Source organism: Papaver somniferum, chromosome 9, assembly GCF_003573695.1.
Source record: "Papaver somniferum cultivar HN1 chromosome 9, ASM357369v1, whole genome shotgun sequence".
NCBI lineage: Eukaryota > Viridiplantae > Streptophyta > Magnoliopsida > Ranunculales > Papaveraceae > Papaver > Papaver somniferum.
In genome coordinates this window covers 13,773,727-13,845,662 of record NC_039366.1, presented here as the reverse complement: position 1 = coordinate 13,845,662, position 71,936 = coordinate 13,773,727, and the positions used below count along the sequence as shown (strand labels likewise).

At 38.8% G+C, this 71,936-nt stretch overlaps 4 protein-coding genes and 2 long non-coding RNA genes across 7 annotated transcripts; 3 read left to right on the top strand and 3 right to left on the bottom strand.

Moving 5' to 3' along the window:
• Nucleotides 1-316: 316 nt before the first annotated feature.
• Nucleotides 317-1,148, bottom strand: LOC113311416. The gene is made up of 3 exons (XM_026560257.1): nucleotides 1,087-1,148; nucleotides 900-996; nucleotides 317-814 (listed from the first exon to the last, which is right to left on the bottom strand). The coding sequence occupies exons 1-3, from the start codon at nucleotides 1,146-1,148 to the stop codon at nucleotides 317-319; spliced, it is 657 nt and encodes a 218-aa protein (XP_026416042.1).
• A 2,679-nt stretch (nucleotides 1,149-3,827) lies between these two features.
• Nucleotides 3,828-5,271, top strand: LOC113311415 (cation/H(+) antiporter 15-like). Its single transcript, XM_026560256.1, has 3 exons — nucleotides 3,828-4,220; nucleotides 4,284-5,168; nucleotides 5,257-5,271. The coding sequence occupies exons 1-3, from the start codon at nucleotides 3,828-3,830 to the stop codon at nucleotides 5,269-5,271; spliced, it is 1,293 nt and encodes a 430-aa protein (XP_026416041.1).
• Nucleotides 5,272-5,282: 11 nt separating this feature from the next.
• Nucleotides 5,283-8,735, bottom strand: LOC113309188. Its single transcript, XR_003340435.1, has 2 exons — nucleotides 6,204-8,735; nucleotides 5,283-5,615 (listed from the first exon to the last, which is right to left on the bottom strand). It is a non-coding gene; the product is annotated as an uncharacterized LOC113309188 (long non-coding RNA).
• Nucleotides 8,736-10,231: 1,496 nt separating this feature from the next.
• On the bottom strand, nucleotides 10,232-13,022 carry LOC113309484. 2 transcript variants are annotated; one of them, XR_003340624.1, is made up of 5 exons: nucleotides 12,806-13,022; nucleotides 12,228-12,331; nucleotides 11,592-11,861; nucleotides 10,929-11,158; nucleotides 10,232-10,593 (listed from the first exon to the last, which is right to left on the bottom strand). It is a non-coding gene; the product is annotated as an uncharacterized LOC113309484 (long non-coding RNA). The 2 variants fall into 2 exon arrangements; XR_003340623.1 differs by having other exon boundaries at nucleotides 12,824-13,022.
• An 8,657-nt stretch (nucleotides 13,023-21,679) lies between these two features.
• On the top strand, nucleotides 21,680-23,229 carry LOC113311414. Its single transcript, XM_026560255.1, has 3 exons — nucleotides 21,680-22,088; nucleotides 22,239-22,465; nucleotides 22,618-23,229. Exons 1-3 carry the CDS (start codon nucleotides 21,680-21,682, stop codon nucleotides 23,227-23,229), a joined length of 1,248 nt encoding a protein of 415 aa, XP_026416040.1.
• A 24,687-nt stretch (nucleotides 23,230-47,916) lies between these two features.
• On the top strand, nucleotides 47,917-49,396 carry LOC113311413 (cation/H(+) antiporter 15-like). The gene is made up of 2 exons (XM_026560254.1): nucleotides 47,917-48,121; nucleotides 48,207-49,396. The coding sequence occupies exons 1-2, from the start codon at nucleotides 47,917-47,919 to the stop codon at nucleotides 49,394-49,396; spliced, it is 1,395 nt and encodes a 464-aa protein (XP_026416039.1).
• Nucleotides 49,397-71,936: the final 22,540 nt, after the last annotated feature.

Below are 71,936 nucleotides of genomic sequence, written 5' to 3'. Positions count from 1 at the left end.
AACGGATCTCAAATCATTTCTTCTTAGCATTTCCATTTCCCCTTCCCTTTCCTTGTTTTATATTCTGAGATACAGATCCAATGCCAAAGAAGTTCTGATAAAGGTTATTTATTGTAGAGGGTGGAGTAGAAGATGGTGTTATAGATGGCAGACTCATAGGTGTTGTGGAAGCTGGAGTAGAAGATGGTGTTGCCAAAGGCTGACTGCAGTACCTGCTCAAGCAGAGTATGTAAAGGTTAGTGCTAGATACATTTAAGGCCTAGAAATTGCATAAATAAGTTCTGAGACAAGGTACAGATTTAAAAAAAGAGAAATCTTACTTTCTCCATTGTGGCCTTATGCTATGCAATGCACTCACTGCATGCATACAGGGGAACCCCCTCAACTGCCACTGCAAACAAGAGCAAGTCTTGGCAAGTATGTTCACTGTGAACACAGAATTCTTTGGACTAGTCACCATATATAACTCTCCAGCCACACAAGGGTCAACACCATAGTCAGTCACAAATTCCAACATTTTCTTAATCAATGTAACAGCAGTAGGAACCAAATTACCATCTACCCATGATGCAGATTCAGTCCTCCTATTGTACCATGTACCCATCACTAAGTTAGCATACATTATTCCTATCATTATAATTGGTTTATTTCTCATCTTGTTGATCATATTGTTAAAAGACTCTGAAAAATTGTTGTTCATATGTTCACAACAGTGAATAGGGTTAAAAAAGGCCCTGGACCATGTAGCAGGATCTTCTCTACTGAGATAAGCACCAGCTGCAGCACTCTGTTTCACAATATTGTCAAAATGTTCCTGCACAGCCAATCAAAAACTAGCTAACTTGACTGTCAAATAGTGCATAAAACCAATAACAAAGAACTGTTATGAACTGTCAAACCTGAAAATGCTTTTCTTTGTATGCTTTTGCTGCATTCCATAAAGAACTGTATAATTCAAGACCCTTGTAATCCTTCTTGAAATTTTTGTATAAATGTCTGCATTTTAACACATTGCAATTAACATAAGGTCTTTATCTGATCTGACAAACAAAAGAAACAAGAAACAAAGTTAGACAAGAAAGTTACCTCCAACAGTATCTGTGGTGATGGCCAGGAAACACTATACCAACAGCTTCCAAGATCAACATCAGTACTGACCAAAATCATCATCAAAGTCATCCATGTAAGCAGGTCTTTCATCCACATCCTTACCTTCACATTCAAGATCAACATCAGTACCATATAATAAGTTACAAATTATAATAAATGAAATCAGTTATAAATGAAATATACCTTTTTCTTTGCCTTCTTTTTCTCCTTTTTCTTCTTCTTCTTCTTCTTCTTCTTCTTTCTCTTCTTGTTCTTCTTCATCTGACCCATATTCAATGTCTTCATCACTGTCATATACTGGAGGAGCTTCTGGATTCTCAATTGGGTGACATTCATCTTCTTTGGTGTTTTCCAGCTGAATATTGTCCACATCTTCAACAAACTTAACTTCATTTGTAGCTTTTGACTGACTGCAACCACTGCTACTAGCCTGAGAATGTTTGGACATGGGCACATCCATGAAACTCAGCTTTCTTGATGCACCTTCAACTGATTTATCCACACTATTTAGCCTTGGGGATCTTCTAGGGGTGGTTCCCTTACTAACTGTCTTCTTCTTTGGTGTAGTCTTTGGAGTCCCAAACACTGTGTCTTTCATCCCCATCCACAAACATATACATCCATCCTCATTTACAAAAGAATCCTCCCAAAAATTATCAAAATCATCATTGTTTAACAATGGCAGTGGCGGACATTCTTCCTTAAACCAATATAAATTAAACTTCTCTTTAACATCCATAGACAAACCCTTATACACCATATACTTAAGTGTCATCAACTCTATTTCATCTCTATGGCAATCAGGAAATACCAAAGTCTCATTCTTTGGCTCCGCATATACACTGATATTCCTAAATTTGAACTGACTGCAACACAAATGAAACAAAATCAGATATAAACCTATGAAAACCAAATGAAAACCTAATTAAGCAATATTACACCCAATCACGAAAATTAAACCCCAATTAAACAATAAAAATTTGGTTTCAAATAAACCCTAATTACAAAGGAAAAAAAACAGAAACCCTAAAAATCAATCGATCAATTAAATCAATTAACTATGAATACAATGATTTTCATCATATATTAAGTCACGGGTTTCGTTAATCTTACCTTGATTCAGACTGTTTCAATCCCGGTTTGTACCTCATCTTCACTGTATCACCACTATCTTTGAATCCCTAAATATGTAGAACTTTTCTTCCAAATACACTCTGGTCTTTCACTAACATCTATGTCTTCAGCAAAAACAACTTCAATAACATCAGGACTCTTTTTCTTTTCAAACAGCTTCAATACCTAACCCTAGGAGAAGAGAACGAGGGAGGAAGAGAACGAGGGGGAAAGAGAAAGTGTGGTGCGAGATTACACCACACGCGTCTTTAAATGGGCAAGGGCACAGTCGTAAATTCTCCTACCGAGTTTGACTTATTCAACGCAGCTGACCGATCTGGTGGGCCCGGGTGTCAACTCTAACAGAAAGGCCAGTTTCTAAAAGAATTTAAAAGCTTGGCCGGTTTATTAATTATATGGTTTGAAGCAGGACACTTTATTAATTTGCCCTTAAAATAAAATTGGATCGAACCTAGTCTAAGCTCTATACCATGTAAGATAATGGTTCTCTATGCTCTTTTGAAGAGTCACAGAAATCGTACTTATAATGGAATGATATTACATATGTGTACAGCTGTGTTACAATTGGATTCAATCACATTCAATGTTGATTGATACTTAATACCTAAAATATCCAGAATACATTAGCTTATATGGTAAGCATATATACAAAGGTATCTGTAGCATAATTCGATATCTTCCAGAAGTATCGTCAGAATATCCCACCATAACTTATCAACTGTCATGTGCTTTCACATGATCCTCTACCAAGTCTAGCCTTGCAAATACTTGCGCTTTCGCTTGTGCCGCGTTTTATTCATAAACTCTTGTCACCGCTGAATCAACCCATCTTTGTTTCTCAATTATTAGTAAGTTCATATACTTCAATTCTTCTCATGATCATGCATATATATATATATATATATATATATTTATACGTATATTAACAGTTTTGGCATGCCATTGTGTTCATAGGGAGGTATACTTTTCAGTCCATGGGTTTTAGGCTATCCATTTGTAACAGATTTAAATCGCAAAGACAAAGATGGAAACTTTGTCAGGTATGGGATTACACAATTCGCATTTAACTCAGAACGGATAGATGTGTTAGACATACTTGCTCATTTCAGTTCCATGTTTTTTCTCTTCAAAGTTGGGTTACAAATGGATCCAGGAGTATTAAAGAAAGCGAGTAGGCGACACTACGTCATCGGATTCTGTTGTTACTTCCTTTCTTTTGGATTTAGAGGCACGATTAGAAATTTTCTAATCACTTTTTTTCCAGATGAGAAAAATAAAAATGGTGACATTTTATTCAACCGCTCTGATTCTGATAAATTAACAACTGTGTTCAGCATGACATCTTTTCCCGCCGTCCATTGTATACTTAACGATCTTAACATGCTGAACTCAGATATAGGTCAGTTAGCATCTTAATCGCTAGTATATTAAAGCATCACCATAAAACGGAATTAATTATAATAGTGTTATCTTTCTCTGGGTTAATTATATATGTACTTTTGATTGCGAGGCCGGCAGCATTATGGGTGGTAAAGACTACACCTGAAGGGAGTGCAGTAAAAGAGCTTTACATTTCTTTAATAATGATATCAGTTCTACTGTGTGGATTAGCTAGTGAATTTGCTGGATTTAGTCCTGCAGTTGGGACTTTCTTTCTAGGTTTAGCTCTACCTGATGGTCCTCCACTTGGGGCAGCCCTAGTTCATAAGCTTGATTACCTTATTACTGTATTCTTCATGCCTCTTAATATCGGTATGGTCGGAATGAGGACAGACATCCGTCAAGTTCGCCGAAAGTTTTTATGGCGTGCTGTAATTACCATGATTTTTTGTTTCATTGGGAAGATTGTTGGGATTATGTTCGCAGGTGTACGTTATTTTGGAGTGTCTAGGAAAGATGGTTTCTTGCTTGGACTCATCGTGAATTTAAAAGGCATTGTCGAGATTATCATGCTTAATTGCTGGGTAGAGGATAAAGTAGGTAACTGTGCAATGTTTTTAGAGTTCTTAATGGCTTAATCACATCTGATCATTGTTCAGGTAACTGATCTCGGGATGAATACAGTCATAGTGTTGGCATTTGTGGTGATAGCAGCAGTCGTTACACCACTGGTGAATTACCTGTACGATCCCTCACTGAAATTTCTAGCCGACAAAAGAAGGAATATGGTTTCGCGTTCCAACTCATTAGGCTTGCATGTACTTGTGTGTGTCCATACCCAAGATGATGTTCCAGCTATTATCACACTTCTTGAAGCCTTGAATCCTACCAAAATCTACCCCCTCAAGGTCTCTATCCTCCATCTCATTGAGCTTGTGGGTCGTTCTTCTTCTCTCCTTACAGCCCACCCACTGAGAGAACGTTCTTCCACAGCAAAACCAAACGAAACTGATAGGATCATCAGTGCCTTCGAAAAATTACAACAATGGAACCATAAGGTTGTCACGATTGAACCCTACTCTACCACCTCTCCTTATGCTTCAATGCACAATGATATATGCACCATGTCAGTAGATAAGAAGACTTCTCTTGTAATATTTCCTTTTCACCCACAAGATACAACCAGTTTGAGAAATGATTTGGGCAGGCCAGCTATTTCAAACCGCAATATTAAAATCCTATTTCAAAACTTGCTAGGAATCTCGCCTTGCAAAGTTGGGATCCTAATTGAAGGTAACAATCATCAAGCTAAGATTACTAGTATCTCGCCAGATATGCCATTCAATGTGACTGTACTCTTTTTCGGCGGTCCTGATGATCGAGCAGCATTGAGTTTCGCAACGAATATGATCCATCATCCGTGCGTCTTTGTTACTGTTATAAGGTTTCTTTTGCCCACTAGCTCATCGTCCAGTGAATCTATTGACTATAATATTGGACAAAAGTTGCTGGACGATAAATTGATAGACTATTTTAAACGTAAGGTAATGCAAGTCCAAACATCAAAGGTTAAAGAAATATATGTGAAAGATGGTTCTGAAGCAATGTGGGCAATTCGTTCGCTTCACGAAGATTTTGATCTTATGATAGAGGGAAGAAAACAAATAACTGATTCAAACATAATTTCAGGACTTGATGATGGTTTTCTTGAGTGTGAAGAGCTAGGAGTTATAGGAGACACTGTCTCGTCTTCTGATTATAAGACAGATGGATCGATCTTAATTTTTCATCATCCAACAGATATTAATTAATATTGCCTATGAAGATGACATGCTTAATGATATCTAACTTGCAGACGTTCATGACACCGCGCTCACCACTACTTCTCTTGTTGTGCTTATGATGCGGCAGGGGACCAAAATTTATTCTTGCTTTGTAGAAGCAAACAAGAGATAAAGAGAAATTTCAAGGGGTTTGAGAACCATTAGAGCCTGTAGGAGTTAAATATCGCACATATTAGTAACTACGCGAAGTGAAAAACACAACATATGCGAAGAGTATCGCACACAACAAATTGAGATGTCACATCAGATGATGTCAGGAAAGTCACGGGTAAAGTGTGAGGAGTTATGCGAAGATGTAAGATATGCGAAGATGAGCGATTGTATATGAGCGAACATGTCGCACAAAGATCCCGAAAATAAAGGAATTCTTAGCTGTCATCCACTATGTAAAACCCTATATAAAGGAGAGAGTAGTTGTCTTGTAGGGGGATTCTAAGACAAGTCTTGTAAGAGAGATTGTAAGAGAGAGAAAATGAGTTTAGTCTACAAAAGTGTTATTGTAAGTTTCCATCAATTTGTAAATAATCTGAATATATTCAATCAATAAGATAATTTCCCATGATGATTACATAGAAAAACAATTAGGTTAAGTGGAGTGTAGTTGTAAGATTTCTTGCGACTACATTTTTGGCGCTAGAAACAGCTCTGGATGATAAATCCTGATAATAGATCTGAAATTCAAAGAGAAATTAAGGAAGAATCATAAAAGACTAATGAAGACAACAAGAATCATACCAGTTCAAGAAAGAGGCAGAGATATACAGTGTCATAACATAACTAATGTATCAATTTCTGAGGCAGATTTCCAAGCGACGGTAACCGGGAAAATTCATAAAAGAAATCATGAAGGAAATAAAATTGAAACGATGAAGGTAGAATTATAGATACAGTCGAGCGAGAAAACGTTACTGCACAACAGAGGACATTTGAAGGATTGGCGATTGATAAGACATTGATAGATACAGGAAGTGCAGTTGTTATATTATCTTATCGCACATTTAAAACAGTGGGATACAAAGATGAAGAAATTACACCCGCATCATATAATATTCATGGATTCAATAGAGCAATTACAAAGCCAAAGGGAGAGATCGTGATGCGAATATTACTGGGAGAGATCGAAACTAAGATAACACCGTGTGTGCTTGACATTGAGTCACCATACAACATGCTGTTGGGGAGACCACGGGTACATGGATTAAAGGCAGTTGCGTCAACATTACATCAATGTATCAGATTTACAATTCCAAGCGGTATAGGTGAAATCAGAGGAGACGTTAAGGCTGTGAATACTTGCAATCAAATAGATGTGCGAAATTACGAAGGACGAGCAAAGAAACGAAAGGATAGATGGAGAAAAGCGAAAGAACAAAGAAAAGAAGAGGAGTTTCAAATATACATGATAAGAGCAAAAGAAGGAAAATGAATACCAGGTGAAGAACCAACTGAGGAAGGTGAACGAATTAAAGAAATGAAGGAACCAACACCTATGGGTGAACCAAAGGCGAATTTTACCGCAGCAGAACCAACAAAAGAAATAAATATAGGAACTGAAGAAGAACAAAAAATATTAAGAATCAGAACCAAAATGGGTAAAGAAGAAGAAGAAAAAACAATAAACATTCTGCGAGCATATAGTGATATTTTCGCATGGAGTATGGATGAAATGCCAGGAATAGATCCATCTGTCGCACGTCATAGATTAGACATTAAGAATAATGTAAAACCATTCAAGCAAAGAATAAGGAATATTGCAACTGATTATCATCCTAAAATCAAAGAAGAGTTACAAAAGATGCTGGATGCAGGAATTATTAGAGAAGCAAAATATCCAGAATGGATAGCAAATATGGTGGTGGTACCTAAAAAGAACAACGGAATTATGATCTGTATGGATTTTACAGATCTAAATAAAGCATGCCCGAAAGATAACTTCCCTCTACGCGACATACCCCAAATGGTGGAGTCTGCGTCAGGGAATCATAGAGTCACGATGTTAGATGGGTACAAAGGCTATAATCAGATTTCATTAGCAGAAGAAGATCAAGAACACACTGCTTTCTTCGCACCGAGAGGTTTATATTGTTACACGAAAATGCCGTTTGGATTGAAGAATGTTGGTGCGGCGTATCAAAGAATGGTACAAAAATTATTTGAAAAATGGATCCATAAAACACTGGAAGTTTTGTAGACGATATGCTGATTAAAAGCAAAGAGGTGAAAGACCATGTTGATGATTTGCGAGAAATATTTGAGCAAATGCGAACATTCAATATTAAGGTAAATCCAGAAAAATGTATAATTGGTGTAGCATCAGGAAAATTCCTAGGCTATATTATATCTAAGGAGGTAATACAAGTGGATCCAGAAAAATTCCAAGCAATCAGAGATATGCCACCACCTGCAACAGTCAAGGATGTTCAAAAATTGAATGGATTGATAGCATCGTTGGGAAGGTTCATTGCGAGATCTTCGGAACAAGGAGAAGAATATTATTACGATCCACCACATAAGATTCAAATTTTCATAATGGATAGGTTCACCAAATAATCTTTTATACTAAAAAAGGGAACCAAATTTGAATGGACAATGGAATGTGATAAAGCATTGCAAAGCATAAAAGATTATTTGGTGAACCTATCCATTATGCAAAAGGCGAAACAAGGAGAAGAACTATTATTGTACTTAGCATCAACATCCCATGCAGTAAGTGCAGTATTATTACGATCGGAGGAAGGTGTGGAGAAACCAATATATTATATAAGCAAAACCTATAATTGCGCATAGAAAAATTATTCAAATATCAAAAAAATGATTCTCGCACTGGTATATGCATCATTCACCATTAAAAAAATTATTCAAATATCAAAATTATTCAAATATCAGAAAAATTCCGCATTTATTTTCAAGCCCACAAGATTAAAGTATTAACAAGAGTACCAATTGAAAATGCAATGAAGAATTCGAAGAGGTCGGGAAGAATAGAAAGGTGGAACGCACAGTTAGGAAATTATGACATCGGCTATGAAATTTTATCTTCGCCAAAGTCTCAAGTTATAGCAGAATTGCTCGCAGAATTTCCAGTAGAATAAGATGAATATGTAGAAGAAATAATGGAGGTGGATGACGAACATGGAAATCCTAATGATTTATTAACTGAGCGAAACTCAAACAGATGGGAGATTTTGGTGGATGGATCCTCCAATAGAGAAGGCAATGGAATTGGTATTGTATTCATTTCGCCAACGGGGACGAAAATGGCTTATTCTTTCAGATTAGACTTCGCATCCACAAATAATGAAATTGAATATGAAGCGGTTGTTCATGCACTAAGATTAGCAATTGAAATGAAAATTGAGGATGCGCGAATAACTAGTGATTCTCAGCTGGTAATTCGTCAGATAGAAGGCACATATAGTACTAATGAACCACTTTTGCAAAAATATAGGAGACTGATTACAGATTTAGTAGTGCAAATTCCTAAAATAAGTTGGAGACACATAGGAAGAAAAGATAACAGGATTTCGGATGCATTTGCGTTCATACCATCAATGTTAGTAGATCCAGTTGCAAGGGACATAAAAATACAAACATTTTTGTTACCATCTATATAAAAGAGTGAAGAAGTGCAAACATATGTGATGATCATAGACGATATACAAGAAGAAAACGTGAGCGAGGAAAAGGATTGGAGAACTGAGATACACTCTTATCTAGAGAAGGGAGAATTGCCGAAGAAAATATTAGAAGCGCACAACTTAAAGAGCCGTGCGACAAATTATGAATTATTCTTTATAGGAGATCATTTCTTGGACCTTCACTTAGATGTCTTACGCGAACGGAGGGAATCGAAATTCTAAAGGCATTGCACTATGGCGATGCTGGAAACCATAGTGGAGGAAGATCACTTGGATATAGAGCAAAAATACAGGGCTATTTCTGGCCATATATGCATGAAGATGCAAAACAAGTTTCGAGGAGATGCGAAGAATGTCAACGTCATGGCAAGAAGATACATGCACCTGGGGCTATGCTTAATACATCGACAAATGTGTGGCCCTTTGGGAAATGGGGAATAGATATTGTTGGGCCATTTATACCAGGAACGTGACAAAAAAGATTCTTAATAGTCGCAACTTACTATTTCGCTAAATGGGCAGAAGTGAAAGCAGTTCAACATATTCGCGATAAAGACATATTTAAATTCATTTTTGAAAATATCATATGCATATTTGGTATTCCTGCACAATTGATGTCTGATAATGGGAAGCAGTTTGAAGGCGAGAATATAAAAATGCTGCTCAATGCATTCAAAATTCAGAGTGGCAAATCTACTCCTTTGTATCCTCAAAGTAACAGACAAGTAGAAGCTACGAACAAAATAATCGCAGACAATCTGAAGAAAAAATTAGAAGGCCACAATAACGGATGCACTAGTCCAAAACACAGAAATTAGGACATGCTGAAACTGTCGAAAATGGAGTTATATGACAAATATGATCTGTCCTAAAATCTGTCATATTTTTGGTGTACTATTTATTATAGGACGGTTCGTTCTTGTCCAAAAATTACAACGAATAACTTCTGTCTAAAAATAACGACTGATTATTATTGTAGAAATTCTATAATAAGTGATTCAACCAAACCTAGTTCAGGTGAGTCAGTTCCAGCTGAATCTGATTCAGCATCTAAGAAATTTTTTTCCCTTGTTTTTTTCCGTTACTGTTTTAGATTAAGACTACACCGACAAGCCAACATCTGAATTTTGTAAGCAACTGCAACCCATTCTATTAAAATTAATTTTGGTTTCTGTTAACAAATTAACAACCCAAACATCTCTGAATCAACAACAAAAGTTACTTCATTTACAACATAACATAAAAAATAAAACAATACGATTTAACATCCAAGTGCACCATTTACGTATTGCTTTAGCCATTCAATCATCTCACCAAGATCAATATGTCCAATTGTCCCATCTCCAACACAGTTTCATATGGCCATCAGCAATTTCATCGATAAGGACTTCATAATTTTCAGTATTTGGTGGTGGTCTGAATTTAACACGTCCAACTGCAACTGCCTTCTTCTTTAAATTCGACAAGACGCATCCAATTACTAGATACTGTCCACCAGCAATATGGGACCAAAATTATTATACATAACGAAAATTATACAAACAAATATAGAATCCAGTACTCTAGCCTAGATAGGAATGTAGAATTCAGAAAACAGAAAACAATATGAAACTTCTTAGCTGTATCAACAAACAGACATGATGCTTCGAAAAGAATGTACATAAAAGGTCAAGTTTGCATGTCATATATATCATGCATTTGTCATATCAACGTAAAAGTGTCACATCAATTATGCTACAGGCCAATGAAAGAAATTGAAAACCTGTTATTCTACTTAGTAAAATGTCATAAGGCTAGAACAATTAAAACAAACATGCCATACCTGTTGTGGAGCAGCAGAGGATGATTAAGCAGTATTGTTGTCCTGCCTTCCTGCCTCAAAAACATTAACTCTTTCCTCTAAAATATTTAGCTGAGTTTGAAGATCTTGATTTTTCAATTTCTCCATACGTAATTGTTCGCCTACAAGCTGCAGAAGCAAGTATGTATTTCTGTCTTCGATGCCTCGCCACACATCGCACGAACGCAGCCCTTTTCATCACGTCCAAACACCTATTAAAACAATAATATTAATTTTAGCAAAAAAGAGATGGTAGATTTGGGAACCAACAAAGTCATGATCGCGTAGTGATCCAAAGCTATGAGATCCGTTACTTGGAGACCAGGAGTTATCATCCATAATTCACTATAAATTAGAGCAAAGACTATTAAAAACACAAATTGATGAATCAACATACAAGTGCTTGGATTCGTTGGCAGAAAGTCAACGGTATTTCCGTAGTAGATTAATATGCATACAAGTCAGATCACTTATCTTAGTAGCTATCTATAAAATACAATTGAGGCTTTCTAATTCTGTAAAATTGGTGCATTCGGCTGGTGAAATAACAAACTATGTCACTGTAGATGCTTATATAATTGGTTAATTTCATTATTGATTTCATCAAAAACGGACCACATACTCGAAGAAGCACATGAGGCATACCTCTGTTTCACTGGTCAATGAGCATTAATATGCTAATCCCTTCTGTTGCAGGCATTCTCATCCGTTCATTTTTCTTTGCATGTTCACCGTCCTCTACCTCCATCATTAGCCTTCCCCTCTTATTTCAAGCCTATCATATAATCTGTACAACAGATGTATAAGCTGCATCTTAAACTTGTATGTCACAAACCTGTTTGAGTAGATAAGAAATGGACTTTATGCGCAGGGTCCATGTTTATCGTCCTGGCATCTGGATTTGGCCCAATAATTCTATCAAATAGGGAGATATATTTTCCATAGTTAGGCTCTTATACAAATATCAAAATGACATCATTTTGGAATTAAATTAAAAATGACAACATTTTTAAATTAAACTTAAGAACATCCTCCAATAAAAAATATGCAAGAAAGGGAGTTTAACTTCAAATTCCAAAAACATCACTGTTGTAAACCCAAATCTTTGACAAACCCAAGTTCCGCAAAGTATCTCTTTCTATGATGCAAAGATGGCAAATCTGATTTCTACGGCTTCAAATTCTAATTCCCCACAAGCCAAAACCCCATGTTTCCTAATCCCAAGCTCTAAAATAGTTGTCAATAGCCCGCAGAGTACATGGAAAATCTGCTCATACTAACCTGGTGTTTCAGGCATTTTGTCAAGCAGTAAATTTGTGCGTCTTGCAACTGATGCGGATTAGGTGCAGGCTGCACTCTTGAGACTACCCAAATAAAGTCCTTCCCTGCAGACACAAATTAGATACAAACCCAATGTTTAAATCATATTCATAGTATTGGGACATGGTAAATCTCATTAGACAAATGGTTCTTTTGCTTCCTGACGTATAGTACGAACTGATTTAGGGTAGGAGGAGCTAGCGCTGGAATATGAGAGTTCATCTGTTATATGAAGATTCTGGATTTAGGGGTCTGATAACTATTTCAAATCAGAACTCAAATCATCATTTCAAATCAACAAATATTCATAACATTTCAATCAAAAGAAGGGTTATAATAGCAAACTCTTGATTTTCGGGGTTTCATCTTCTTACAATTTCTAAACCCAAAATATTGAAAACCCTAAATCTCATAAAACCAACAGATCGTTGTACCTAATTCAAATCAAATATAAACAAGAAGGAACGATCTCATATAAGAAAACCCTCAATTTAATTAGAATTTCATAAAAAAAAGTAAGATGAATCAGATGATTATACCAATCATAATATCCTTACTGATTTCGAGTCTCGATCTATCCACCGGTTGGTAGACTTCGACATGTTTGATGATATGAGAAAATGAATATCAGAAAATTCAGTAGAGAAAGATTATGGGAAGGTTCCATCTTTGATAAAACCACGATGGAGTAGATTGCGGAGGCAGTTATGTTTTCAGTCTTGACTCGAGTAGTTTCTGTTTCTAGGAGTTGGCCGTAAGATCATTTTTATCAAAGGTATAAAATGAATGAAAGAGAACGGGGGTAGATTGGTTTTAATTACTTATTTTTATCTTTTGGGTGGAACTTTTAAAAGGGAACGGGGTAAATAGAAACCAGATTAAGAACTACTTTGTTTGCAGCTGACTTGGCGTCTGAATCTGAGTCAACCCCTGACTCGGACCGAGTCAGCAGTCAGACCGTTTGTTTTCCATTTTGAGTCAGATCTGACTCGATCTCTGACTCAGACATAACCCCTGACTCGGACTCATTTGAGTCAGGTAACAAAATACCCCTGATTCATGGGACCAAACCACTGACTTACTTATTTCCGAGTCAGATGAGTCAGATCTGACTCAAAACAAACATATCGACTCAGATTCAGATGAGTCAGGTGATTTCACTCAGATGCAGATGATTCAGATCCAGACGACTCAGATGAGTCAGGAGTAAACAAACATGGTGTAAATGACAGACTGATGGTGTCGGTTACCAGATGCAAATTATTCGACAGAACCCAACTGTAATATATTTAACGACAAACACAAACTGTCTTTTTCAGCGAATTCCAAGTGTACTAAAATCCTGATTTTGGACTAGTGATGGTGCGAACAAGTACATAATGTAGTATGGGCTTACAGAACTACAAGGAGAGAAGCAACAGGAATGTCGCCCTTTTGTCTGACATATGGAGTCGAGGCAGTACTACCAACAGAAGTGATCATCCCTACCACAAAGAGAGAAGCTTGGGAAAAGAATTTAAGTGCAGATTTGATTTTAACAAAGTTGGATGATTTGGAGGAAGTACGGGAAGTCGCTTTGCAGAATATGAAAAATTATCAAAAGAGACTAGCTCGAGAATACAACAAGCGGGTTAAAATAAGAGAATTCCAACCAGGCGAATTGGTGCCACGCGAAATTCCAATTTATCAAAGAGGAAAAGATGGAAAGTTGGAGAAAAGCTGGGATGGACCTTATATAATAAAACGAATAGTTGGAGAGGGAGCCTATGAATTAATGGATCCCGAAGGACGAGATACAGGTCGTAAGTTGGATCGCCCTTGGAATAGACAGTTCTTGAAGAAATATTATCCATAGTTACTTGCGAATCAATTCGCATATATAAACAGTTAAAGTTTTAAAAGTTCATATTTTTGAATAGAAATGTAGCGCGAATGATTCGCTAAAGAGTTAATTAAAACAGAAATAAGACCTTTATAAAAGGCTACAGAAAATGATATTTATTATCAGATTGGTTAGGAATCCAAATATGGTGTGCATCCTAGTTCTCTCACATGCAAGAGGCAAAATACTAAGACCTAACGCACATCATAATTGGAAAGACCTAGAAGGCATGACTCAAGGGAAGGCTACACCGACCCCAGAACTTGAATTGTGGAGATTTGGGGTGAGAATTAAACGATAATGCCCATCCGGGAGAGATACCTTAAATTTTCAGTCTAAGATACTAATCTTAGATTTAGAGCGGAAGTTGAGAAAGACTCTCCTAAGGAGTGCAGAAACTCGATCAGGGCGCCGAGGTACACGGTTGAGTAAAGAGTGCCCGGGACGTCTGGGGCGTACCTTGCCACTCTTGACAAGTCCTGACTATGATGCACTCGTTCCGAAGATACCCCACTTAGGGTGCAATCTTTCTTCCATAAACCCTATAGGTAGTGTATGCGAGATTGCGAAATCAGTTGGTTGTTGAAAAGCCGGATGGGAAGAGCCATAATCTTAACCAGATAGATGTAAGCTTCCTTGAAGGGGCACCATAGGGGAAGATAAGGACGGCACCTCCATTAGGGAGCTGAATTGTGTCGAAAGACGTAAATATCGCAAGGCTTTTACTCATGGGGTATTAAGACTTGTGACATTTATGCAAAATACCTGAAAAGGAAATAATACAAGCAAAAAAGAGAAGATGAGATCAATGGGTCAATGTACTAAAATACAAAGACTTCCTGCGATCTTGTCACACCAAAAATGGGGTAAAATAAGACCTTTACATAGGAAGGAAGTATAAGACCTCCCAAATAAATTAAATAAACTACTGATAAATTCGCACAATTGTTTCTTACAAGAAATATAATAAGAGGCAAGTATGGGAATTAAAATAACAATGTATTATCTTCCTTGCAACAAACAAGTCTAAAGGGGGTGCGAAGGACCAAAAAACATCAAAATAAAGAACATAAATCAAGAATGATCAAACAGTAACATCATACTTTAGCGCTGGGCTCAGGATTTTCAATCTCAATACCGGCATCATTAGTAGATTTCTCTTCTTCTTGTTGAATTTCTTCATCACCTTGATCCTTCTCATCATCGCTTAAAAAGTCAAAATCGCTATTTGGTTCAGGATATTCTTCATCTGCACCCACATTGCATGCGGGGAGTTTTACTGCTGGAAGAGAATTGATAGAAAGAATCCCATCAATAACATATTGAGCACTAGAGTGGCCTTTGCGAATAGCAGCCCTTTCAAGATTTCTAGCATTTATCTCTAGAAAATTCTTCTAGAATGCAAACCTTCTTCGTGCTCTGTTTCAAGACGCAGAAAGAAGAAGCTCGAGATTACCACGAGATAATTCCAGATTAGCATACTCTTTGCGAACTTTGGATAATTCAGAGTTCAGTTGAGCGACAACAGACTGGTTCGATGCTTCAGAATCTACAAGTAGAAAAAAAATGCTGAGAAATTATCATGAGGTGGTCAACTCTAGCCGACTACCTTGGATGAATTTGGAAAAAGCAAGGGTATTGTCCTTCATACTTTCCATGGACTTATCAAATCCATCACCAACTGAACCACTGAGACGAGAGCGAATTTTCTTTTCTTCAAAAGAAAGAGATTTGTTCTTTTTCTTAAGAACATCATAAGAATTCTTCAGCTGGCCATATTGTTCTTGAAATTGGTTCTTCTTCACAGAAAGATTTATATTATTCTGAATTAATTTCTCATTTTGGGGACTCAGATCTTTAAGCGAAGTCTCGTACTTCTCCTTTTTTACGCGAAGAGTTCGCGCTTGGTTTTCATTTATTTCATGAAGAATTGAATACTGTTGTGAAAACATTGCTTCTTTCTTTGAAAAAGACAGTTTTTCCCTAGAAAGGGTGTGGTTCTCTTATGATAAGGTTTGATGAAGTAACTCAGCGTCGTGTGATAACTTAGAAAAATAAGATATTTGATCGCTAAGAAAATCGATTTTTTGAGTGAGAAGGTCATTTTCATGGGAAATATGGTCAATCTGATTATGTGCATATGAATATTGATGATCTAATTGATTTAGTTGAGACTGTAACTTCGTTATTCGCTTGGGCATCTTCGGCAAGGAATTGAAATTCATATCTCTCATTCGTTCGCTTCTTGTTTAAATCTTAACAAATGCATGAAGAAATTTATAAAAATGAACGTATACGAAAAAGTAAAAAATACGATAAGTGACTCAAAGATAAAAATAAATACCTCTAAGTTTCTGATTATCGCTGCGAAGATTTTCAACCTCAAAATTTGAAATCTGAAGTTCCCCTCTCAATCTTTGTATTTCTTTTTCCAAAGAAATATTTTTCCGCGAGAGTTCCAATTGAGAACAACTAGACTCAAAATGGTTTTCATCTAACATCATAGGACGATGAGATTCCTAAAGAGAAAAAGATAAAGATTAGTACTTGGAAATGTCACTAAAGAAGATAAAAGTTAAGGTGTGAAGGATAATTACCAAAAGTCTAGAGCGACGTGGAAACTCGGGTCAATTTGAGAAAGGACCTCATCTCGCGAAGCCTTGTCAACAGTAAATCCCCGAAGAAGCTGACTTAAGGCAGAACATGAGCGAAGTTTGGAAGGATCATCGGTTAAAGATTGGGAAGAGTTGATAATATTGGAAAGAGTTTGAGTAGCCAATTTTACGCTATCCAAACCCTTTTTATTCAAAGGAAGAGAATCCAATAAGGAAAGAGAAGGAGGAGTAGTAGAAGTTGTTCGGATGGTAGATTTATCTTGAGGAAGGTTCGGATGACATCTAGAGCTAATGGGTGAAGGAAAAATTTGATGCGACGGATTCGCAGAGGCAACAGGGGGGTATTTTTCAGGATTTGGCTAAGAGAAAACTCCTTATTCACAGGAGAATCTTTAAAAATCTCGTCATACGTAATAAAAGAATTCTCATCTATAGGAGGATTTGTTGGTGAAGGAGTAGGAAGAACATTCTTCTCAGGGCCTTGGAAAAGTGTATGGGTAACAGAAACATCTTTCTTAGGAATTTGACTTATTGTTGGAGTAATAGGAGGATTAGTGTGCGAAGGTTGAACTGTAGATACAAGAACAACATCTACAGCAGTAAAATTTAAAATAGAAAGATTTGAAGAGAGAGGTACGGGTTTGCGAGACTTTTTAACTTTCTGTTTTTTACCATCAACTATTTCAGCATCAGAAGCCTGTGAAAATAAAGAAGATAAGAAATAGAGGCAACAATATTGTTTAGAGACAGTAGAGTATTTCTTACTTCTTTATTATGCGAAGTCTTCCTCTTGTGAGATTCCTTATTTTGAGGTTCATTATCGATGCTGGGTTTCTTCTTTTGCATTTCTTTATTTTCACTTGAAGAAGAATTGGGTCTTTGCATAATTCGAAGAGCACTAATTTTCTGCGAAAGTATGAGAATCAGACCATATAATAATAATAATAAGTAATGGTTAAAATCAATAATTATAATGAACAAAAGAAACGAACCTTGATTCGGGATTCATGATAGAAAAAAAATAGCAGAAGAAATCAATACAACAGCAACAGAACTGGGAAGTAGCAGACGAAGATTAAGAGAGAGAGGATGAATGATGAAAGAAGAAAATCTTGTGGATAAAACCCTTAAATAGGTGAAAAGAGGTTACCGGTTGGAGACGGTTCAATCCGGTAAAAAAGGAAGAAAATCAACACGTGTAGAGAGGAGCTTGAAATCCGGATAACTGTCGATAAAATAAAATGTAAAAGGATAAGCATGTGCGATTTGAAAATGGAAAATTTCTCATATCGCTCACTTTGAAGAATAAAGCGACATGAGAAGAGGCAAATGTAGGAGTTAAATATCGCACATATTAGTAACTACGCGAAGTGAAGAACACAACATATGCGAAGACTATCGCACACATCAAATTGAGATGTCACATCAGATGATGTCAGCAAAGTCACGGGTAAAGTGTGAGGAGTTATGCGAAGATGTAAGATATGCGAAGATGAGCGACTGTATATGTGCGAACATGTCGCACAAAGATCCCGAAAATAAAGAAATTCTTAGCTGTCATCCACTACGTAAAACCCTATATAAAGGAGAGAGTAGTTGTCTTGTAGGAGGATTCTAAGACAAGTCTTGTAAGAAAGATTGTAAGAGAGAGAAAGTGAGTTTAGTCTACAAAAGTGCTATTTTAAGTTTCCATCAATTTTATAAATAATGTGAATATATTCAATCAATAAAATAATTTCCCATGATGATTACATAGAAAAACAATTAGGTTAAGTGGAGTGTAGTTGTAATTAACAACTGGCTCTGTAGTCTTACAACTACAGAGCCAGTTGTTAATTAGGGACAACTGACTCTTGCTCGTTTATGGATCCATCTTTCGTACGACCTATTCTCATTGCCTTTTCAGAATATTTAGCTTTTCATTTTTAGTAAAAAGATTAAGAGTGGAAGAGTCTTTTGGATTAACAGCACAGCAACAGAAGTGTGTATGCGATTTTAGAATCTTTTTCCTTAAATTATTTTAAATGCTACATAACATTCTTTAGGATTCTAACACGATGAGAACAATAAAGTTCCCCATATGCTCAACATTCAACATATGAGCCATTAAAGTCTAGCATAATAAAGTATGCGGTATCCTTCATAATGATAATTTGGAAAATCTCTTTGGGGCACCAAAATCACATATTTATTCCAAGATAGCAGCAGTTGCGGATCATGGATAAGATTTATTTTGTGAGGTGGAAATAACTCCTGAAGAGATACATGGTATGTAAGAGCTGACTGAGGTATCGGAATGTTCACTATTTTTGGATTTTCCGGGTTAATGGTCTAACGGATTTGTCTGATCATATAAATTAGATATTAGTCAATCAAAATTGTGGATCCAATTTTCCTTCTGTCATTTGCTCTGTTCATCTCTTAAAACTCCAAACTTGTTTCTCCAAGTTTCTGGTTTGTTTGGTTTCTTGTCATTTCTTCTTGCCTCTCTCGGTTTCCTGCCTGCCTGCCGGTGTATTCGAGTAGAGATATGGCGACGAACACTACATATAACTTTAAAGCATGTACAATTCCAGGAAAAGTTGGATCACGAGGATTAATTTACCAAGATTTTGATTCGCTTACTTTTTCTTTTTCTTCTCTACCGAATCTTGCCTTGCAGATTGTGGTACTTACACAACGTTTAGTTCATACCGTATTATCACGGTTCAATCAACCATTATTTGTTTCCCAAATATTTGGAGGTATACTTCTTAGTCCATGGGTTCTCGGCAATCATTTTCTAGGTGTGGCTGGCAGAAAACACAAATTAGGGCTTACGTATTTTCTATTCCCTAAAGATGGGATACAAGTGCTAGACACACTTGCTCATTTCTGTAGGAGTTAAATATCGCACAGGTTAATAATTACGCGAAGTAAAGAATACAACAAACGCGAGGAGTATCGCACACAACAAATTGAGATGACACATCAGATGATGTCAGCAAAGTCGCGGGTAAAGTGTGAAGAATTATGCAAAGAAGTAAGTCATGCGAAGATGAGCGATTGTATATGAGCGAATATGTCGCACAGTGATCCGTAAATAAAGGGATTCTTAGCTGTCATCCACTATATAAAATCCTATATAAAGGAGAGGGTCGTAGTTTTGTAGAGGATTCTAGGACAAGTCTTGCAAGAGAGATTGAAAGAGAGAGAAAGTGAATTTAGGCTACAAGAAGTGTTGTTGTAGATTTCCATTTATCTTGTAAGTAATTCGAATATTCAATCAATAAAACAATTGTCCATGATGATTACATAGAGAGATAACTAGATTAAGTGGAGTGTAGTTGTAAGAAAGCTTACAACTACATTTTTGGCGCTAGAAACAGCTCTGGATGATAAATTCTGATATCATATCATAGATTGTAAAAGAAAATAGTGAGATAGAGTGAAAAAGGTAAGGATTGAATCTGTTGTGGAACAAGGAATGGCGACTAGAAGGAGTAACAGACTCGCTGAAAGAAGAAGAATTACAAATCTTGAGCAAGAAGAAGAAAGAGTGGACGAAAATCAAAGTGAAGAAAATCCAATTCGGTTTCAGCGAGGACAAGGACAGAATATTGATTATGATAGAGTGAGTGTCCATTCTACGATGACAAATTCTACGGAAGAAGAACAGAGAAATGGGAACGAATAACCAATTACAGCGAGTGAAGGAAATATGACGATTGCAGAGCTTAGGCAAAAATTAACGAGAAGAGAATCTTAGATTGCAAGAACAAAGGTCAAGAAGTGTTACACGCTCAAGATCAAGATCCAGCAGGAATTCTTCCAGACAGAGCCAATCTAATCAAATAAACGATAGGCGAAAGCAACATATGGAAGTCATTGAAGAAAACTCGCAAGAACAACAAAATTTGGAAGATCACGGGGAAAGAAGATGTATAATTGAATTAACAACTAATCGTTATGAGCATCCACGCGAACTTCTTCGTCGAGCAAATAATAAATCTAAAAGTGAAGAAGAACGTCCAGGGTAAGGACAAATGATATTACATGGTAGGGAAACCCACAGAGGAGAATATGAGCGCGAACGGGAAGTTGCGCGTGCAAGAGATAGACAACGAAGAAGGGAAGAGTTAGAAGAAAGAGAATTACAAAGTAGATTGCGTCACATTGATAGTAGAACAAGGGGACACGAACATCATCGCATAGAAGATACGAATCAAGGTCGAGTGACACCACAAGAAAGAGAAATATCAAGACATCGATATGATCGCACATACAATGAAGAAAGACACGATACAGTACAAATTGAAACAAATATTGAAAGGCGTAGGAGAAGAAGAGAGGAAGATGAACAACAGAAGATACAAGAGGCAATACAGAAAAACAATCATGATAATAGATTGAGACAAGAAAGGCTAAAAAGACCTATGCAAGAAGATTTGGATCAATCATTCAGCAAAGAAATTCTCATGGAGATGGAAGAAATAAGAGAAATGATGACTGCAAAAAGAAATGATGAGAGAAGACAACTAGAAGAAGAAGTGGAGGAAGCAGGAAAATCTCCATTTACAAAAGAAATTCAAAGAGCACCGATACCATCTAAGTGCAGTTTAGCAGCATTTACAAGTATATTTGACGGTAGTGCATGTGCGATCCAACATGTGAAAGCTTATTCTATATGTTTATTGCAGTGGGAAAATTATGACGCAGTAATGTGCAAGTATTTTGCTGCAAGATTAGCGGGTGAAGCTTTGAAGTGGTTTTAAGGACTACCCGTAGAGTCCATTGGTTCATTTCATCATTTACAAAACATCTTTTTGGGGCAGTACATAAGTAATAATCTATCAAGACCGGGGATCGCAACTGCATTTGGACTTCGCAGAAGAACAAATGAAAGCTTACGTCATCTAACGACTCGCTGGAGAACAATGTGTAGTGAAATGGGAAGGCGGGTGGATGAGAGACATCTTATTCTGGCGTTCATTAATTCTCTTTTTGCAACAGATCTATTGTACACCCAAATTTTTAGAGTAAAAGATACAATTATAATGTCGGAATTACGCGAATTTCAAGAAGAATATATAGCCCTCGAGGAAAAGCAAAGAGACATGGAATCTTACCCTGTTGCAATATCAGATTCGAAAGGTGGAAATACAAGCTTACTTCCGAGACTCACAAATGCTGTTGCGAGTACATCGCAGAGATATCAAGGAAAGAGTAATGCAGTAATGGAACAAAAATTAGTGGCTATGGGCAATGCAGATCAAGCAGAGTTTGAAAAAGAATACAAAGATAAACAGCTTCAAAAATATGGAAGTAATGATACAGTTCAGCCAGGTAACTCTACAGGACAACAGACAAATTATAACAAGAAAGCTGGAAGAATAGTGTGGGAACAAGTAAAACTGCCAAAATTAAATACTATAGTGGATAAAGTATGGGAAGATGCTCTCCTAATGGATGATATTCCAGAACCACATAATGCAGGCGAAGAGCCACCACCAAGGAGGATGAGTAAAGAATTTTGTGTCTATCACAGATTCCATGGTCATACAACAAGCAACTGCAGAAATGTGAGGAAGATTATATTGCGAATTATCGAGCAGGGGAAGTTAGACCACTTCCTGCTAAATGAAACAGGAAATTTACCACCACCACCACCTCAAGGAAATAAATACGGAAAGGAAACGGATAGGAACACATTTGTTATTGAGGTGGGAGCAAATGCAAAGAATCTATTATGTAACTCGATCATACATTCATTCAAAAATATAGAAGATTTTCATGATAATATTTTAAGTCGATTATATGCAAGAGATGATGAAGGAAGGGAAATTTTTAACTTGGAAAAATACCATCTTTGAAGGACTGGCAAAAGCAGAAAATTTCGTTCAGCGCAAATGAAGTTCCAGAAGGAAAAGATTCGCATGAGTGCCCGTTAGTGGTAAGATTGGTAATTAACCCGAAACCATTAGAAGAAGATGAAGAAGAAAATGAGAAAAACACCTGGCCAATAAATAGAATTCTTATAGACACTAGAAGTTCAGTGGATATTCTATTTTATCACACATACAAAACAGTGGGTGGCAGAGACGATGAATTGATCCCCTCAACATACAAAATCTATGGTTTTAATGGTTTTGCGAACAAACCAAAAAGGGAGGTGACTATGAGGATCCTTCTACAAAGCTTACCGACAGATATTACATTTTGTGTAGTGGATGTTGAGTCACCATACAATGCTTTAATTGGAAGACCATGGATGCATAGTATACTAGCTGTTGCATCAACTTTTCATCAGTGTATCAAGTTTCATTTACCTAAGGGTGTTGGAATTATAAGAGGGGACACAGTTGAAAGTAAAAGTTGTCAAGAAATTGATATTGATAGATGCGAAGCAAGGGAGTCTAAGCGAAGAAATTGGCAAAAGAATGCAGCATATAGTAAAAGAGCAGAGAGATTAATGGTCGATGTCTGAGGAAGTATAATGAAATTGAGTAACAAGTATGTGAAATATTGAAATCAGTAGGAGGAAAGAAAACAACATTTGATGGAAATTTCATGGTGGAAGGAATTTGGTAGAAGAAATCCATAACGGAAGTAATAAAAATGGATAATAAATGATGCAGGTGAATAACAACAAGAGCAACAAAATAAGTGGAGACAATATAAAGTTGAAAGCAAAAGGATGTTCGGACAATGCCAGTTGAATGATTATAAACATGTGCGGCATATTCGTATGTTATGTCGCACACGTGCGAATTTTGGAAGAGTCAGAAATGAGGAAAACAAATGCATATAACGAATGTGTATGATTTTCTTTGAATAAGATGACTTGATAACAACGTTTATGTACTACAGTTGATTGAAATGAAAAAATTTAAATTCATATGGTAAATCCATAATAAGAAAATACAAAGGGAAATATTTATAATAAGACCTTTATAAAGGCTACAGAAAATGATATTTATTATCATATTGGCTAGGAATCCAAATATGGCGTGCACCTTAGTTCGCTCATATGCAAGAGGCGAAATAGTAAGACCTAACACACGTCATAATTGGAAAGATCTAGAAGGCATGACTCAAGGGAAGGATACACCGACCCCGGAACTTGAGTTGTGGAGATTTGGGGTGAGAATTAAACGATAATGCACATCCGGGAGAGATACCTTAAATTTTCAGTATAAGATACTAATCTTAGATTAAGAGCCTAAGGTGAGAAAGGCTCTCCTAAGGAATGCAGAAACTCGATCAGGGCGCCGAGGTACACGGTTGAGTCAAGAGTGCCCGAGAGGTCTGGAGCGTACCTTGCCACTCTTGACAAGTCCTGACTATGATGCACTCGCTCCGAAGATACCCCACTTAGGGTGCGATCTTGCTACCATAAACCATATAGGTATTGTATGCGAGATTGCGAAATCAACTGGTTGTTGAAAAGTCGGATTGGAAGAGACATAATCTTAACCAGATAGAGGTAAGCTTCCTTGAGGGGCCAACCAGGAGGAAGATAAGGACGGCACCCTCCATTAGGGAGCTGAATTGTGTCAAAAGACGTAAATGTTCCAATACTTTTACTCATGTGACTACTAAGACTTGAGATATTTATGCGAATTAACCCGAAGAGGAAATAATACAAACAGAAAATGGTAAGATGAGATCAATGGGTCAATACACTATGGTGTAACGACTGCTTGCGATTTCATCGCACATAAAAGAGGTAACATAAGACCTTTACATAGGAAGGCACAAATAATACCTCACGAATAATACATAAAGTTAATTCTAAAAGTTTCACATACGCTCACACCAAGAGAATCTCTGGATAAAGGATAGAAATTATCTTGGTATAATAAAAAATACAACAAATAACAAGAGGCAAGAATAAGAATCCTAAAGAAGTGTTATTTGCCACATTTTTGATAATCTTACTTGCATATGAAGAAGTCACAAATACGAAGCGAAGAAAAGAAGAATTTACAAGTATATTACAACAAGAAGGAGTAATCTATTTTCATTTTCCTCATTTCGCTCAGACTCAAAATCGCTGACTTCTTCTTCAGAATCTTCTTCTTCATTAGTAACTTGGATATCAGGGATTGGAACATTTTCAGGGATAGCTGGGAAATGGTACTTCGACAAAGGAATACAGTTCTCGAAACAAACTCTCTTAACAGCAGCCTCACGAGAACGATTAGCATCGTTACTGTTGTTCTGGACTAAATTAAACCAATTCTGCTTCATTTGCTGATGCTTTGAATTACGAGAAAACGATTCTTCTTCTTTAACAGCTAAGCGAGTTTCTAGTTCTGAAATTCGCTTTTGTTGTTCCTTCTCTTTCTCTGCGAAGTATTAACAAAATACAGTAAGGGATATAAAAACAAAAAAAATGATATATAAAAATGAAGATAAAAAAATAACAGATGACATTCATAATTGGAAATAATGTCTGCGACCAGTGTGGAATGCTGGTGGACCCGGAGGAGTGTGAAAATTAAGCGCAATAAAAACGCGGGTCTACAGTAATACCGCAAGTGCACGGTCGTCAGTTGTAGCTCGTGCAAGTACGGGTCGATCCACAGAGACTGGGTGTGTTTGGAGTTCTCTAGCTATTTTGGGTGTCTAAATTTCTATTGGGCTATGAATAATCAATGGGCTTTTGAGTGCTAATGGGTTATGAATACCCTTGGAATCAATTGGGCTTTCAGTGGTTTTGATGGGCTGAACTTGGGTTCAGTTGGTTTCTGATGTGAATTGAACTGGGCTTGAAATGAACTGAGCCTTGGGATCAGTTGGCTAGGTGCTGAAATGATCTAGGCTTGGTAGTATTTTGATGTGAACTGGGCCTTTGGGTCTTTGAGGGACTGAACTTCAAATGTAACAGTGAACCGAGCTTGGATTTTGAATGAGTCCACAGTGAACTGGACTGGGCTTTGAGCCTTAACCTAAACTGTGGCTGGGCCTTGGGCAGCAGGACAGTGGCCGAGGCAAGAGCTGGAGAAACAGCAGACAGCAGGAGTGGAAGCAGACAGCTGCAGTAGCAAAGCTGGTTGAGGTAGCAGCAGCAGCAGCAGTGGAAGGGAAGCAATGCAGCTGTCAGACCAAGATAAGGCTCTAGGACATGACACAGGCCAAGGCAGACTAGCACAAAGGCTAAGTCAAGATAGCTAGCTCTAGGACCAAGCTGAGACAGGGCAAAACAGGGTCAAGGAAGTGCAACAATGCAGTGAGTTAACATGGGAGAAAAAGGCATCAAGCCAAGACAATGACATAAAGAAACCAAGAAGCATAGGGCAAGGCTGCAGTGCTTATGTACAAAGTAAGGTTACAGTGACAATGGCAATGGTGTTGCATATTTACAATGTGGTAATGGCAATGACAGTAGAGAAGTGACAATGCAGCTGGAGTATTTACAAAGGCCAAAAACAATTATGAAACTAAGGTGGCATTTACAATGAATGGTGACATAGTGCTAATGTGATAGTGCAATGAAACTACAAGCAGAGAACATTGGAACCAAGGCCTAAGCCAAGGGCAGGGAGGAGATTACAGCTGTTGCTAAGCTAAGGCTTAGAATCCACCTTGTGTCCTAGCTAAACAATGCAAAAACTTAAGCATCCAACTAGAATGGGAAGAAAATCAGCTTGCTCACTGATTTGCCCCTAGCATTGACTGTCTTTTGACAGAACAATCAATCACAGGCATATCAGAGCACCAACTTCTTCCCATTACTCAAACAAAGCAGGCCTTCCTAGCAATTCATCATTCATTAGTGCACTAAGGGTTCATCTGAGCCTCAACAGTGAACTCAGAACATATTTAACACTACAATGGAACTAAAACATGATCATTTAAACTACTCAATAGTGAATAAAAACTTCAAATGAAGAACCTTGAAAATTAACAGTGAAATCAGCAGAGCACTAGGCATGAACAGAAAATTAAAACTAAAATTAAACAGTGAAATTAAATTAACCCAAACATGAAATTAAAACTAACCTTAACATGAAATTAAACCATAAAAACAGGAATTTAAACATCACACATGAAAATTAAAACAAACCTAAACTGAAACTGGAATTAAATTGAATTAAAATTAAAATATCAAAACTGAAATTTAACCCTAATTGGTTACTTGGTTAATCCAAGAACACCTCTAACAGTGATACCCAACCCTCAATTTATACCCAAACATTAAAATTAGGGTTTCCCCCAAATCCCAAAAATTAGGGTTCCCAAAATAAAATTTACCCAATTCGACGCTGACCCATGCTCTGCAATTGTTCCCTATGCTCCTCTCCATTCTTCTGATGCCCTAAATCGAGGTGTTGCATCAAACCCACATCTAGGTCAGTGAGATGCGTGTGGGTTAGATACAACAGCTAGGCTTAGGGGGATAGGATGCTGTTGTTGTCGGGTGGCGCTACTGGAGATCATGGTGTTGTCGGATGGTTGTGGTGGTGGTGTGGTTCGAGAAGAAGGTGTAACTGGTGGAGGTGATGGAGTTGCAGAGCAGCTCTCTGTTGTTTGGGAAGAAGAGACGAAGAACCCGATGGAGAAGAAGGGTCCGTTTGTTTTGGGGTAATAGGGTTCGGTTGCTAGGGTGTTGAGCGGGTGTAGCGAGTTTTGATGAACATCAAGTCAAGAGCGTTGGATGATCCCATATAGATTGAATCGAACGGCTACGATGGAGAGGTATGTGGCGACCGTTGGATTATGAGATACAACAAAATTGACGACACCAGATGGAGTTAGGTGTTGTAGTGTTAAGCGGAAGTATCGAGGTTTGATGCGCAGGCAAAGAAGCGACCGTAGGATCTAAATGTGATCTAATCCGAAGGCTTGGAATTTAGGTACTATGGTGTTTTGCAGGGACTTCAGATTTTGATGAATCAATGAAGAAGCGACCATTGGATGATGAAATGGATCCGATCTAACGGCTGAGAATGGAGGCGGGTATGGATATAGAAAATGGGTTTGGGTAAGGGTTTTGGGCCTTGGGTATGCCAAGCCCATATCTTCTTTAAGAACAATTCTTCCTTCTTGAGCCCATTTCTACCCTTTTGGTCTTGTGCACAACATTCTTCGCGGCTTCCTTGTGTAATTCCTCCCGGCTTTTCACTACTTTTCTGCTCTTTTCCGCTCTGCTATTCATCCAAACTTTATGTATTACCTAAAAATGCAAAATTAAGTAAGAAAAATATTTATTCTTGAAAACAATGAAAATACAGAATATGGGATAAAATGTAGAATTACTGCACAAAAGATGAGTTAAATGCCAACAAAAAGGGATAAATATATACATTATTTGGCACTCATCAAATACCCCCAAACCTGAATTTTACTTGTCCTCAAGTAAAACAAAACTAAGGAAATCCTACCTATACCACTGTCGCTGGTCTCTCGAATGCATTTAGCGTATGCACTAAGCCTTTTAAACCACTAAGTGTCCCTAGTGGACGAGTTGAAGTCTCGTGAAGGTTTGCTTAGAACGTACCTACAAAGTTCTAGGTCAAAATATAAGCTCAGATTCCATCAAATGTGACATGTGCAAGTCAGTTTAAGCTCACAGCAAAATGGAGATGTCAATCTAGCTATCAAAGGCACAATCCTAGCACTGATAACAAAAAAAGACATGTGATAAGAGTGTAAAGTGTATCTACACATGTGTAAAGAAAGATCTGAAGTTATGACTACTAATCACCAAGAGATAGTTTCTCAGGCTAAGAACCAAGGTCGAAATCTAGCTAGCTGTCCGGACTTTACGATAATTGTGAATGAGTTGGAGGTATTTCACAATTACTCGCGTTGTACATCAATGACATACACCCTCCTTGCTTATTACAATGAAACAACAAAAGATGACTATTTACATGACTCTTATTTACATTGACTATTCTCTTTTATTTTTGGAACAAGAGAGATGGAATTGATAAATACTTGATATATATTTTTTCTGATATTTTTTTTTTTTTTTTTGAATATATACATCGTTTTTTTTTTTTTTTTTTTTTTTTTTTTTTTTTTTTTTTGAAAAGAAACAACTTTTGATACATATACAAAAGGAAACAAAAAAATTACATGACACTTTGCAAGAGGTAGCCCTTTTTGATGCACCCAGTTAAATTCGATGGTTGTTTTTCTTAATGTAACCTCCACCTTCTATCCCAACCAACCAAAGAACAAGCTAGTCAAGTTTCGTTCAGTATTCTAAAGTGATTGGCAATCGTAACTTCCTATCAAACACCTTGAAGATCGAGGCCATACATGTATTGGTAGATCGTGCGCGTGCAAATTTCTTATCACTATGTGAATTGTGCTAGAATCAGGGTGCCTAAATATCTAGACTAAGACTCCTAATAATTACATATTTGCACAAGAGTCAACATTTCAAGGTAAATGAGCTCCATTTTTTTTTATGATTTTTTAATTTTTTAATTTTTTATTTTGATTTTTCATTTTTTTCAAAAAGAAGGAGTTCTTGTTTTCAATTATGGCATATTATCAAAGTATCTACTTTTCACCCCCAAACCTAAACTAAAAATTGTCCTCAATGTTTCAAAATATGAACAAAATTATAATACAACATATGAAGAGGATCATGTTGAGTAGAGAAAAAGGAAAGAGAATACCCGATTTCGGCGAAAGCAATATTAGAACTCTGTTATTCAAGGCAAAAATCCATCATATGTCAGCCGAGATCATATTGGATTAGCACAATATATACAAAAGGAACAAAAGGGTTTTTAAGAAATTTTATCTACTGGATTATATACAAAAAATTCACCATACACCAACAATCTAAAGAGTTGAGGATCAACCCAAAAGACAAAGTGTAGAGGTTTCAACAACTTCACACAAATATAACAGGAAATAAACGCAAGTGAAGCTGTGAAACAAAATGAGCTACCCCCAAACCTGGATTTTTCAACGGATAAAATTTTGGAAACAAAATCTCGCAGTTTTGGGGGTTCATCATGTACAAGGTCTAGCTCAAAGTGAACTATGCTAGGGACGGGCAAACATGCAATTTCCAACTGTGGTTCCTCAAAGATATTATACTTAGATGCAAAATAGTCCAAGAGGACTTGGGAAGCACACATTTACAATCCTAGATTAGGGACTCTCAGAAAAGTCGGTTTGACAATATGGGTACAAACCAAATCTAGGTTGGGTGGAAGGCCATCAAATTGTGACTTAGGTAGAAGAATAGGCATATCATTATCAATCAAATCAAAATCTCCTAACTCATCTACACATGTCACATCATGCTCACAATCATCAATAAAATTGGCAAGATCACAATCAGAATCATCAACAGATTTATTCTCGTGTATCGGCACATCAGGGGAAATATCACAATGTGACCTAGGTAGAGAATCAGACACATCAAATATATTTTCATGCATATTAGCATTAGTGTCTACAGAAGATTCAACTATTCCTATGTCATGCTCATCTTCACAGACTAATTGTACGAATCCCATGTCAATATCAAAATCATATGAATTACAATGAGTATTAGAAAAAACAACATTCATGAATGTCGAGGGCGAGAAGCCATATGTTATTGAACCAACAGGTTCCACAATATTTTCATGTTCTTCTAACATATCACCATAATCATCATAATCATCATCATGGTAGCATGCATATTGGTCCTCATTAACAGTGGTGGTGTCATTAGTCGATTCATGTTCCTCTAAATTAGGTTCGTATTCAACATCATTTACATGAATGGGACTAGACACTTCATTAGGGACAACATACATTTCCTCATGAATTTCCTCCTTTTGTGGGTGAAGCAAAATCTGATCTAAATATGCATGAATTCGTGATGTAGATCTATCATAGTCTTGCTTGCAGAGTCTTAAAGCTTCTGTGGTGGAGTCTAAATTCATGGGAGTACAAAATTCTTCATGTTCAAATTGTGGTGAATGGTACATGTGTGCATGGTCATTAGGGTTTACAAAATATTGATCGCAACCCTCAAAGGATTGATTATGGTCCCAATGACTACCATTCTCACAATTTATGGGCATTTCATACCTTGGATTTTCTCTAGATTGCCTAAAATTATGCAAAATATGACAATTCTCAACAGGGTGGTCTAAATTACCACATGCGGGACATGCATAGATTTCAGGTTGCCTAAGAAAATTAGATGTGACAGATTCCTCATGTGATTGCATTTCTAAAGCTGTGATTCGAGCTTCTATTTGATCCATAAGTGATGATTGTGTGAGTGAGGCTCTAGCAAAATGTTCATTTTCACGTTGTGATGAATGATGCATGTGTTAATAGTTATTAGGGTTCATGTATTGCGGCTCGGGACTTTGAAAATGTCCATAATAATTCCTATGACTATTGACATCATGGTCCGTGGAAGGTTCATAACGTGGCACATGCCCATAAGCAAGTTCTCTAAGAGTTTTATTTCCATTCCCCGAAGCAGGCCAAAATCTAGACATGATTGGCTCAAAAGCTAAGTAACTATGTACAAAGTTCAGAATTTGGTTTTTAAAGGGTTTGGATTTTTGGGAAAAATTTGGTTTTGGTGGGAGACATTTTTTTGGTTTTTTAAAATTTTGGGAGCAAGTTTGGTTTTAATGGGTTAAAGAAGAAAAAATTTTGGGAAGAACTTTTGAAAAAGAAAATTTGGTGGGAGACATTTTTGAAAAATAAAATTTGGTTTAAAAATGGGAGCAAAGTAGAACTTTTGGTTTAAGATGGGATAAAAAAAATTTGGTTGTTAAAATGGGAGCAAGTAAAATTTGGTTTAAAAATGGGAGAAAAGTTTTGGTTTTTGAAATTAGGAGCAAAATTTTGGTTTTTTTTTTTTTTTTTTTTTTTTTTTTTTTTTTTTTTTAAAAGAAAATAAAATTTGGTTTTTGAATGGGAGCAAGCCCACTGTTGGTTTTGTGTTTGCTTTGGCTCAGCTGGTTTGAAAACGTTTGGTGAAACTGAGTCCAAAATCTCGGCCTAGAATTTGGGTACTCGGCCCACTAACGAGTTAACCTAGCGTGATCGGTCACAAGCTCAGCTGGGTTTAAAAACCCAGAATACAAAATACAAGTCCAAATTAAACAAGCTCACAAAAATTAAATACAAGCCCACAAATTAAACAAACAAGCCCACAAATAAATTATTACAAACCCAACAGAAAATAAGAGAAGCCCAAAAATTGGCTTTAATATTACAAGCCCACAATTAAAAATGGAAGCCCACAATTCGGGTTCTCTTAAATGGGTTACCTTTTAAGCACAGCCCAGCTGCTCTAATATTGTTGCAAAAACCCAGTTGGGCTTTGGTTCTTTTCCTTGGTGGCGTCCCAGCAGAGGAAAAACAGGTTCAGAACAGCAGGTCCAACAGCAAATGAAGTGAAGCAGATGCAGATGCAAATGCTATGCAGTGAAATGCAAAAATAGCTAATAAAACAACAAGAAAAACACAGCACCAATCCCCGGCAGCGGCGCCAAAAACTTGGTGGACCCGGAGGAGTGTGAAAATTAAGCGCAATAAAAACGCGGGTCTACAGTAATACCGCAAGTGCACGGTCGTCAGTTGTAGCTCGTGCAAGTACGGGTCGATCCACAGAGACTGGGTGTGTTTGGAGTTCTCTAGCTATTTTGGGTGTCTAAATTGCTATTGGGCTATGAATAATCAATGGGCTTTTGAGTGCTAATGGGTTATGAATACCCTTGGAATCAATTGGGCTTTCAGTGGTTTTGATGGGCTGAACTTGGGTTCAGTTGGTTTCTGATGTGAATTGAACTGGGCTTGAAATGAACTGAGCCTTGGGCTCAGTTGGCTAGGTGCTGAAATGATCTAGGCTTGGTAGTATTTTGATGTGAACTGGGCCTTTGGGTCTTTGAGGGACTGAACTTCAAATGTAGCAGTGAACCGAGCTTGGCTTTTGAATGAGTCCACAGTGAACTGGACTGGGCTTTGAGCCTTAACCTAAACTGTGGTTGGGCCTTGGGCAGCAGGACAGTGGCCAAGGCAAGAGCTGGAGAAACAGCAGACAGCAGGAGTGGAAGCAGACAGCTGCAGTAGCAAAGCTGGTTGAAGTAGCAGCAGCAGCAGCAGTGGAAGGGAAGCAATGCAGCTGTCAGACCAAGATAAGGCTCTAGGCCATGACACAGGCCAAGGCAGACTAGCACAAAGGCTAAGTCAAGATAGCTAGCTCTAGGACCAAGCTGAGACAGGGCAAAACAGGGTCAAGGAAGTGCAACAATGCAGTGAGTTAACATGGGAGAAAAAGGCATCAAGCCAAGACAATGACATAAAGAAACCAAGAAGCATAGGGCAAGGCTGCAGTGCTTATGTACAAAGTAAGGTTACAGTGACAGTGGCAATGGTGTTGCATATTTACAATGTGGTAATGGCAATGACAGTAGAGAAGTGACAATGCAGCTGGAGTATTTACAAAGGCCAAAAACAATTATGAAACTAAGGTGGCATTTACAATGAATGGTGACATAGTGCTAATGTGATAGTGCAATGAAACTACAAGCAGAGAACAATGGAACCAAGGCCTAAGCCAAGGGCAGGGAGGAGATTACAGCTGTTGCTAAGCTAAGGCTTAGAATCCACCTTGTGTCCTAGCTAAACAATGCAAAAACTTAAGCATCCAACTAGAATGGGAAGAAAATCAGCTTGCTCACTGATTTGCCCCTAGCATTGACTGTCTTTTGACAAAACAATCAATCACAGGCATATCAGAGCACCAACTTCTTCCCATTACTCAAACAAAGCAGGCCTTCCTAGCAATTCATCATTCATTAGTGCACTAAGGGTTCATCTGAGCCTCAACAGTGAACTCAGAACATATTTAACACTACAATAGAACTAAAACATGATCATTTAAACTACTCAACAGTGAATAAAAACTTCAAATGAAGAACCTTGAAAATTAACAGTGAAATCAGCAGAACACTAGGCATGAACAGAAAATTAAAACTAAAATTAAACAGTGAAATTAAATTAACCCAAACATGAAATTAAAACTAACCTTAACATGAAATTAAACCATAAAAACAGGAATTTAAACATCACACATGAAAATTAAAACAAACCTAAATTGAAACTGGAATTAAATTGAATTAAAATTAAAATATCAAAACTGAAATTTAACCCTAATTGGTTACTTGGTTAATCCAAGAACACCTCTAACAGTGATACCCAACCCTCAATTTATACCCAAACATTAAAATTAGGGTTTCCCCCAAATCCCAAAAATTAGGGTTCCCAAAATAAAATTTACCCAATTCGACGCTGACCCATGCTCTGCAATTGTTCCCTATGCTCCTCTCCATTATTCTGATGCCCTAAATCGAGGTGTTGCATCAAACCCACATCTAGGTCAGTGAGATGCGTGTGGGTTAGATACAACAGCTAGGCTTAGGGGGATATGATGCTGCTGTTGTCGGGTGGCGCTACTGGAGATCATGGTGTTGTCGGATGGTTGTGGTGGTGGTGTGGTTCGAGAAGAAGGTGTAGCTGGTGGAGGTGATGGAGTTGCAGAGCAGCTCTCTGTTGTTTGGGAAGAAGAGAGGAAGAACCCGATGGAGAAGAAGGGTCCGTTTGTTTTGGGGTAATAGGGTTCGGTTGCTAGGGTGTTGAGCGGGTGTAGCGAGTTTTGATGAACATCAAGTCAAGAGCGTTGGATGATCCCATATAGATTGAATCGAACGGCTACGATGGAGAGGTATGTGGCGACCGTTGGATTATGAGATACAACAAAATTGACGACACCAGATGGAGTTAGGTGTTGTAGTGTTAAGCGGAAGTATCGAGGTTTGATGCGCAGGCAAAGAAGCGACCGTAGGATCTAAATGTGATCTAATCCGAAGGCTTGGAATTTAGGTACTATGGTGTTTTGCAGGGACTTCAGATTTTGATGAATCAATGAAGAAGCGACCATTGGATGATGAAATGGATCCGATCTAACGGCTGAGAATGGAGGCGGGTATGGATATAGAAAATGGGTTTGGGTAAGGGTTTTGGGCCTTGGGTATGCCAAGCCCATATCTTCTTTAAGAACAATTCTTCCTTCTTGAGCCCATTTCTACCCTTTTGGTCTTGTGCACAACATTCTTCGCGGCTTCCTTGTGTAATTCCTCCCGGCTTTTCACTACTTTTCTGCTCTTTTCCGCTCTGCTATTCATCCAAACTTTATTTATTACCTAAAAATGCAAAATTAAGTAAGAATAATATTTATTCTTGAAAACAATAAAAATACAGAATATGGGATAAAATGTAGAATTACTGCACAAAAGATGAGTTAAATGCCAACAAAAAGGGATAAATATATAAATTATTTGGCACTCATCAAATGCTCAGTATGAAGACTAACATTTACACCTAAATTATTTCTAGCATCGTTCAGAACTCTAGCAGCCCAATTGAACTCGGCTTCACTTTCTATAAGGAGTTGAGATCGAACTAAGTTTCTTTCCTCAACAAGAATATCTCTCTCATGACAAGATGAATCACTCTCTATCTTAATCTGAATAAGGGATTCTTGAAATTGTTCTAACGCTTTCGCACCCCTAAGAGAAATTTCATCTTTTTCAGTAATAAGATCGTTCTTCTTTGCCTCCAATATTTGAACTGCTTCTTTCTCCTCATAAAAGCGTTGTTTAAAATTGTTCGCATCGGATAATACATTTTTATGGCGTTCTCTAAGAGTAGCATATTTTAATCTTAATTCTTCCAAGCTAAGGTTTTCAAATCCTCGAGTGGGGAAATTACTTAAAGAGGAATTAAGATGTTCTAAAAGAGTTTCAGCATCGGGAAGATTAGACGCTTCATATGAAAGGTTATACAGGTCTGCGAAGACAATCAAGTAAGAAGTGCGAATGATTGAATGAAGGAAAAAGAGTGAGAAAGTCTGAATTACATACCAATGAGTTCCTTGTTTCTTTCTCGAGTTTGAAGGACCAATTGAGAATTAGTCGAATTCTCACTTTTAAGTTTTGTATTCTCATTTGCAAGGATCACATTCGCATATGAAAGAGTAGACTTCTCATGTTTCAGTCTGGTATTCTCATCTTGTAACTTGTGAAGTGTCCTATCATTGTCTTAAGAAATCGCATAAGATATGCGGGCACCCTGCAAAGATAAAAATATCATAAGTGGGCGTTGCAAATAAGGAAAAAATCAGAGATAAATGTTGTAGAGTATTACTAAGCCATTCATTGCAAATTGAAAATCTGGATTTATCGCAGAGGCAACTCCGAGAAGAGATCGATCCCCCAAATCAGGAACAGTACAGATCTTTGAGATCATTTAGAAGGCACGTTCTGTTTCATCATCATCAAGAGCAGCAAGAGCATCTCCATAAAAAATATCAGACAACTTTTGACGACACGAGTCAATCGAAACTTCTTCTTAAAAAGCTAAGGTATTTCTCTCCGAAGATTCAGAGCTTGAAGAAGAATCATATCTCGCACGCTTCCTAGAGACATCCTCTTTCAATGAGGTTTTCTTGGGTAAATTTTTTGAAGCAGGTTTCTTAGGGATTCACTTGCTTTTGCCTAAAGTTTTGTCGCTCAACGAATTCACCTGTGCGAATAATCAAGATAAGTAACAGAGGCAACAATATTGTTAAAATGAGAAGTGTGTTTCTTACTTATTTATTCTGCGAAGTTCATACCTTGAGCTAAGTATTGACCTTTGAGGCATCCTGCGAAAGAGAAGAAATAAAATACAAGAAAGTTACAAATATTTACAAATTGGGTTAAGAGAGTCACATACCGTTACTTTCTTTTCCTCGTTTTCGAGTAATTTAGATTCCCAAGGTTGATAAGGGGGAAAATCTTCGGGAAGAGGATTATCCGAACCATCTGCAGCTCTACCAGAAACAAAGGACCCTTGCAGGATAACATGACAATTACGACAACTGGAATCATTAGATCTGCGAGCATCACGATTAGAGTTTGAATTCCAATCCACATCTCGCATTATTTTATCATCTTCAACGATACCATCTGCTCTTCTTACGCGAACAACCCATTTAGTCACATTAATTTTCATGATAGCGATATAATAATTCTTAAAGAAATTATCAAGAGTATACTCAACAGGATATGACTTTGTCACGATGACCTTCTTTTCGCACTTCTTCGGGATAAAAATTTCCAAGACCAGCTGCGCGACGAGCATACTCTAAGGGTATCCTAATAGCATCACCACTCAGTTGAAATATTTCTCGTGCGAATCTTTCATCAGCAAGAATTCTATAGAACAAAGGAATATCAGGGTTATATAAAGGAATTGGAAGATGTTGAAGTTGACCTAATGAAACAATGATCCTTTGGTTAATCCACTCGTCAGATCTAATTAGGTCAAGGTTAAGTTTGGATGCAAAGTTACAAGAAGGAGGACGGGAGAGTTCGTAACCTCTTTGATTTAAATCAGTTTTCATTCTGTTAAATTCGATCTCCATCTTTTTACCAGCAGGAGCCATTAGAGAATGGGAATGAAGAATATGAATTTGCAGAGAAGGTGAGAGAGAATGAAGAAGATAAAATAATATAAAAGAAAAATAATATATGAGAAATAGAATATATCGGAAAGAGCGACCCGTTTTTCAAGATTTACTCTCATTAATGCGAAGAAATGAACGGATAAAAACTTGCGGTTAAAAAAGACGTGTCAAGAAATGAGTGGTTAAAAGGACACGCGCACACAAGAAGGACTTGAAATCCGGATAAATTTTCGTCAAAGTAAAATGGAAAAAGATAAGAATGTGCGATCTTAAAAAGAAGAATTTCTCATATCACTCATTTTGAAGAATCAAGCGACATGAGAAGAGGCAAATGTAGAAGTTAAATATCGCACAGGTTAATAATTACGCGAAGTAAAGAATACAACATATGCGAGGAGTATCGCACACAGAAAATTGAGATGACACATCAGATGATGTCAGCAAAGTCACGGGTAAAGTGTGAAGAATTATGCGAAGAATTAAGTCATGCGAAGATGAGCGATTGTATATGAGCGAATATGTCGCACAGTGATCCCGAAAATAAAGGGATTCTTAGCTGTCATCCACTATGTAAAATCCTATATAAAGGAGAGGGTCGTAGTTTTGTAGAGGATTCTAGGACAAGTCTTGTAAGAGAGATTGAAAGAGAGAGAAAGTGAATTTAGGCTACAAGAAGTGTTTTTGTAGATTTCCATTTATCTTGTAAGTAATTCGAAAATTCAATCAATAAAACAATTGTCCATGATGATTACATAGAGAGATAACTAGATTAAGTGGAGTGTAGTTGTAAGAAAACTTACAACTACAATTTCAGTTCCATATTTTTTCTTTTTAAGGTTGGAGTGCAAATGGATCCCAAAATATTGAAAACATCAGGGCTCCTAACATATCTCATCGGATTGTGTTGTTACTTTTTCTCTTATACATTTGGATATACATTTTCCCATATGCTCAAAAATGATGCTATACCGTTCCTAAGGCCAGTAAATCCAAAAGCAGGGTTCCGGAGCTCTCTTAGAATTAATGAGCTATTCAACTTGGTTTCATTCCGTGTGATACCTTATGTACTCACCGATCTCAACATTCTCAACTCCGACCTCGGCCATTTAGCACTTCATGTAGCAATGGTTGCTAATTTTCTTCATTTGGGTAGATCCACAGTAACCGTATTCATATATTTATTCGCACAAGGGAACTCCGCACTGTAACTCTCTGTAGTGTTGGTATTGGTGGGTTTGTTTGTATATATAGTTTTCATTATGAGGCCAGCGGCATTATGGATTGTGAAAAATACACCAGAAGGGAAACCAGTGAAAGAATCATACCTTTCCTTTATAATGATTTCAGTTCTACTGTGTGAATTAGCTGCTCAATACTGTGGATTTTACGTCATAGTTGGGGCTTTCTTACTAGGTTTGGTTGTACCTGATGGTCCACCTTTAGGAACAACTATAGTTGATCAACTTGATTATATGATTACCTCTTTTCTCATGCCTCTTCATATGGGTATCGTTGGATTGAAGACTGATAATCGATTTCAGCTTGAATATTGTAGTTGCAGGAAATCCTACACTACACCCCTCATATGATTTCATTAACATTCAACTCATTTTAGATTAACAATCTTAATTTTATTGATGAATCTTTGAACAATCTTACAAGAAAAGATAAAGGAATTGAGAATAACCAGTGCTCTATATTTTCTCTCTCCTATTTACTTGTTTCTTACTCAAAAAAAATGATCTCTCTCTTCCTTTACAACTGAACGACTATTTATAGGGAAATACATAGTGGATGACAGCTAATCTGTCCTTTATTTTCGGATATGGCTTGCGACATTCTCGCAACCTTATAAATGTTAATCTCGCAAACTCTCTAATTTTCGCAGGACTATCACATCTTTCTCATGATTTTAGCTGACGTCGTTTATTATATCATTTCTGAGATTGTTCTGCGACGCTGTTGTGTTGTGTTGTTTGATAATTTCGCTGAGACATTATTGCTGCGAGATTATGATCCTACATCTTGCCTCTTCTCATACCTTCTCTGCGAAGTAGAGAATGATGTGAGAAATGCCACAGTTATCCATCATTTCATATTCTGCATTTATCACACGTATCCTTTTTCCCATCTGTTTCTTGACACGACTTTTTGTACCTGCTGCTTTTTAACCGCTTACATCTTTCCGCATTAATCATGTTTATCTTCCTTAGAAAATATTTCCTATATATATACTCTTTCTCACTCTCTTTTTCTCTCTTTTTATTTTCTATGCAACTTCATCGTTCTTCTGCAAATTCCATTATTGCAACTTTTCTTCTTTCTTCATCTTTCATTCTTTTTTTTTTAAGTTCTTCTTCATCTCCATACTGTTCCCTCTGTAGATCTTCATCATTTGTAATTGTCTTCGAAATAATCTTCCTTCTAGTGTTTTCCATGGATTCATCAAGGTTAGTTTTCTTTTTTCTTCCTTATGGGTTTTGCTGAAATTAATCTTGCTTACTGCCTTATTTGATGTTGTTTATGTGATTCCCATACTCTTGTTATTTCAGCAAAAGCGCCTCCAACACTAAATTTACGTTCAGAACCCTAATATTCCCAAACCGCATCATAAGATTGTTGTACACAAAAGAAAGTCTGTGAATCAGAAGGTAATAAGAAATATTATTCTTTTCTAATAATAATATTGTTAGCTCTGTTTCTTATCTGGATTGTAATTCGCAGGGTGATAAGGATGTCAATAGACCTCTCAAGAAATCTCGCCACCTTAAAACTGTTGAAACCTCTGTACCATTCCACTTACTTATCTCCTCTAAATATCCTACGACATCTTCGCAAGTTAAACCATTATCTCCTATTCGCGAAAAAGCTGCCTCAGACTTCATTTATTCAACTGACCTTTCAATGATTGAAACCCCCATTATTGATCCTTCTGTGAATGAAACTTCTTCTCTCCCTATTTATAATGTTTCTCAACCCTCAATCTTTGCCAGTTCTCTACCTGAGCCTCTACCCTTTTCGAAAGAAACTGTGGAAGGAATAGATATTTCTTTCAAAGTTTTGTCTGAAGTCCTGGATGATGGAAAGAAGTCTCCCATTGATCCTGTCAAGTCTGGTATTTGCGAAATTCTGAGTAAGTATTTCGGTTCTGACAGAGCTGCTTCGCAAACATCTTTGGAAAAAGAGTGTAATGCTCTTCGTCTCGAAAATCAAAAACTTCAGAATGTTTTGCTGGATCGTGACAATCTTCACAAGAAGAATGATGAATTTAGAGGTATGATTTCCTTATCTGTATCTTCAAATTGCCTTTCTAATGATTTTATCCTTCCCATATTTAATTATGCTTGAAATCGCTCTTTCACATGTTAAGCCTTAAACCAGAAACGAATAATGGAGAGATATCAATTTGAATCTGCTGTTGAAGAAGCCCGTGTTGATAAAGAGATTTTGATGGATCAATATAACCAATTAGATAACCTCTATTCATATTCTGTTGATCATATAAATAATCTTACCAATGAAAATACCCAATTAGTTCAGAGGCAAGACTTATTAAGTAATGAAATATCTCGCCTTTCTTACTCTTTAACTAAAGCTAATTTAGGGATGAAAACTTTATCAGATGAGAATAAAACCTTATCTCAAGAGAAGCGAACTTGTTTAAACAAGATGCGATATCTTCGCAACAACTTAGCATTCTTCAGAAAGTATGTGATGACCAAGAACAATCTCTTCGCTCTTTGAGAAATGAACTTAAAGAAGTAACTGAGTCATCTATCGCTGAAAGAGATACACTCATTCAAGGTAGAATAGCTTTAAGTGTAAAGGCGAATCAACTTAAAGAACAATATTCCAAATTAGAGGAATCTTATTCTTCTCTTGCGAAGAAAAATGCCTTTCTTATTTCTAAAGAGAAAAATCTTCAGTCTCGACTTAAAGGTTTAGTTGGAGATAAATTTGATGCCGCAATGGACCGTTGGGAGAATAGTTGTCTGACTTTGATTCAACACCTTATTTAGCAAAAGGAAGGTAGTCATAATAGTTTGACTACCTTAACTATCTTTTCTTTGTCATATCTTTTTGAGTTCTTCATCTTATTGAAATTTTGTATTCTAACTTTCGCAGAGTCTGAGAAAAATCTTCATTCCTCCATTTCTGTTTTGGAGGCTAAATATGCCAAAATTCGCAAAGAAAATGCATTACTTGTCTTTGTCCTTACTGGTTCTCGCGACCGAGCAGAAAGAAGACTTGATTATCTTGCTTACTTTAAGGATATTCAAGATAGGAATTATCAGAGAGCACTTCTTCGTCAAGTTCATCTCCAGGATGAAGTCCTTGTGAATGATATTTTATTGTCTAAATCTCTTCCTCCTACATCAATCAAAACTTTGGAAGTAGATGATGATGAAGTTCCTCGTCCTGCTAACAGTGATTATGATTATGAAAGTGGTGCAGAGGTTAGTTTTTTGGAAGATGGAGTAGAGAGCGACTGCTGGTGTTAATGAAAATGAAAAAGAAATCTCTTTTGAAAAAGTAATTGCTGGCAATAATCAAGGTGCGAATCAAGGAGAAGATCGGAATCGAAATGAAGGAGAGGCTGGCGATAATGAGAACATTGGCGAAGAACGTCTATTATCTCCTTCTACTGGAATTAATACTGAAGCATGAGCTTCTTATCTAATTCTATCTTCTTGAACTGTCTCATCTTTATTAATTTTTGCGAATAATATTCTTCAACCAACTTTGGAATCAATTTTCCCTTTTAGTATTTTGCTGGTGAGAAAGATAATGCCTCTTGTTTATTGATTCCCATACTTGCCTCTCATTATCTTTCTTGCGAAAAATGATCTGTTATGAATACTTATAAATATTTTGTTTTGTCATGTGTTCTTATTTTGTCTTCCTAATTAAAGGTATTATTATGCCACCTCTTGTCATTGCGACAACATCGCAGGACGTTCTTGCACTTTCATGCAAGAACCCATTGATCTTGACTTAAATTTTTCTTTTGTATTATGGCCTCTTCAGAAATGTTGCGACAATATGACAGGCCTAAATATTCTTGCGAAAATAAAGCCACATGACATTGCCGTCTTGCAACGAAATCGAAGGACGTCTTCGCACTTTCATGCGAAAACCCATTGATCTCGTCTTATCTTTTTCTTTTGTATTATTGCCTCTTCAGGATTTTTGCACAAATATGACAAGCCTTAATACCCTTGCGAGTAAAAAGCCTCACGACATTTGCGTCTTAAGACACTTATCAGCTCCCTAATGGAGGGTGTCGCCCTTATCTTCCCCCTGGTTGTCCCTTCAAGGAGGCGTACTTCTACCATACAAGGTTATCTCCTCTCATCCAGTCTTAACAACAACCAGTTGTTTTCGCAGCCTCTTATCCCTTTTACCTATAGGGCTTATGGTTACGAGACTGCACCCTAAGTGGGGTTTTCTTCGGGCCGAGTGCAGTATAAGCCAAGACTTGTCAAGAATGGCAAGGTACGCTTCAAACGCCCCTGTCACTATTGACTCAACCGTGTACCTCGGCTCTTTGATCAGATTCTACACTCCTTGGGAGAGTCCTTATTACCTTAGTCACCCAACTTAAGTTATATGCTTAAGCTGAGAATCCAAGGTGCCTCTCCCGGATGGGCTTTATTGACCCCAAATCTCCATGACTTAGGTTCCGGTGGCGGTGTAGCCTTTCCCTGAGCCATGCAACAGGTACCCCCTTATATGACGTACTTTAGGTCTTACATTTGCCTCTTGCGAAATTTTATTTGCGAACTAGGGTTTACGCTATAAAGGTTCGCCCCTTTCTTTTATGTCATTGTTCTATGATTATCTCTGCGAAAGTTTCGCACATTATGATCTTGTTTTGATATGAATAATCTTGCAATTATTCTTTCAGAATCCATAACTTCTCAAAGTTTCTTACGGATAATATCTTATTTAAGTACAACCTGTTCCATGGATTGTCAAGTCTATGACCAATATCTCTACCTTCTGGATCCATTAATTTATAACCTCGTGTTCCAACTATCTCCTTAATGATGTAAGGTCCATCCATTTTTTCGCTAATTTTCCACCATTTTCTCGCTGATATATTAGTGTCTCTCGCATAACTAAATCTCCTGGTTGGAATTCACGTACTTTGACACGTTTATTATATTCTCGGGCTAATCTTCGCTGATAATTCTCCATATGTTGTAAAGCTCTTTCTCTTTTTTCTTCTTATTCATCAAGTTTGTTTAAGATCAAATCCGCACTAAGATTTTTCTCCCAATCTTCTCTCTTTGTTGTCGGAATAACAAATTTTATTGGTAACACCGCTTCAACTCTGTATGTTAAACAAAAAGGTGACATTCCAGTAAATTCTTTTATAGTTGTATTATAATCCCATACTGCATTGTGTACTTGTTCAAACCATGCTTTGTGATATCCTTCCAATTTCTTCTTTAATATATCTGCAATTGTTTTGTTTGTTGCGTCTACCTGCCTATTAGCTTGTGGATACAAAGGAGTAGACTTTCCACATTTTATATTAGATGTATTAAGTAACATTTCTATGTTCTGTCCTTCAAACTGTTTCCCATTATCAGATACCAACTGCACAGGAATTCCGAATCTGCAAATGATATTTTCGAATATGAATGTAAAGATATCTTTGTCGCGAATATGCTGTACTGCCTTCACTTCTGTCCATTTTGTGAAATAATCTGTTGCGACTATTAAGTATCTTCTTTGTCCAGAACCTGGTAAAAATGGCCCCACAATATCTAAGCCCCACTTTCCAAAAGGCCACACACTGGTTGAAGATGACAATGGTGCTCCAGGTGCATGTATTTTCTTTCCATGCCGCTGACAATCTTCGCAACGTCTTGATATTTGTTTTGCATCTTCGTGCATGTATGGCCAGTAATAGCCTTGCATTTTTGCTCTATGTGCCAAAGATCTTCCCCGCTATGATTGCCAGCATCCCCACTATGTAACATTTTTAGCACTTTTTCTCCTTCCTCTCGTGTCAAACATCTGAGTGATGGTCCATTAAAGGATTTTCGGTATAGCAGCCCATCTCTTAATTCATAATTCGTTGCCGGCTTTTTAACTTGTGTGTTTCCAATCTATTTCTTGGTGTTTCTCCTTTCGCCAAATATGCATGAAGTTCGTTCTCCAATCTGCGATATTGTTCGTTTGTTCTTCTTCTTCACCGTCTATTATCATCACGTCACTTCTTCTTCTTTTATTGATTGATGGTGACAGAAGTGTTTGTATTTTTATGCATCTCGCAGTTGGATCTGTCATCATGCTTGAGATGAAAGCAAAAGCGTCTGCGAGTCTGTTATCCTTCCTTGAAATGTGCCTCCATTTTATTTTTGGGATTTTCGCTGACAATTCTTCAACGAGCTTCTGTATTTCTTCAAGGATGGTTCATTTGTAGTATACTCTCCCTTTATTTGGCGAATAACTAGCTGCGAATCACTAGTGATCCTGGCATTTTCTAGTTTCATTTCTATTGCGAATTTTAAGGCATGTATCACAGCTTCATATTCCGTTTCGTTATTAGTGGATGCGAATTCCAATCTGAATGAAAAACCATCTTCACTCCTTCTGGCGAAATTAAAACAATTCCAACTCCATTTCCTTCCCATTTGATGATCCATCTACCAATATCTCCCATCTATTTGGTTTCTGTTAATAAATCTTTGGATCTCCGTGTTCTCTATTCTATATCCATCATTTCTTCTACGCTTCATCTTCTTCTAAAGGAAATTCTCCCAAGAAATCTGCAACAACTTGTGATTTTGGTGAAGACAAAATTTCATATTTAATATCAAAGTGGCCTACTTGTGCATTCCATCTCTCACTCTTCCTGCTTTTTAGAATTCTTCATCACTGATTCAATTGGTACTTTTGTTAATACCTCTATCTTGTGCGCTTGAAAAAATATTGCGGAGCTTCAATGATGCATAAACTAATGCTAAGATTAACTTCTCAATCTTTGAGTAATTCTTCTCGGCAGTATTAAAAGTTTTGCTAATGTAATAATGGGTTTCTCCACTCCTGCGTCTATTCGCAATAACACAACACTTAATGCATGCGACGTCGTCGCAAGATAGATCAATAATTCTTCTCCTGATTCTGCTTTTTGTAAAATAGTTGTATTCATAAGATGTTCTTTGATCCCTTGAAAAGCTTTTTCGCATTCATCAGTCCATTTGAATTTCGCACCCTTCTTGAGTATATCGAAAAAATATTTGCATTTGTCTGATGATCGCGAAATGAATCTCCCCAGCGAAGCTAAAGTCCATTCAACTTCTGTACATCTTTTATTGTTGCTGGTGTTGGCATGTCACGAACTGCTTGCACTTTTTCTGGATCAACCTGTATTCCTTCCTTTGATACAATGTAGCCTAAAAATTTTCCCGATGCAACTCCAATAGTACACTTCTCAGGATTCAGTTTAATGTTATACTGCCGCATTTGTTCAAAAATCTCCCTCAGGTCCTGTACATGGTCTTTGGCTTCTTTACTCTTTACTAACATGTCATCCACGTATACTTCTAATGTTTTGTGTATCCATTTCGAACACCTTCTCTACCATTCTTTGGTATGTCGCTCCCGCATTTCGCAAACCAAATGGCATTTTCGCGTAATAATATAAACCTCTAGGGGCAAAGAAAGCAGTATGTTCTTGATCTTCTTCAGCGAGAAGGATTTGGTTATACCCTTTGTACCCATCTAAAGATGATACCCTATCATTTCCCGCTGCGGATTCCACCATTTGAGGAATATCTGGTAATAGAAAACTATCTTTAGGACAAACTTTGTTTAAATCAGTGAAATCTATGCAAATCCTTATTCCTTTGTTTTTCTTTGGGATAATGACCATATTCGCTATCCATTCTGGGTATTGATTCCTGCATCAAGCATTTTCTGTAGTTCTTCTTCTATTTGGGAATGGTAAGCTGTTGCGATTTTTCTTATTCTTTGTTTAAATGGTCTCACATTCTTGTTAATATCCAACTTGTGACATGCAATTGATGGATCTATTCCCGGTATCTCATCCATGCTCCCTGCGAAAACGTCTTTATATTCTCGCAAAAGGTTAACAGTTCTTTCTTCTTCTTCTACATCCATCTTGGTTCATATTCTCAATATTACAAGTTCTTCTATAGTCCCAATATTTACTTCTTTTTTTGGTTCTGCGGCAGTGTAACTGGACTTGGATTCTCCCATTGGTGTTGGTTCTTTTATTGTTTTCACAGGTCCTTCTCCTTCTTCCGAAATTTCGCTGGGTATTCCCCTGCCTTCTTTTGCCCTTATCATGTATACTCTAAATTCTTCTTCTTTCTTTGCCTCCTTTGCCAACTTTCTGCGAAATTGTTTCCTTTTTGCTTGTCCTTCATAATGCTTTACTTCAATTTGATGACATAATTTCGCATTGTCAACATCTCCTCTGATTTCACCTATTCCATTTGGTGTGGGGAATTTAATACGTTGATGCAACGTTGACACTACAGCTTTTATCGCATGTATCCATGGTCTTCCTAACAACATATTATATGGAGATTCCATATCCACCACGCATAGTGTCACGTGTGTTTCGATCTCTCCTAGTGGAATTCGTACTACTATTTCTCCTTTAGGTTTTGTTGTGGATTTTCCAAAGCCATGAACAAGATATGTTGAACTGGACATTTCTTCATCTTTAAATCCCATTCCCCTGAACGCATGATAAAATATTATATCCACTGAACTTCCTGTATCGACTAAAGTTCTGTTCAATATCCATTCTTCCGTGGATTTTGTTGTTGTCCCCTTCTCTTTTCGTGTAATAGGCACTGTAATAACCAATGGAGATATGTGGTTCAAATTTTATTTTGGTATTTCTACCGCCATGAATGTGATTTTTTGCTTTTTCCAATCTTTCAAGGGTGATGTCTTTTCTACTGCCATAACCTTCCTTCCTTCAAAATTTCGTTTATGTATTCTTCTTTTGATGTTTTCATTGAATTCATTAATCATTATTTTTGTTATCATATTACACTCCAATCTTTTGTCATTTTCATTGACTCTAATCATTTTTGTTTTAACTGGTTCACTGATTTATTTAATCACTTTCTTGATTTGAACAATTTCAACAACAATCTTCAACTTTCAATCTTCATCTCCCTGTTTCTAGCGCCATTATGTAGTTGCAGGAAATCCTACACTACACCCCTCATATGATTTCATTAACATTCAACTCATTTTAAATTAACCATCTTAATTTTATTGATGAATCTTTGAACAATCTTACAAGAAAAGATAAAGGAATTGAGAATAACCAATGCTCTGTATTTTCTCTCTCCTATTTACTTTTTTCTTACTAAAAAAAAATGATCTCTCTCTTCCTTTACAACTGAACGACTATTTATAGGGAAATACATAGTGGATGACAGCTAATCTGTCCTTTATTTTCGGATATGGGTTGCGACATTCTCGCAATCTTACAAATGTTAATCTCGCAAACTCTCTAATTTTCGCAGGACTATCACATCTTTCTCATGATTTTAGCTGACGTCGTTTATTATATCATTTCTGAAATTGTTCTGCGACGCTGTTGTGTTGTGTTGTTTGATAATTTCGCTGAGACATTATTGCTGCGAGATTATGATCCTACAAATATCTATGGCGGGCAGTAGTGCTCATCATTGGTTGCAGCGTTGGAAATATTATCGGAGTATTCTTCCCGTATGTAATTCTTGGAGTACTGCCCATTCAGATAGTTTCTTGCTTGCACTCATTATGAACCTTAAAGGAATCGTGGAGGTTTCCATCCTCAACATCTGGATAGATTCTCAGAATGCAAAGGTATGTCTGCATAGATTAAAAGGTTAATTAGTTCCGGCCCGGTTATGGAACTTGATGGTATTTGAACACTTAGGCATCATGGTTGAAATTCTTTTCGTAATGCGCAGGAAATTTTATATTCGGAAAATCAGTAATAGTTTTCGCAGTTGTTCTGATATCAGCAATCATTACTCCCCTGGTGAAATACCTCTATGATCCTTCAACAAGATACTTGAGGTACAAAAGAAGTTCAGTTCTGCAGTCGAAGCAAAACAAGTTAGACTTCCGTGTACTTGTATGTGTTCACACCCAAGATGATGTTCCTACTATTATCAGACTCCTTGAAGCCACTAATCCAACAAAATACCACCCCTTAACTCTGTACATCCTCCGTCTTGTTGAGCTCGTGGGACGTGCTTCTCCTCTCCTTATTTCCCACCCACGATACAGACGCGCTTCCTCATCATCAAATGCTAGCAAATCTGAAAGGATTGTCAATGCCTTCCAACAACTCGAAGACCGATACCTTAATCTTGTTACAATTCAAGGCTTCTCCACCATCTCTCCATATGCTTCAATGCACAACGATATATGCACCATGTCAGCTGACAAGAGGACATCTCTCATAATTTTCCCTTACTGCAGACAAGATGTAATAAGCCTGAGGGATGATCTTGCCAGACCAAATATTTCTAATCGTTCTATCAAAACCCTTCTACAAAATCTGTTGCGGAACTCCCCATGCTCAGTCGGGATCTTAATTGACGGTAAAAATTACCAAGCACAATCGATCCACTTCTTGCCTGACAGGCCTTTCCGTGTGACAGTACTCTTTTTTGGTGGCCCAGATGATCGTGAAGCATTGGCTTTTGCAATGAATATGATCCATCACCCGTCAGTCTTTGTTACTGTTATAAGGTTTTATGGTCCTACAAGTTCATCAACACCCGGAGAAGTTAATGATTTTCTCGGTGGATCGGGGAGCATTGATGTTCAGAGATATAAGTTGCTTGATGAAGAATTGGTTGACCAATATAAAATTAACGCAATGCATGATGAAACATTGACATATAAAGAAGTAGACGTGAAAGATGCTGCAGAAACAATATGGGCAGTCCAATCAATTCACGATGATTTTGATCTTATGTTGGTAGGAAGACAACAAATCACTGATTCAGATATTATCAATGCTTCTGTATTTGATGCTGATTCGCCCGAGTTCGAAGATCTAGGAGCTATTGGAGACTTGGTTGCATCTCCTGATTATGATATCAAGGGGTCCATATTAATAATTCATCAACGGCAAGATATTACTTAGTTAATCATGGTAATTAATCAAAACCAGCTAACTCCGACACAACTGACAAACTAGATTGTCTAACAGAATCTGTCTCATTAACAGAACAGCTAACAGATTATGCTGTCTCAAACGAAACATGGACAATGTTGTAAACTAGCTAGGTTGTTATTAGTTTTGAAATTAAATTTTTAGGAAGTCCGGGACTCGACTTTCTACAGGAGTTAAAGAACTCATCAACTCTCTTCTGGATGGCTAATAAATTGGCTAGTTATACTTATAACCAAGAAACAATTGAGAGCGAAATGATCAGAATCAAAGTTAGAAAAGTTGCAAGTGTTAAATGTCATGTCCTTAGTCATGCATGCACTTTCTTTCAACTGATATATATTACTCAAAAAGAATCATGAATGATGAATCTGAACTTAAAAACCAAAACCTAATGCGATTTCTAATAAAGTTTGGGAAACAAGTAGTTAGAGAAGAATAAGAAAAAGAAAACACAGACATATATATCCTGGCTAAATTGGGACCTATATGACTTAATTGGGGCCTATAGCTAGATGACAAAAAAGGTCATTAGAAATCACTTCACAACATCCCTTATCAAAATAATTACCAAACTACCTATTTTACCCCTGATTAATTAGCACTAATTAATCATATTAGGGGTTAATTTTGTTTTGGATGTGAGATTAACCAATGTTAGAGAGTTCATCAAAACATCAACATTTTGATTTTTTTTTTTATAAAAGTTACACAGAATCGGTTTACGTTCATTCACTTGTAAACCGATTCTGGATTGGTGTTTAGAATTACCAGAGGACATCCAGAATCGGCTTACTTTGACATGTTTTATAATCCGATTATGAGAATCGGATTTTTCTTATGACATATATAAGACGATTGGTTCCTTTCATTACCAATTTTCATTCATCGCATTATTATTGTAGGATGCATTTAGCACATGCATCAAGCCTTTAAACCCCTAGGCGACCCTAGTGGACGATTTATAGTCTCGTGAGGGTTTACATAGAGGTCTACCCACAAAACCTGTACAAAAAACTTCTAAAGCCATCAATCTTCCTCCGACGAAGACGATACCGCATCCCAGTAGTCCGAGTTATCCTCCGGGATTCTATCTGCCAAGAAGTGATAGCTTGCATCGAATGTGAATGCTTACCCCTTTACTTCCAAGTAGCGCGCTTTCACGACTTCGTGCTACAAAAACACAAAAACAAGCTTACATTTGTTAGTGTTGTTTCGTTCGAATATAACACACATGGGGTACGTAAAAAAAAACCACAAAATTACTTACAAATTGTGCAATGGACAAGGTGAAGGGGCGAGCGTTAAAAATCGGAGGTTGGAGAGCTAAAAAAGCAAGTATCACATTTTCAATGACTATGTGTCTTTCATGGATTGCTTGAACACTTCTTGCATTAGGATTTCCAAATTCTTGGATAAATTTTTTGAATCCTCTCTTTCGGAGGATTGACGTATAAGCCGATTTTCCGCATAACATGCTTTCGTGATTGTCAAATCTTCTGCGGAGTCGAATGATGCCATTTCTTGTATGTATATGTATGAAATGAGTAGTTGTGGAGTATATGGAGTGAGGGGGGATAAAATGATCAATTTTGGGGCAAATGGGGTCCAAGTGTGAGGTCTCTATTTATAGAGAAAGTCGCAAATGACTATTTTTTTTGAAAAACGTGTAATAATTTCACCAAGGAATCGGTCTTTATTTCGACCAAAGTAAACACGGCTAGAGTCATTTGAAATTTTGAATTTAATTTCATCGACATTAATCGGTTTATATATTTCCATATGTGAATCCAATTCTATAACATCCAGAAAGATTGGCCTGCATAACGGGTTTATGATGACATATCGAGTAAACCGATTCTTGACATGTCAGGCTAGAATTATAGAGCAACACATAAATATAATTGAAGCTTCAAGTTCATCAAGTTCAACACAAATGTCATAAAAAAAAAACTTAAAATAACAACAAGTCTTGTAAACTTAAACTTTTAATATCTATAACTTAAACATAAAAACTTAAACAGCAGGAACACCTGCACCGACATTACCACCATCAGCAGGAGCACCAGAACCAGCAGCACCACCATCAGCAGGAGCACCAGCACCAGCAGCACCACCATCAGGAGCAGCTCGTACATCAGCCATTAGTTCCCACATTTCTTGCATTTCTGCATGGACCTCCCTCCTAGATGAAATTATGTTTCTCCTCATCTTAGCGAAGGTGATGACCTCAATAAGCTCTTCAAGTGAAAGCTCATCAATCAATTCCAGGGCTTGTTCAAGCCGGGTTTCAGCTCCGAATGCAAACTTGTGTAGGTTCCTCACCGACACTTTTTGTGGTACCCTCAAGATATCCTCATCAGTTAAATCACATTTGTAGAATGGTAGGTGTCCGAAGTCCATTCTACAAAAAAAATAAACAAAAATCAAGTTAAAAATCGTTACACAAAGAAATATATGTAACCCGATTCTGAAGAAACCACTAAAATCGGTTTATGTGGTACATGTATAAAATACGATTCTAAAAGAAAGATGAAAAGACTATATTAATTGGATTATACATATTACATATATAAACCGATTCTGGCGATATATTTTCATATTTCATTTCTAAGCCAGAATCGAATAATGTTCATCCTAATGTAAACCGATTACAATGCATGCTCTTCATGGTCGAAAAAATCCATAATCCGTTTATTCGATAGGTCAAGAAAAACCGATTCTGGGTGTAATCAGAGTTTTTATTTGGCAAAAATGATGATTTAAAGATGTAAATCAATAAGATAAGAAGATGGGTTGATGGAGATTACCTTCTTCTTGGTTGGATCGAAGATCGTCGTAGTAGAGGATGAAAAAAAAATTGATTAGGGTTTTGAGAATTTGGAAAATTTATGATAGAAACAGAAAGATTTTTTAGGTTTAGGTTTTTTTGATTTTGGATTTACTGAAAATAGAAAGATTAGAATTTGTACTAGTGAGTTTTAGATATTAATGTGAGGGTAAATTAATATTTTTTATAAGGTTTGGATGCCTAAAGTAATTTGGGGCGTGAGAATGAAAAACCTATAAGCCCGAATTAAGTGGTATAGGCCCCAATTTAGCTAAGGTATATATATGTATGAACAATATCATACGTGGAAACAAAGTTTTTGGAATATAAAAAGTAATTTTGCCAGGACTGTCTAACACGACATTACACGATTAGCGCAAAAAAACACAGCCATCTCTCTAGCACGATACGACACAACATGTCTAAATCTATGGCACAATACAACACAAGACACATCACGCTAGCTGAACACATGATTTCGCAGGCAAAGTTGTGTAGCGTCGGCACGTTTTACACTGCTAGATGTCACATTGTACATAGATGAAATCATTGGATCATTATACAAATGGCCTGAGTTTGATGAGTTTGAAACTCGTCCGCACCACCGACTATTTTTATTGATGACGTAATAACACCAAAAAAGTTTGAATCTTTTAATCTAAGAACAACCGGTTCCACCTTTTGGATAAGGTTTTTCCGAGATGAATGTCATGCAATAAACAAAATATTAACAAAAAAAATTAAAATAAGAAACCTTTTTGGATTGGGTTTATCCACGCAAGGTAATCCTTTTTTTTGAAGACAATTTTTCCCGTATACGGTCCTCACCGTTGTAGATGCCATCTCCAAAAATACAACAATCACGTCTTGTGTAAGTAGCACTATAACACTACTTGGTTGGCAAATGTTAACAATTACTATGCGCTTAATTACGACTCTGACTCTTATGTTCTCTAATTTCGTCGAACTTCTCTTAAAAAAAACTAAAAATATACAAAAGCCTTATCTAATTTTCAATCGCACGTCTCCGCCTCCCTATTCTTCCTACTCTTTCTCTCCCATGAAACCCTACATGGCAAAGAAAATCATTCTTCTTCTTGATGATGTCTTCCGGAAAGCTAACTAAAATCTCAAGGATCTTGGTTTATGAAAATCGTGATAATATCTATTGCATATAAAACCCATTCAGTTTGTTCCATCAGTGTATTCTGGAACAACCTTGGTATAGGGGCGACATGATTTAGTAGAGGGGCGACATGGTTTAATAGAGAGGCGGCATTCGAATATGACAAAAAGTGCCATTACATGATCATTTAAGGTATCCCTTATAAAAAAATTAGAAATGACAAATTAACCCTCATAATTGATAACCTAGTTTAGTGATGATAATCAAGTTTAATGTTAATGATTAAATTCACTTATATTAACTCAAAATCAAAACAAATCAGATTTTAGAGTTTAAAAAAAAATATTGGAGATGGTAGAGAAGTTTTAACCCAAAGTGAAGGTCAATCTCAATCAATTGAAGAAATTAACTAACAAAGTGAAAACCCAGTGCATGAAAAATGACCAAGTATACTTCTAATTAGTGCTAACTAGCTTTTTGTTGCTGAAATACGTAAAAAAAATCAATTTCTTACATTTTCAGAGCTAATTACGGTTGGAATTTCGCTCGTAACCAACCGTAATTCATAGTTACGGTTCATAAAAGATGAACTACCAACAGTAACTGGTTAACTTTGGGGAAAAACCCAATTGTAAAACTAGTTACGGTTGGTAACTAAATGCTCGATACGAACCGTAAATCAGTTACAATTGGTAACTAAATGCTCGATACCAACCGTAACTCAGTTACGGTTGGTAACCAAATGCTCGATACCAACCGTAATTGAGTTACGGTTGGTAAATAAAAATGGTTACCAACCGTAACTGAAGAAAAATTTCAGATATAAGAACATACGGTTGGTAATTGAACTATTACCAACCATAACAATATCAAATTCTCCAGTTACGGTTCGTAATAGAGTTAATATCAATCGTACCTCACATAAACCCAGAAATTTCAATTTTCACCTGAAACCCTAATTTCTGATAGAAATTAAACTTAAATCGGACAAAATAAACAAAATCCTAACTGGGTTTTTCATAATATACCTCGTATAAGTCATTACACTTGGTTAATTTTCGAATCGCCGATTAATCGAAGACGATGAAATTTCCAGTTTCAATGGAGGTTACAATTGATGGAGGAGAAGAGAAGATGAAGAAGAAGATGAAAAAAAACTGATTTGATTTTTTCTGATTCATTAGGTTTAAAAAAATTGATTTGATTTTGATTGATTTCAGATGAAAAGGGTAATCTAGTTAATTTACATTCCCTAACCAAATAAAGGGACATTACTATCACAGTGCCGCCCCTATACCAAAGTTGTTCTGGAAAGCCTTAAAAATAGTAGAGGTTTAAGCCGGCTTAAGAGAATCAATCACTTTAAGAAGATAAAATGCGTTTTTAGTACTACAATGGTGAAAAAGTTTATATTAGGGTTAGTACATTTAATAACTCCTATTATCTGCCTACATGACTCTACATGATATTGGCACCAGTTTGTTGGATTTTTTATTTTGATGTGTGTGCATATGACATCATGTTTGCAGTTTTCATTCGGCATTTTAGTGTTTTTATTGTCTCCAGTTGTTTCTTCATTGAATGGCATCCAAACACGGTAAGTTACCTCCACATTCCATCCATATTTAGAACATATGATATTATATTGGTTATCGAACTAGGTACTGTAAGCATGACATACTTCTGATGTAAACTCCATTGAAGATATATATGGTCATCTTTATCATACAGTTGCAGCTCTAACAAAATTATTGGTGAAATTCTATTAAGATTTTCATTTGGCTTTGAATGATTTCTGCCTTTATTTTGCTTTCTTCTCTTTTTTTTTTTTTTTTAATTTTTGGTTGTACGGATGCTCTGATGGGATGGGTTCATCGTTTATGTTCAATTTTGTTAGTAAAACTTAGTATCTCAAAAAGGAAATGAGACGGGCTTACTTGGTCTAATTCGTCTGTATTTAGAAGCAATGTGGTGATTAATAATTCAGCTACAAAATAGTGATGTTGCAAGTTCAATCCTTTATCTCAATCGCCCAGGTGAACCTGGTTGGGTATGTTATTTAAGAACAACATTGCGTGGTTATAAGTACATTTGCCTCTTGATAACAATGCAATTTCACTTCCCATTCTATTCAAGTAAAGTCCAAATTTGGATGTGAACTGCAAATACTTTCACATTCTTTTGCATTTACATAACTGCCCTAGCATTAAATTAATTCGTAAGGTTAAGTGGTAAAATGTTCCAAAATGAACTCTAAAGTTGTGAAAATGTCCCGGACGTTAGGGAAAAGATTAAAATGCCCCATTCCGTTAGATTTTCTGTTAGAGAGAGTTAAATAGTCGAAATTGCCCTTCAGGATACATTGTTCATAATTCAGGGTTCAGTGTCTAAAATTCAAGATTCAGGGCTTGAGTTTCAGGATTTAGGATTCAGGTGGTGGTGGTGGTGGTGGTGCGGTGGTATTGGTGGTGGTGTTGCGGTGGTGATAGTGGCGGTGGTGGTGGCGGTGGTGGTGTGTTGCGGTGGTGGTGGTGGAGGTGGTGGTGGCGGTGATGGTGGTGGTGGAGGTAGTGGTGGCGGTGATGGTGGTGGTGGAGGAGGCGGTGGCGGTGGCGGTAACGGTGACGGTGGTGTTGGTGGTGGTTGTTCTAATGGTAGTGGTGGTGGCGGTGGTGGTGAGGAAGGTGGTGGTAGTGGTGGCAGTGGTGGTGGTGGCGGCAGCGATGGTGGTTTGTGGTTGTTCGTTTGGTGGTGGCGGTGGTAGTGGTGGATTGGGGCGTTTTGATTAAGAAGGATAAAAATGGAATTTCAAAACTCCGTTGACCGGTCAAGATGCTCAATTTTAATCAAAATGCTCCAAAACTAAAGGAATGGGACATTTTAATCTTTTTCCTAATGTCCGGGGTATTTTCACAACCTTGGGGTCCATTTTGAGGCATTTTGCTACTTAACCCTAATTCGTATTGGAACTTTGTTCTTTCTAATATTAGTTTAAACTAGTATATCTGATGTTACGGGTGGCTCAGTATAGAGGTCTGAAAGAGATGGATTACCAGACTGCCAGGTACTTATATAGGACACAGATCACATTCATATTTAAGAATGAAATTTGCTACCAATTTATTGTAATTACCCAAATCAAAATCATTCAAATCCCCCCTCTGTGAGCACACAAACCACGAGGGGGTCCGAACGCTCACAATCAATCATTATCATCTAAAGAGATCATGATGATGGTACCCTGGTGTTGATTCATTGGCTCAAAACCTTCGGGTTTATCATGGCCTCATCCAACAACTCCATGCGTGGCGTTTGTGCATGAAATATAAGTATTAAGGAAAACAAAACATATAAGTAAACATGCACGGAGCTAAATGAATGTAAAGTGCTGAAATGTAAATAAGACCAAGGTTTACGTGGTTCAGCACTAAGGCCTACATCCACGGGGTTTGTTGTTTTACTATGTTCTTCACGGTTACACGAATAGTTGAATGACTTTTGGGGTTTACATGTTTCTCTCCTCTAAGGGATTAACTTACCCTTACTATTTCTCTCTCTCTCTCCTTCCCTTCCTGATATTTTCGATCCCCCTTCCTCTTGGTGGAGATTGGGTATTTATAAGGTTAGAACGTGGGACCCATCTCTGAAGACCGTTGGAACCTTATCTTCTTGTGTCCTTGCGTCCGAACGCGGAGGTCTGCGTTTACCCCTTGATCCCGCAGAGGCATCCTCGCTCGTTCCACAGGTTGGTCGACACGTACACTGCTCAGAGTGTTTAATGTGGGTAGTTGAGGGGTCTGCTCGTGTCAGACAAGTGTCTTCTTCCCCTGTCAGTCCGTGTCAGCTAACTTTCTCTCCACCGTTGATCTTAGCTCCTCTTTTGGGGATGAGATAAAGTAACTCCTCGGGGTTTATTTGGTGTTTCGTGACGCATCATGTTTTGATGTTTTTGGCCTGCATGCTTTCCACGTACCTTTTTATATACACGTGTCTGATAGTGAGATATATGTGTACACAATTTGCCCCTTTTCTTCGGGCTTGAATGACTAATGGGTGCCTTGAAGAAAAACTATCGTCGCATATTCTTCTCACTCCTAATAACTTCTCCTAGATACTTGGGCACGTCTTTTATTCGTGCATTAACTGCTTATGTAACGGGCACGTTTCCCATTCCTCCCTTAATTTCCTTCTCTTTCTTTCGGGTATTTTAAGGATAGAAAGAAAATTTAATTTCATTCTTCCTAAATACTCTCTCGGTTTTCATTCTTTTTTCAGCCTTTAAATTTTCTGTCTGTCTTCATTGAACCTGTGACCTTAAATTCTCTGTCAGTCTTCATTGCACCTTTGATCTTAAATTCTCTGTCAGTCTTCATTGCACCTTTGATCTTAAATTCTCTCCACCTTAGCATTAATCACGCCCGCTTCTCCTATTTGATTCTTCTACTGCTGTTTTTGCCGGTAAGTTTTTCTTTTCTTTATTTCCACCGTTTTATGCTGTGTTGATTTGTTAATTCTCTGCTACTGTTGTTCCTTGTTTGTGATGAAGAACTTCTTCTGATGCTTGCATACTAGTTTGCCCCTGTTCTTCATCTTAAATTAAGGAAGCCATTACTTCGAGGGTGAAATTTTGAGCATGTATACTAATTTTAGGGTTGCTACGTTATCGTGGTTGTATTGCTATGGATGTGTTTTTTGATTTTTGGTAATGTTTTTTGATTGTGTGTAACTTGTTCTTGATTTTATTCTTTCCGCAGCCATGTCTGACCGTTCGCGGCCTACTAATCAGACTCCTGATTCTGGGTTATCGAGATCTCCTCCGCGTCGAGAGTCTCAAGATGATGTTCGTCGGAGTCGAGTTTCTTCTGGAGCGAAAGCCTCGTCCTCTAGGGAAGAGATTCCTCCGATAATTCCGTCTGGTTCTCGAAGAGTCTTTGATCGCTCAGTGGCTCTTCCTCGTGATGATACTAGGAGTACGCAGGCTCCGCCCCGCGCTGTTGCTTTTGACATTCCTCCTCTACGTTCGTTAGTGCCCGAGCATCATCTACGGTCTTCTCCAACTTTTAAAGGGAAGAATACGAAGGGTGTAGCTCCTAGGGTTGAATCTTCAAAGAATCCCCCCGTGAAGAGAAAAGCTTCGGAAGCGTTCGTTAGTTCATCCGGCCCCGCCGAGGAGGATGTGGCTGCTCCCTTGATACGCAGTGTCTCTGTTAGCAGGAAAAAAGTAACCTTCAAGCATATCGATCTTGAAATATTCAAGGAAAAGCATGAGCTTCAAGCCTTCGGGGTTCGTTTCTATGACCCTGAGGATGATATTACGTATGAGCTTATCTCCAAGTATGAGTTCGATGAATTTCATTTGTTAACGACGGTTGGGGCATTCGAAGCTGTTCTCATGTTGCCGTTGTACAAATCAGGTGATTCCTTCTACTACGACGTGCTCGCTAGTCGTGAGGGTTCTTCCACCAATACTCACATCCGTTACGTATCCCAACTATCGGGGAATTATCTCCGCGCCCTGAAGGAATGCTATCTGCGGAGTAAGGGGGAAACGTCGATGACTTGTTATGTCCCCAATCCCATGGAGAAGGAATGGTATACTCCTGAGAATTTCAATAACTCCTTCGGGGATTACGTCAATAGTAGGAATCGCAAGCCGTGGAGTGTCATCCTTCGGAATCTCCCTGCTCCTCGAGGCGAAATTCGTCTGTTAAATGAGGTCAGCGATGCCAAGCTGAAGTATGTTCCTGGCACGGAGGCGTCCAGTCGTCGGAAACTCTTCCCCGCGCGAGAGAGAATCAAGCGCGATCATGACTACGAGTGGCACGCCACCGTTATCGAGATAGTTGGTCCGTGGACTTACGGTTGGATTCCTGGTCCCCGCGGTTGGCGGCCTACCGAGAATAGTAAGCCGCGCGAGTCTCCTCCTGTTCGCTATGGATATTTCTGCCCTGGCGTCTGAACTTTGCGGGCATGAATTTTCCTTATGCCCTGGACGTCGTAGAGGGAGACGAGGAGGATGGTTCCGGTGCTATACTCCCACCGAAGAATATCTTAGCTGCTCAGGTACGCAGATTCTAGCTGCGCTTCTTTTTTGGAACTTCCATCAGACGGGAAAAATAATTCTTTTTGTGGTGTTGGTTTCAGGTATTGAAGAAGAAAAAGATTAGGCCGAAGAAGTCTTCTACTACGGTGATGGGCGAGGTTGAAGCCCAAGAAGAAGTTACTAGTCCAGTGAACGAAGAGTTTGCTGAGGACGAGATTACAGATGGGGAGGAACGTACTGGTACCTCCCCTATCAATGTCGAAGAAGAGGTCTTCGCTGGTCACGCTGGTGATGAAGGAAGGAACAAAGCTGTGGTGGATGATGATGTTGTTATCGGGGATGTTTCCGTCCCTGCTGGTGATGTCGTGGATACCCTTCCCACTTCTCAAGAATTTTCTTTTGATCGGATGTATTCCACGGGGGAGTTCTTTGACGAAGCCCTCGATTTTCCCGAGGACTTCTCTTTACTTTCCCCCAATGATGATTGGGATGTTCTTGGTGGTAATGGTAATGGGGATGCTACTGTAAAAGATGTTGGTGCGGAGGAGCCTGCTGTGCATGCAGGCGCGGAGGAGCATGCCAACATTCGTGCTGAGGGGGTCGTGTCAGAGAAAGGAAAATATGTCGTTGATGCGCCTGCCGATAATCTTCCCCAGTCGCCGACGTCTGAGGGTGAGGACGCCATCATGGATTGGTTTAAGGAAAAGAATCTTCTGTTTGTCTCTCATTCCGCTCCTGTTGTTGCTGGGGAAAAGGAATCAACCGCGTATACCCGTCGCATGATGGAGATGTCTTCTAAGGCGCAGGTGTCTGAAGCCTGGGGAAAAAGGTTGACTGTTCCCGAAGCTACCCTTGTGCCGGAGACTCCTACTTCCGTTGCCGATATGATGGCCATCGCCGACGGGTATCAATATGGCTTTCCGCAGCAGCGTGTGCTGGAGGTAAATTTTCGTACATATTTCTACGTGACGGTCAGACGCTTCGGTGAAATAATGTTTTGTCATCTTGATGTGTAGATGATGAGGAGCGAGCATTGTAACCACGTGATGTATCAGTTCTTCAAAGCGAAATCTCTGAAGCTCGAGGCTAAGCTTCGTCACCGAGAAAAGGAATTATCTGCGGCTGAGGTGGAAATAGAAGAGATGAAGAAAAGCCTTAAGGAGAAAGAAAAGCTGGGTGAAGCAGAGGCTGATCTTCGTTCAGAACTTGTTGCAGTGCGCGCTGAGTTAGAGCAAACTCGTAGCCAAGTTTCCACTTTCACAGGTTTGGTTCTTTTCCCTCGCCGTATGTCGTCATTCTTTTATCTCTTAGTTGTTCTGTCTGAGTCTCCCCACCCTATCTCCAGTGGGTGGCGTCCCCGAGCTGATATGGCTTCGAAACGAAAGAGCTCGGCAAAAATCTCGTATTAGAGATTTGGTTGAGAAAATTAAGAGTGAAGCTAAGAAATGGGATGCTCGGGATGAGGTATGGCGCGCGCGGCATGTTCAGATGGTCGACATGCAAAATATGTACAACCATGATCGTGCTTTATTTAATGGCACACTGCTGTGGACCCGTGATAATCTGCGGGAATCCCGTGAGCGCACTTCCTTGTTGGAATCTAGGATTCAGCTGTTGGAAGAAGAATTACAGACGGCTCGATCCATTCCTCTTTCAGGGGTCCAGGATAATATGCTCTGTCTTGCCAGGGAAAGAGATGATGCTCGTGCTGAAGTCTACGCTCTCAGCAATGCTCTTTCCGCGTCTCGTGCCGACGTAGCTCGTCATGCTGAGTCTGAGAGGAATCTTGAAGTGTGCATGTACAGACTCAGCAAAGGGGTCTCAGAGATAAATAAAGAGGTCGACCACCTTCGTCATATGGACTCGATGAAGCAGGTAGAATTAGATGCCTTTCAATTTACTCTCACCAACCTTCAACTAGACTATAAGAAATTATCCGCGGAATATGATCATCTTGATGAAGCGCGAGATGCGGTTGTTAATGAGTATGAAGAGGCTTCGGCTTGTGTTGAAGGTATATTCCCATTTCATCGAGTGTGACCTTGTTTTTTTTCTACGCTAACTCCGTGGTTTTGTCTTTTTCAGAGCTCGATGGACGCCTTTGCGTCACAAATGAAAAACTTGAAAAGGCTCAATCTTCCTTAGCGCAGCAGGAAGAACAGACCAATTACTTCAAGAATTTAGCAGCAACCCGCGAGGAGGCCGTTGGTGCTGCTTCTAGAGAAGTGAATCGGATATCTTCGTTATTATCCCAAGCCCAACAGCGGACAACAGTTATTACACGCAAGGCTCGTTGTCAATTGGCTGAGGAGACGAACAAGATGCTGGAGAGGATAGAACTTGGCCTAAGGAATGAACATGGTCTCGTGAAGAACTATCCTCGTCGTCTCGTTCCTTCTGCCTTGCCCAGCTCCTCGGTCCCCTCTTCTGGTGGGAGCGTCCCATCAAGTCTTCGGAATAATCCTGCCGATGGGGCCGCCACTTAGGTAGAGATCGCAGCGTTCTGTAGGATCCGCGGCATCATTATACTTTTTGTAATCATGTAACAAGGATATTTTTTGCTGATGATCTTGTAAAAGGAATATTTTTTGATTGTGTATCCTTGACTTTGGCCTTTCACTTCTTGTAATCACCCTTTATGAAATGAATCCTCTTCTTGATATACCTACAATGTTGTTTTGTTTTTATTTTAAGTATTTGTGAAAAAACAAAACAAAAGTTTTTAAGTGTTTTTGAGTGCGATACTGAAGGAAGGTACCTTCGTGATCGTCTTGAGACCTGTCACCCCGCTGGAGAATCCTGGGCCAGAGGATTCCCAGACGGTGGGGGCCGGGGCAACGTTCTAGGATATGGGATTAAAATATTTACGCACCCATTCCTTCGACCCGTTGCCTTAAGATTGGTTGGGTATCTCTTTCTGCTGGGTGCCTTCCCCCTGGTCCTACACTTATGGACACTGATGGGGGAGCCCTGAGAGATTGTATATTAACTACTTTCCCCAATATTGTAGGTTGATTCCACTGACTTGATAATTTGAAAGCTTGTTTGATTGATAAGTTGAGGTCTGCAATTCCTCTTCCAGAGATAGAAACATGTGGAGCGGTCAGGCTCCCTTCTTCTTCTGGTACACTCCAAGCATATTCAAATCTGCGTTGCTTCTATGGGAAGTATGGTTTGAGCCATTTAGCATTCCAAGGATGCCGGAGGACCTCGCCTTTTAGATTACGAAGGTATTAGGACCCGTTACCCGCAATGTCGTGGATCATAAAAGGTCCTCCCCATGTAGGTGCTAACTTTCCCCATTTCTTTTCTTGCTGATACCGTGGGATTGTTCTCAACACATACTGTCCCTCTACAAAATTCCGTAGCTTTACCTTTTTGTTGTACTCCCTTGCTAGTCTTCGTTGATAATTTTCCATCTTTTGCAATGCTACTTCCCTTCTTCCTTCCAAGTCGTCCAACCTTTCTAACATCATATCTGTTGTGAGTTTTTTCTCCCAAGCTTCGGTCTTCGTGTTTGGCATGAGGATTTCCGTAGGTATGACTGCTTCAGCTCCATAAGTTAGAAGAAACGGGGATTCCCCGGTAGCGGATCTTCGTGTTGTCCTGTATGCCCGTAAGACATTGTGCAGTTGTTCGCACCATCTTCCCTTATGCTCGTCTAATTGTTTTTTGAGTATAAGGGCGAGGGTCTTGTTGGTAGCTTCCGCTTTTCCGTTGCTTTGAGGGTATATGGGGGTGGACTTGTTCTTTCTTATTTTGAAAGTGTCGAAGAGCATGTCTATATTTTTTCCCTGTAATTGTTTGCCGTTATCAGATACAATTTCAGCAGGTATACCAAATCTGCAAATGATGTTCTGGAATATGAAAGTGAACACATCCGCGTCTCTGATCCTGGCCAAGGCCTTAGCCTCCACCCATTTACTGAAGTAGTCCGTGGCTACTATCAAAAATCGTCTCTTCCCTGATCCTTCGATGAAAGGCCCGACGATGTCTACGCCCCATTTTGCAAATGGCCACGGGCTATCGACAGAGTTTAACATTGTTGCCGGCACGTGGATCTTTTTCGCGAAGCGCTGACATTCTTCACATCGCCGGTACATCCTCGCGGCATCTTGTATCATTGTCGGCCAGTAATATCCTTGCGTTTTTGCTTTGTCAGCTAGTGATCTCATGCCGCTATGATTCCCCGCGTCACCATAATGGATATCATTTAGAATTCGATGCCCCTCTTTCCGGGACAAGCAGCGTAGTAATGGTCCAAGGAAGGATTTCCTATACAGGACCCCCTCCCGAAGATCATATCTTCCCACTTTGGAGAGTATCTTCCTAGCTTGTTTCCGATCCGCAGGTAAGCTTCCTTTTTCGAGAAAGGCATGTATTGTCACCCTCCAGTCATCTTCGTTGCTGAAGTCTTCGTCTTGATTTGCTCTTGACAGGATGTCCTCTTCATCAAAGTCATTATGGATGTCTTCTCCTACCTGGTCTTCGATATTTTATTCCATCACATCTTGATTGGTAGCGAAGGACAATTGAGATGCAATCAAAGGCTCGTATACCCTTGCTATTTTAATACCTTCGGCATTTTTATCCCTCAGCATGGATGATATATATGCTAGGGCATCCGCGTGCCTGAGGTCCCTTCTGCATAAGTGCCGGAACTTAATGTTCGGGATTTGTGATGCCAATGTTTGGACCAAGGCCATGTAAGCTGAAAGGGTGTCATCGTACACATTATACTCGAGCCCTATTTGCCGTATGAAAAGCTGCGAATCACTTGTCATCCTTACATCGGTTACCCCCATCTCTATTATTATACGTAGGGCATGTACGACAGCTTCGTATTCAACAATGTTGTTGGTATGCTCTTTGAATTCCAATCTAAGTGCTTGTATAATCCTTTCTCCAGTTGGGGTGATAATGACAATACCTATTCCTGCTCCTTCCTTATTTTTAGATCCGTCGACAAAGACTTCCCATTGTTTATGACTCGCAGGTTCGAGGATATCCATTGGATCCTTGATTTCTTCCTCGGCTTCTGGTATTCCCTTAATCTCTTCGTCGTTGTCAAGGGGGAGGTCTGCTAAGAAATCTGCCAGCACTTGGGACTTCTGAGAATGTCGAATTTCATGAATGATGTTGAATTGGTCCAGATGGGTGTTCCATTTGGTTATTCGGCCCACTTTTCCCGTGATTTTGAGGACTGCTTCCAATGGTGCTTTGTATGGTACCCTGACGAGGTGAGTTAGGAAGTAGGTTCTCAGTTTTTGGGTAGCCCATACCAGTGCGAGGATGAGTTGTTCAATCTTAGTATAATTTCTTTCCGCGGAATTGAGTGTCTTGCTGACGTAATAGATAGGTTGTTCTACCTTTGTATTGGTTTTGACTAATACCGCGCTGACTGCGTCCTCCGTTGCTGCTATGTACAGTGCCAAAACTTCATCAGGGTCTGGCTTCTGCAGGATCGGGATTGAAGCTAGATGTTCTTTGATTTTTTGGAATGCTTCCTCGCATTCGGCGGTCCATTCGAACCTGCTCCCTTTTTTAAAAATATTGAAGAAATGTTTGCATTTGTCCGAAGACCGTGCAATAAATCTTCCCAACGCTGCTATGGACCCATTGAGTTTCTGCACTTCCTTCAGATTCTTTGGGGACGACATCTCTACTATGGCTTGAATCTTCGCTGGGTCTACCTCGATGCCCCTTTTCGTCACCAGATACCCGAGGAACTTCCCCGAGGTGACACCGAAAGTACATTTATCCGGATTCACTTTCATGTGATGCTGTCTCATTGCTTCGAAGATATTCCTCAGGTCCTGGTGGTGATTTTTACGCAGCTTTCTTTTGACGAGCATGTCTTCCACGTAGACTTCTAGGGTTCCTCCAATCCATGGCTTGAAGATAGCATCGACCATCCTTTGGTATGTTGCCCCTGCGTTTCGGTGCCCGAAAGGCATTCTGGTATAGCAATAAAGGCCATGTGGGGTATAGAACGCTGTGTGTGGCTGATCTTCTTCTGCTAGGGCTACTTGGTTGTAACCAGAATGTCCATCCATGAATGATAGTTCTTCGTATCCTTCTACTGCTTCTACCAGCTGGTCTATGCTCGGTAGGGGATAGCTGTCCTTTGGACATGCCTTGTTGAGATTAGTAAAGTCGATGCATATTCTAACCCCTCCATTTTTCTTAGGAACAATTACCATGTTGGAGATCCAAGTAGGGTACTTGACTTCCTTGATAAATCCTGCGTCTAGTAGCTTCCGAAGTTCTGTTTATACTGCCTCATGATATTCTGGAGCCACTTTTCGTATTTTCTGCCTGAACGGGGGTGTGCCCGGTTTGATGCGTAGTTCATGTTGGATTACTTTTGGGTCAATCCCCGGCATATCTCCTAACTTCCAGGCGAACACATCCGCATATTCCTTAAGTAATTTGGTTAAGGAATGTTCTCTTCCTTCGTCCATGATGGTCCCAATTCTGACCATCTTCAGGTCTTCTTCCGTTCCTATGTTGATTTTCTTTACGGGTTCTACTGGTGTGAACACAGGCTTCGGGTTTCCGAGGACTGGGGGCTCTTTAATTGCTATTTAGCGTGTTTCTGCTCTTCGCTGGTTGTTGAGGTACTTGTTTCCGAGCCTTGGACATTACCATCTTTCGTCAAGCCTTTTCCTGTAGTTTCCTTAAGGAATAGGTCTACGGCTTTCTCTTTCGCGGTTTCTTGATTTCTTACTCTTCGGATTTTTCGCTGCTCTTCTTGCTCATTGTTAATATGATCCTGAGTGGCCTGGCACTCTCGCGTAGCGATTCGATCTCCCTTGATCTCCATTATTCCCTCAGGTGTTGGAAATCTGAGGTATTGGTGGTATGTTGCCGCAACTCCTTTGAGCTTGTGTACCCATTTTCGCCCAATAATGGCGTTGTAGGGGGAAGGGGTATCCACCACACTGAATCGGGTATCCAGTTTCATGGGCCCTGCGTTAACCTGTAACACGATGTATCCCAAGGGCTTCGTGGCTGCTCCATTGAATCCGTAGATGGTGTGATAAGAGGTCATCAGCTGTTCATCATGGAGCTTCATTCGTTTGAATGCATCATAGAATAGGACATTTATAGAGCTTCCCCCGTCTATGAGGATCTTTTTGAGGTTACATCCAGCTACTGGTAATGTTAGGACCAAGGGATCGTTATGGTCTTCCATATCTTCTTCGATATCCTCGGCATCGAAGATGATAGGAGATTCCATCCATTCTTCGTGTTCGTCCACCGTTATCCCATCGACCTTATATAACTCGCAGCGGTCTTCGAATTGCTTCCGTAACCTTTTTCCAATCTGCGCTGTGAGTGAGGGTCATGTGGCTTCGGAACACGAGATGGTGTTGATTGTTCGGTTTTCTTCAGGAAGTTGGACTGGTTTGGTTCGTTTGGATCTGTCCTCGGTAACATCCTTTCGTATGTAATTTTTGGGTCATTATTTTAAGGTTCTTGCATTTTTCGGTCTGGTGTCCGTTGAAACAGTGATACTCACAGTAATCTTTAGACTTCTCGGATCTCGGGGGCTGCTTTCCCTTAGACCATAGCCACTCTAAGTTTTCCCTCCCTTTGATCTCTCGTAGGATACGAGCATAGCTAGCGTTGAGTTTCGTGTAAACTTGATCTTCGAATTTTCGGTCGCCTGTTCTTCGTTCATCCCTCCGTTCCTTCCTATCTTCGTGAGGTCTCTCATCTAAGCAACCCCTTTTGGCCCCATTGGTTTGTTCCGCTGAATTGGTGCGGTGAGACCTCTGCGGATATGCCCTCGGGTTTTCCCGTTGAATTTCTTCAAGTCGAGCGTGCTTTTCGATAATTATTCGGATATCTCCTTCTGTCTTGGGCACGCTCCCGTGAATTTCAACAAATAAGGGACTCATTCGGTCTAAGCCCCATTTGTAGCAGTTGATGCTTACCACTGGGTCCACGCTCCCTATGGCTTGGCAGATCTTATGCCATCTGTTTGTGTACTCCCTCGTGGTTTCCTTGTAGCCAATTGCTAGTGACAAGAGCTTATCCATCCCGGTGTTTACAGTCTTGTTGTACATGTATGTTCTTAAGAATTTCTCTGCGAGTTGGTCGTATGAGTGGATGGAGTTTGGTGGCAGATTATCAAACCATGATAACGCTGATCCCTTCAAGCTTGACGGGAAGTATCTACAGAGTACGACGTCGTTCTGACCCCATCTAGCTAAGACACGGTTGTAGTACCGAACATGTGCAGCAGGGTCGCTGGATCCATCATAGCATTCGAACGTCGGGACAGGGCATTTCAGTGAAATAGGGGTGTTGGCCAAGCGATGCGTTAAGGGCGTGGAGTTAGCTTCTCTCATGACCTCTTCTAACCTTCCCCCACCTTGTTTATTTTTTAATTGCCTGATCTCTGCCATCATCTCATTTCGTAGTTTCTCCATTGCGCGTTGGTGCTCTAAATTCTTCAGCTCATTACCGTCTGACTCTCCATCGTCATAATCCGGGTCGGATACGCTACGTCTCTTTGTCGCGTCTTCATTAGCCGCTAGGAAGACTCTACAGTCTTGTTTTGGCTCTGGTGCTTTGGAGCTTGCTTCATCAAGTTGTTGGCTGGTCTTCGTGCTTAGAGCAATCCGCTCCTTTAAATCTTGATTTTCTCTGGCCAACAGAGCTACAGCTTCTGCGTAAACCTGCTGGCTCTTCCTCAGTTCCTCAAGCTCAGCCATTAGTCGGTGTGATTGGTTGGACCCCTGATTGGGAGTCCCAGCGCGTGCCGCTACAGCCGTGGTGCCTCCCTCCTCCATGGTCTGTACTAAAGGTGGCAGGGGTTCAGCTTCGGTTGCTGGTGTTTCCAAATTGGAGTGAGCGTCCCTCTGCGGTGCCAGAGCCGCCGGTATGGTTTGATTCTGATTATTTGTTAGCGGCATTCCAAAGGTTAGAAGGTGCGCGGGTTGGAATGTTCTGGATTCATCCACCCTTTCTCTTGGTTGATTAAGTTGACTCATGGCGAAGGTATTGCTAGCCTCCGCAGCCTTCGGGACTACCGCAGCCTCCCCGTACTTTATCGTTGCTGCTCTGAGAGCCGCCGCTTCAACTGAATTAGCGTTCATGGGTGAAGTGATTTCTGCAGTATCTTGCCTTCGATTGGTCATTTTAGCTTTATCTCCTTTCTGCTTGCTTCGGGTGATGATCGGGGTTGTCCTGGGTGTTTCTTTTGACAAAGATTTGGATTTTCCTGCTTCCTACGTCTTTTCCATCACGTGCCCTTTTGTTGATAATGAAATCTCGCGTAAACATGCCTTCTTTACTCACAACACGTTCTCTCTGCATAAGTTATTTCAAACAACAGAAACAGGAATATCCACTTGAAGCGGGTTAGTTGGCGAATACAATTTTTCAAGAGGGAATTAATACCCGCAGACTATAAAATACGGGTTAGAGTTTTATTAAAGGAGATCCTTAGTATAAAAAATACGAAAATTGTAAATCCGATGGATCAGAACAATAACCCGCTTAGAACAATAACTCTTATCGAAGATCAAAGGTGGGTTTTTGAACATAATACAGTTAACGAATGATCTATACGGTCCGAGCTGATAAAATCAGAGCAATCATATGCCAATTTAAAATGAAATCACAGGACAAGATAAATCTTTTACCGGGACGAAGTCCCTGTCTCTAGCGCCAAATTGTGAGCACACAAACCACGAGGGGGTCCGAACGCTCACAATCAATCATTATCATCTAAAGAGATCATGATGATGGTACCCTAGTGTTGATTCATTGGCTCAAAACCTTCGGGTTTATCATGGCCTCATCCAACAACTCCATGCGTGGCGTTTGTGCATGAGATATAAGTATTAAGGAAAACAAAACATATAAGTAAACATGCACGGAGCTAAATGAATGTAAAGTGCTGAAATGTAAATAAGACCAAGGTTTACGTGGTTCAGCACTAAGGCCTACATCCACGGGGTTTGTTGTTTTACTATGTTCTTCACGGTTACACGAATAGTTGAATGACTTTTGGGGTTTACATGTTTCTCTCCTCTAAGGGATTAACTTACCCTTAATATTTCTCTCTCTCTCTCTCTCCTTCTCTTCCTGATATTTTCGATCCCCCTTCCTCTTGGTGGAGATTGGGTATTTATAAGGTTCGAACGTGGGACCCATCTCTGAAGACCGTTGGAACCTTATCTTCTTGTGTCCTTGCGTCCGAACGCGGAGGTCTGCGTTTGCCCCTTGATCCCGCAGAGGCATCCTCGCTCGTTCCACAGGTTGGTCGACACGTATACTGCTCAGAGTGTTTAATGTGGGTAGTTGAGGGGTCTGCTCGTGTCAGACAAGTGTCTTCTGCCCCTGTCAGTCCGTGTCAGCTAACTTTCTCTCCACCGTTGATCTTAGCTCCTCTTTTGGGGATGAGATAAAGTAACTCCTCGGGGTTTATTTGGTGTTTCGTGACGCATCATGTTTTGATGTTTTTGGCCTGCATGCTTTCCACGTACCTTTTTATATACACGTGTCTGATAGTGAGATATGTGTACACACCCTCATTTGGGTAATTCACGGGAACGCATTATTATACGACACTTCTTCTTTATTAAACATATGTAACCTAAATATGATATAATTAGATTTTGTTTCAATGGATATATGCTTTGATTTCAAGTATTTTTTGTATACACCATGATAACGGTACCATGCTCTTGGCCTGATTGCAACTTGAACCTCCATTTAGGTCTCGTTTAAGTCCGGCATTTTGACAACCAACTCAGTATATGGGATAACTGAATTTGTCGGCCGATTAATGATCAAAGTCAACGAACGGTCAATGGACAAAGTTAAGGATCAACCAATAGTCAAAGTCAACGTCCGATCAGCAATCAAAGTCAATGCTCGGTCAAATGTCGAAGTCAAGATGTCAACCTGTTTCTATCTATGTTGCCAATGCGCTGCTATGCAGATTTCACCCATGTTCCCAATAGTGTTGTGGGCCAGCCTCCATCTATGTTGCCACCCATCCGCCCTCCAGTCATGTTTCAAGGCAGTCTGTCAGTCAAAGATCGACAGTCGCAGCCAACATCAGAAAGTCAACCCTGCCAGTCAAAGTCATTGGTTAAACCCGCTTGCCCATGTCAATTTGGCCCATTCCCACCGACCCTGTGTAAAAACCCTAGAAGAAGCAACTGGAAGTTTCTGGATGACTTTCTAACCAAGTTGCTTCCATATGAAGTTTATATTGAAATTAGGGATATGCCAGGATACACGGAAATTCACCAGCAAACCCTAAAAGGGATTAAAAAACCATTGTAATCCACACATCAATAAAATATCTCTCCCTACAGGAATTCGTCCGTATGTAAGCAAAACTTGCTGAACCAAGTAAAATTCGTGCCTCTTTTCTTTATGCTTGTTTTGTGTAAAGCCCTAGTTTTCATCATCATCACCAAATCGAATGTGTTTTGTGCCTGGAAATATTTTCGGGTACGAACATTGGCGCCGACTAAGGGGATCTACGAGAAAAGGAATCGTGTTTTCCCGTTGAAAAAGGTAGTACAGGAAACTTCAAAATCTTGTTTGAGAGGAAGCAGTTTGGACGCCTTCAACAATTACTGCTGCAGTCCATTTGACCGTAACTGTTGCAGTCCTGTGTTGAACGCAACTGTTGCAGTCCCGTTAATCGCAGTTACTAGAGTTCAGTTGATCGCAACTGCTGCAGTCCAGGTTCACAGTTTGAGATTCGCTGAAACTATCACCTTCGGAAGCCACCGAAACTGCATCACTACAAAGTTCGATGATTGTTGCTTGAACGTCCAGTCCGCAACAAAAGATAAAGTGAAAACACCACCAAAACTCTTTCCAGGATATCCGATTTGCAGCAAGTACAATCCAAAGTTCGAAGAAATTTATTCCCTGATAACGAAGAGGTGACATATTCGAGTTCGTAGTTTTTCGAAATCACCGCCACCTTGTTTCTCGGGTTTTCAAGCTACCTATCTCTAATTGCTTCCATTAGCTGCCTGCACCATCTTCATGTACGATAGAGACGGGAGGAAAAAAACCCTAGATAAGACCTCCAAAAAAGCATCATGAAAGTTTCCTAAAAGTTCCGTAAAGGCATATCGAATAACCATTACAGAAAACTTTTGCAGAAAAGTTCGTGAGAAACAGTAACAAGTCCACAGAAAAATTATTGCTGAAAGTTGAAGCAGAAAATCGTTGCAAGAAGGTTTGATGGAGAAGACAACAATTCAGATAGACTGTTAAGAAGGAAATATCATAGCTCGGGAAAACAATTAAGAAAAGTTTTCAAAAAAAAAAAAAGCGAACCGGCGGCCATGTCAGGCGGAAAATCCCGTTCACCCACGTCAGTGCTTCTGTTCACCTACGTCAAAGGTTCTTATCACCAACATCAGAGGATATGTTCACCCATGTCAATGCTTGTTGTCACCCACATTGGACGTGCCATACACCCACGCTAATAAGTTTCCACCCACGTCAGGGTCTTGTTCAC

What these genes read in the sequence shown, in the direction of transcription:
- LOC113311415 (XM_026560256.1), top strand. Translation starts at nt 3,828, where the DNA reads ATGATATCAGTTCTACTGTGTGGATTAGCTAGTGAATTTGCTGGATTT. An exon ending in ATTGCTGGGTAGAGGATAAA is followed by an intron (nt 4,221 to 4,283) that starts GTAGGTAACTGT and finishes ATCATTGTTCAG; the next exon opens with GTAACTGATCTCGGGATGAA.
- LOC113311413 (XM_026560254.1), top strand. Translation starts at nt 47,917, where the DNA reads ATGGCGGGCAGTAGTGCTCATCATTGGTTGCAGCGTTGGAAATATTAT. An exon ending in ATGTCTGCATAGATTAAAAG is followed by an intron (nt 48,122 to 48,206) that starts GTTAATTAGTTC and finishes CGTAATGCGCAG; the next exon opens with GAAATTTTATATTCGGAAAA.
- LOC113311414 (XM_026560255.1), top strand. Translation starts at nt 21,680, where the DNA reads ATGTGTAGTGAAATGGGAAGGCGGGTGGATGAGAGACATCTTATTCTG. An exon ending in TAATGATACAGTTCAGCCAG is followed by an intron (nt 22,089 to 22,238) that starts GTAACTCTACAG and finishes CACATAATGCAG; the next exon opens with GCGAAGAGCCACCACCAAGG. An exon ending in GGAACACATTTGTTATTGAG is followed by an intron (nt 22,466 to 22,617) that starts GTGGGAGCAAAT and finishes CCATCTTTGAAG; the next exon opens with GACTGGCAAAAGCAGAAAAT.
- LOC113311416 (XM_026560257.1), bottom strand. Translation starts at nt 1,148, where the DNA reads ATGTTGATCTTGGAAGCTGTTGGTATAGTGTTTCCTGGCCATCACCAC. An exon ending in CACCACAGATACTGTTGGAG is followed by an intron (nt 997 to 1,086) that starts GTAACTTTCTTG and finishes GTTAAAATGCAG; the next exon opens with ACATTTATACAAAAATTTCA. An exon ending in ACAAAGAAAAGCATTTTCAG is followed by an intron (nt 815 to 899) that starts GTTTGACAGTTC and finishes TTGGCTGTGCAG; the next exon opens with GAACATTTTGACAATATTGT.